The following is a 72089-nucleotide window of genomic DNA, read 5'->3' as shown; positions in this document are numbered from 1 at the left end:
GGGCCTCTGTACGCCTATGTAGATATTCCATTAAAAGAAAATAGCAGTTTCCAGCTACAATAGTCATTTACAACATTAGCCATGTCTATACTGTATTTCTGATCAATTTGATGTTATTTTAATGCACAAAAAATAAGGGCATTACTAAATGACCCCAAACTTTTGAACGGTAGTATGTACAGTAATATATATATAAATATATATATATATATATATACATACACTGAACAACAATATAAACAACATGAAAAGTGCTGGTCCCATGTTTCATGAGCTGAAATAAAAAATCCCTGAAATTTTACATCTGCACAAAATAACTTATTTCTGTTACATTTTGCTCACAAATGTATTTACATCACTGTTAGTGAGTATTTCTCTTTTGCCAATATAATCAATCCATCTGACAGGTGTGGCATATCAAGAAGTTGATTAAACAGCATGATCATTACACAGGTGGAGCTTGTGCTGGGGACAATAAAAGGCTACTCTAAAATGTTCAGTTTTGTCACACAACACAATGTCACAGATGTCTCAAGTTGAGGGAGCATGCAATTGCCATGCCGACTGTGGAAATGTCCACCAGAGCTGTTTCTCTGGCATAACCCGCCTCAAACATAGTTTTAGAGAATTTGGCAGTATGTCCAACTGGCCTCACAACCACAGACCACGTATGAGCGAATGGTTTGCTGATGTCAACATTGTGAACAGAGTGTGCCATGGTTGCGGTGGGGTTATGGTATGGGCAGGCATAAGGTAACACAATAGCATTTTATCAATGACGTTTATCAGTCGGCGTTCCAATTCATGCAAAAGGTGTTCGATGGGGTTGAGGTCAGGGCTCTGTGCAGGCCAGTCAAGTTCTTCCACACCAATCTCGACAAACTTTGTGGACCTCGCTTTGTGCACGGGGGCATTGTCATGCTGAAAAAGGAAAGGGCCTTCCCCAAACTGACAATGTTGGAAGCACAGAATTGTCTAGAATGTCATTGTATGCTGTAGCATTAAGATTTCCCTTCACTGGAACTAAGGGGCCTGAACCATGAAAAATAGCCCAAGACCATTTGTCCTTCTCCACCAAACTGTACAGTTGTCTCTATGCATTGGAGTATGTAGTGTTCTCCCGGCATCCACCAGAAACATCCGTCGGACTGCCAGATGGTGAAGTGTGATTCATCACTCCAGTGCTTCAGAGTCCAATGGTCGCAAGCTTTACACCACTCCAGCCGACGCTTGGCATTGCACATGGTGATCTTAGGCTTGTGTGCGGCTGCTCGGCCATGGAAACCCATTTCATGAAGCTCCTGAAAAACAGATCTTGTGCAGACATTGCTTCCAGAGGCAGTTTGGAGCTCAGTAGTGAGTGTTGCAACAGAGGACAAGCTCTGTGAGCTTGTGTGGCCTACCACTTCACGGCTGAGCCGTTGTTTCTCCTAGACGTTTCCACTTCACAATAATAGCACTTACAGTTGACCGGGGCAGCTCGAGCAGGGCAGAAATTTGACGAACCGACTTGGTGCCACATTGAAAGTCATTGAGCTCTTCAGTAAATTCATTCTACTGACAATGTTTCTATGGAGATTGCAAGGCTGGGTGCTCGATTTTATACCTGTCAGCAACGGGTGTGGCTGAAATAGCCGAATCCACTCATTTGAAAGGGTGTCCACATACCTTTGCATATATAGTGTATATGTGACCAACAGATGAGTATCTGTATTCCGGGTCATGTGAAATCCATAGATTAGGACCTAAATAATGCATTTGAATTGACTGATTTATTTATATGAACTGTGACTCTGTAAAATCTTTGAAATAAATAAAACATTTGTGGGGGGTGGGACACAGTTTGGGAACCACTGCATAGAACACACACACTGTATGTATGTAGTGAGAAGATCATTTGAACCTCTGCTCACCCAGTTGGTGAGTTTCACTATGGTGAGCCTCTGGGATATAAATATACTGCAGATTAAAATAAGAAAAGAAAAGCTTTGGAAGACATCTCTCACTGGTAGGAAGACAGGTCAAATCCATACGAGGGATACACCGTTTCATCAACATGAAAGAGGATGGCATTGGCATTTCTCTACAAGTAGGGTGAGTCAACATGTTTTTCTACTTGCACGAACAGAAATCAGAAGCTTGGACAGCCACGTCATATTTAGCTTACGTTGATTGGACTAATTGTCTCAGGTAGGAAGACAGGTCAAATCAAATCAAATTATATTTGTCACATACACATGGTTAGCAGATGTTAATGTGAGTGTAGCGAAACGCTTGTGCTTCTAGTTCTGACAATGCAGTAATAACCAATGAGTAATCTAACCTAACAATTCCACAACTACTACCTTACAAGTGTAAAGGGATAAAGAATATGAACATAAAGACATATGAATGAGTGATGGTACAGAACGGCATAGGCAAGATGCAGTAGATGGTATAGAGTACAGTATATATATATATATATATATGAGATGAGTAATGTAGGGTATATAAACATAAAGTGGCATAGTTTAAAGTGGCTAGTGATATATGTATTACATACAGTGCCTTGCGAAAGTATTCGGCCCCCTTGAACTTTGTGACCTTTTGCCACATTTCAGGCTTCAAACATAAAGACATAAAACTGTATATTTTTGTGAAGAATCAACAACAAGTGGGACACAATCATGAAGTGGAATGACATTTATTGGATATTTCAAACTTTTTTAACAAATCAAAAACTGAAAAATTGGGCGTGCAAAATTCATTTAGTCCGTGATGTGTACGCCGAGGTACTTAAAACTTTCCATCTCCTCCACCACTGTACCGTCGATGTGGATAGGGGGGTGCTCCCTCTGCTGTTTCCCGAAGTCCACAATCATCTCCTTTGTTTTGTTGACGTTGAGTGTGAGGTTATTTTCCTGGCACCACACTCCGAGGGCCCTCACCTCCTCCCTGTAGGCCGTCTCGTCGTTGTTGGTAATCAAGCCTACCACTCTCGTGTCGTCCGCAAACTTGATGATTGAGTTGGAGGCGTGGTCGAGACCCAGGGTCTCGAGCTTGATGACGAGTTAGGAGGGTACTATGGTGTTAAATGCTGAGCTGTAGTCGATGAACAGCATTCTCACATAGGTATTCCTCTTGTCCAGATGGGTTAGCGCCGTGTGCAGTGTGGTTGCGTCGTCTGTGGACCTATTGGGGCAGTAAACAAATTGGAGTGGGTCTAGGGTGTCAGGTAGGGTGGAGGTGATATGGTCCTTGACTAGTCTCTCAAAGCACTTCATGATGACAGAAGTGAGTGCTACGGGGTGGTAGTCGTTTAGCTCAGTTACCTTAGCTTTCTTGGGAACAGGAACAATGGTGGCCCTCTTGAAGCATGTGGGAACAGCAGACTGGGATAAGGATTGATTGAATATGTCCGTAAACACACCAGCCAGCTGGTCTGCGCATGCTCTGAGGACGCGGCTGGGGTTTGCCGTCTGGGCCTGCAGCCTTGCGAGGCATAACACGTTTAAATGTTTTACTCACGTCGGCTGTAGTGAAGGAGAGCCCGCAGGTTTTGGTAGCAGGCCGTGTAAGTGGCACTGTATTGTCCTCAAAGCGAGCAAAAAAGTTAGTCAGTCTGTCTGGGAGCAAGACATCCTGGTCCGCGACGGGGCTTGTTTTCTTTATAGTCCGTGATTGACTGTAGACCCTGCCACATACCTCTTGTGTCTGAGCCATGGAATTGCGACTCTACTTTGTCTCTATATTGACACTTAGCTTGTTTGATTGCCTTGAGGAGGGAATAGCTACACTGTTTGTATTTGGTCATGTTTCCGGTCACCTTGCCCTGGTTAAAAGCAGTGGTTCGCGCTTTCAGTTTCGTGCGAATGCTGCCATCAATCCACGGTTTCTGGTTTGGGAATGTTTTAATCGTTGCTGTGGGTATAGCATCGCAGATGCTCTTTCTAATGAACTCCATACGAGTGAGTCACTGGCTATATAAGTACTAAGCCATTTCATCTGACTGTAGTTTCATTTCAATAATAAATGGACAGATAATTAAGTAATTACATCATAGGGCCAGGAGTTTTTCCTGACTTGACTATAATCCCTAGCAGGAAAAACTCTGGACATTTTAACTTAAACCTAATCATGACACAAGTTCTAAATGGAAGATGCTGAGACAACTGATAACATGGACTATAATGTCACAAAGAGAATATGTGATGTAAGCATATTATACAATAGAAACAGAGGGAGGAAAGACAGACTTATTACCTGAGTAGGAATCTGTGTCTTCCTTGATGTATGTCTTAATTCCCTTAACAGCTGTTGCCTCTGAGCCGATAAGAGATGCCAACACTCTCTAATGGAATCTCATATCCCCTGCATGAGGGAGGGACAGTGTGTGTGTGTGTGATAATATTTAATATCCCCTGCATGAGGGCACTGAGGTCAGCCGAATTTGGATTGCGCCTCGGATTAATGAGTCTGATTTTACAGTGAGCAGGTGTTGCCATTGTAATTAGTCAGCAGGTCAGAGACATCCAGTGTGGTGGATATGAGGCTCTATCCTCACACAGCATTATCCCCAGGGAGAGGGAGGCGGGTGTGTGTGTGGAGGGGGGAGGGGCTTGAAACACCCCAACAACAATCCCTCCTCTATTGCCCTAAGGACCCTAGAGTCATTTGGCATAGGCTATGGATAATTCGATACGGAGTGGGAAGCCTGTCCACTAGCCTTCCACAGTACAGTAACTACTTGTGCCAGGAAGATCGTTCTAGTTGAAGTCAAAGTTAGACGTCACCCCCCATATTACAAACTATGTGTTGTGATAATTGCGTTGTTTGCTTTACAACCTGTTCATTCACATGCCTTGCGACCGTGATGTAGGCCGAGACAATAATACGACAGTGGCAGAATAAATTCAACCACACTTTTGTTTTATCACAAAAATGGATAGCAACCTCTGTCTGGTGAAGTCCACAACGCATATTGCATGTAACAGACAGTTGACCTACAGCATGGTCAAGCAAGGTAATGTTTCCGACATTTTCGGAACACTAAACAACTATTGATTTAAAACCACAGAGTGTTACCACAAGTCACAAAGAAAACAGGAGCTGCCTCAACTATTCCAGCACCATTTCAACATCATCAAATCACCTCTGCCCAGTCTAATACAGTCACAACTAAAAGATACCAAAAACAATTTAGTCCAAGCTAAATATGATGTGGCTGTCCAAGCTTCTGATTTCTGTTTGTGTGTGCGCGCAAGTAGAAAAACATGTTGATACTTTAACTTTTTTTTGTCAAGGGATGCCAAATGCTCACTGGCTTCTCTTGCATTCAATGCTACAAGTGAGGACAATATTATTAGCATTACATGTAAGTCAGTTTTTATCATCCCGTCTTTGGTCTCTATGAGAGTTTCACATATTGTATCCGAAAATGGTGACATGCCAAATGGTGCTAACCAGAGAAATGTAATTGCGATTTCATTTCCTAATAGGTATAATCCAATATTTGAGTCTCCTGTTGTTCTGAAATCTCAAAGTAATCTGACTTGTATTGAAACTCTATGATTTTAAATGCAGAAAAGCTGACATTTTTACATCTTAATATTTGTAGTTTGGTGCAGCACCCCTTATTGTTGGCCCGGTAGCGCACATTTTTTATTTAACATTGTTATCAGGAAATATTTTAAAAGCATGGAAATCTGCATATGTGCTGCCACTCCATAAGGGTGAGGATACAAATTATCTTGACAACTATCGCCCAATTTCAAGACTAACTTGTTTAGCTAAGATTCTTGAATCCTTGGTTAATGTACAACTTCGTTCCTTTTTATCTGATACTTGTATTCTTAATATAAACCAATCAGGGTTTAGGCCTGGGCATAGTACTACCACAGCAGCCATGCTAGTTGTAAATTATCTTGTCAATGCCTTGTTCATTGACCTGTCAAAGGTGTGCTCATTCTGTTTTACTGAAGAAAAAAAATTCAAGAGTAGGCCTGAGATATACAACCTGTTTATGGTTTCAGATTTATCTTAGCAACAGAACTCAGGCCATGGTGATAGATGTTAAATCTGAATTTCTTGAGATTCAAAAAGGTATTCCTCAGGGTTTGATTTTGGGTCCATTATTGTTCACTTTGTATATTAATGACATAGGAAACACTTAATATTCATCTCTATGCAGATGAGTTTTGTATTCCTGTGTCACCTCAGTGCAGCAGGCCATTCATGAACTTCAGCATGAATTTGATTTGATTCAGAGATCTTAAATTAGTGTTAAATACAAGTGAAACAATTAGAGAACAACATGCTGTTCTCTAGGTCACTAAATGTTTACCCCGAGGACCTGCATATTTGCGCAATAAATGGAGCCTAAACTGAGCTTGTTTCTCAATACAAGTACCTGGGTGTCTGGATTGACGACAAGTTGTTCTTCACAACGCATATTTAAAAAAATCTGACTAAGAAGCTAAGATCCAAGATAGTTTTTTTTATATCTAAATAAATCAAGATTGTTCAAACGCTTCTTCCTGTATTGGATTTTGGTGATATTGTTTACATGCATGCGGCACAACCTCTGTTTTAAAACCCTTGGACACAGTCTACCATTCAGCAATAAGTTTTATCACAGGGGACCATTTTAGGACTCATCTTTGTAATCTGTACAAAAATGTGGGATGGACCTCTGTCTGCGAGAAGAGCTGAATTCTCTTTGATTTATTTACAAAGCAATCTGACAGAAACTCCCTCGATATGTAACATCATTAATTAAGATAAAAATCATAACTTACCAAACCCGTTCACAGGAATGGACAACACTAGAGGTCCCTTCAGTCTCCACAGATTTGGGAAAATCTGCATTTTGTTTTTATGCCCCAAATTTGTGGAATAATCTGCAAAATTCACTGCAGCTTATATGTGCTGGTGCCACTCAGGCAGTTTACATTATTGATTGAGGACCTCTATGTAGTTGAATGCGATCGCTTTTATACAGGTTTTATTTTGCTGAATTTTATTGTTTTATACACGTGCATGTTGTTTTAATATTCTGTTTTTATTGTAATGTGTACAGGGCTCTCTTGTAAAATAGATTTTAATCTCAATTGCGACTCCCTGTTTTAAATTAAAGGTCAAATTTGAAATACATTTTTTAAAAACAGGCGGCAACAATGTCATACTCGTTTGGACCAGACAAGCCTGGCTTCCCTTGGCATCCAACATCCAAGAATACAACGCCACTCTTCAAATGATGCCCAACTGACCCGGATTGAGTTGAAAAATGGGCCGTTTTTGTATTGCATAAAGAATAACAGTTATTGTGTGGTGGCGGAGATGCAATGTTGTGTTCCAAACAAAACTGCAAGTTCGCTTGCTCTAGTTCCTCAACGGCACAGCTAGGAGCTCAGAAAAAAAAGCACCTTATCATGGAGGACTCTTCTTTGAGTCATGAAAGTGTATTGATATTACATAGGAACTGTGCACACTTTGAAGAGGTGTGTGGCCACTTGCAGACACCACTTATTCCTCTCACTCAAACCCTTGTAATTTCTGTGTCTTGTGTTGCACCTACCCCACATTTTCCATATTACTGAATGTGTCCAGTGTGTTTTCAGATTTCGTTATCAACAAATACAGGGAAAAGTACAGTAAATGTAAAAGGCACATACAATCAACAGTGTGATGTTCAAATTCAGTCTTGTGTCAGGTGAACTGTTGTGTCCTCAAATTTAGGTTTAATAATTCCCCCCTAATCTACAAACTGTTCCCTTTCAATTGCTACCACGGTTATGCATATGCTTTTTCACATTTCCTTCTGTAAGAAACATTTACATCCATACAGGTCAATTCCCACGAGTGTAAAAGGTTACCTTAACCAATCTTAATTCATTCCTAAAACGTAACACTATTTTTTCCCCTATCCCAGGGAACTCCTCTCAAAAACATGTTGGTTTTGTATTTTTAACAATTAGTCCACTGTTGATACAGTACCAAAATGTTTTGCATGTCAGCAGTCAAGTTTGATGAATTTTGCAATCTCATGATGATGTGGCCGGTGACACTTTTTCTTGAATGTCCAATATCTTGAAAACTTGACTGCTGACATGCAAAACATTTTGGGACTGTATCAACAGAGAACTAATGGAGAAACAAAAATAACAAAAAAATATAGTTTTGAGTGGAGTTTCCCTTTAACCCTTAACTTAATAGATGTGAAACAGACCCGACACAGAGTTAGGTAACAGTGTCTCAACTTAAAATGTTAAAAACCGACATTTACTTGACTTCACCCATAGACATTTGGAAAAACAGACAAACGTCAAATGTCGCGAGTCAAACGGGATTCTTTGTTGACCTGTGCATGGTCATGTCTCCTGGTCTCTCTTTTCAAACAGAGGGCTGACATTTTCCATTGGAAGAGAAAATCGTCCTCCCAGGCACTCATGATGCATAGCATTGACAGTGAGGTTAAACATTCATGTTTAGCGGTAAACAGCTCCAGGTGCCCCTGAGAAGATGAGAATGCACGAAAATACACACTTTCCGTCACACACACACACACACACACATTACAGTAAGCCCTCGCCCATCTAATGCAGTTAACACTCAACATCAAACTCCAACTCACGCTATACCACAATAAACAAAGTTCAAATGCAGAGACTCCGAGACCATTGAGAGCTTTTGAAGTGACAGGTTGACGCAAAATCTGTAATCCATCTCCGCTAAACTGTATCAGCACAATGGACAGCGCCCTACACAGTAAAGCAATGCATATTCGGCAATGGATATTAGGTACACTACAATATATAACGGGTAATTCACCTATTACAAAACAGCCTATGTGAATGCAGCATAATAAACTAGTTTTTTCCCCCCACAGTGCAGTTCATTTCAAACGCTACTTGCTTGATGAGTGCCTAGCGAATCCTTTGGTTTTATCAATAGCGTGCTAACAGTTAGTATAACCGCCTTGGGCGAAGGCCTGGTCTACGTTATTCCAGCCACTCTTCCTATAACCAGTTGCTAATAAATTCAGTTTTTGGACAGAAAGCCTGCGGCTAACCTGGGCTGGCTCCTCTGTTCCAAGATTGTCAGGAACATTCGGGGATGAAGGGAACTATGAAGCCATCATCCTGGTGGCACTTGTGAAGGGAGGGGGGGGGGGGTCTTCACGCCGAACTAGCAGAGCTCGAGAGCATCGACGCTGCTATGCTTGGCGGCGGCCTTGGTGGTTTCATTTCCGATATCCATGGTGGCAGTGGCAAATTGGTTAGTGTTAGTGTTTACATACTGGAGAGGAAATGCAAAACAACGACGCTGGACAGAGTGGAATCAGGTGTATCAAAAATAAAGTTTATTGAGTCAAAAATATCTTGTCCTGCCGTTATCGTGCACGGACCTAAGCAATATGACTGTGAGTAGTCAGAAAAATTAGGCTCCCTCGCCAGAGTTTACAACAGAATGTATACACAGAATAATGTAGGTGGGGTCTCGTCGTGTTGGTCTTCTGACTGGTCCTGAAGAGTTGGAGGCGGGCCCTGCTCTAGCCAGAGCAGGAGCCCCATTGGTGCACAGCAAAGTCCTTTGCTCTTGGCACCCGACCAGTAGGGGGGGGGGGGGGGGTAATAGTGTGAGTGTACAGTGCTCATGAAATGTATGTGTGTCAAGGAAAGCGTGGATTTAGGGACTGGTAATGTCTGCTTTAGGCTCAGGTGTTTCCTGTTTATGCAGGAGTGCATGTAGGGTTCAATGTCAGTGAGATAGCTTGGCACTCTAAGCTCGTTAGTGTTGCAGGATGATCTTTGTAGTTTACAGGGGAGTATATTTGCGTGATGGCAGCTGTGTGTCCTTCGGATAATCATGTTATTGCACGTAGGCTCTAAACTTGACTGAGGACACTGGGCCCAGAGTTATCTGAGGGCATCCGGTTTAACCAGAGCTTTGGTCTGCTAGTAATGCTTGATATTAGATTATTTATATAACATTAGTTAGAGCTAAATAGGCAAATAACACTAATGCCTTTTATAGCTAGCTAAGAAGCTAACTAAACTATGTAGTGGTGGGGCGAGGCAGAGTCAAGTGAAGCAGCTTCAACTGTATGCCTGACCCGTCCTTATAAATCAAATATTACAGGCGGAGGCGTATCTCGTTATTCACGGAGCCTACCATAGATAAGCAGTGTTCCCCCCGCGTTTTATGAAAACCCAAAAGGAGTCCTACCAAACCGCCCAGTGGTTTTCCATAACCCCCTACACACAAACTCTGCAGCGCGCTCTTCCCATGGTACCGACACGTCGCAGCGGAGATACAGATTTGGCGCCAACCTGTCACTCAATCACTTGAACTTTTTTGCTATTTTTAAATAGGGACATAAAACTAAAACGGAGTTGGCACAAGTCTCAACTGAGAGAGTATTTGAACTTTTTGCATTATTTGTTGGTTTGGCAATGCCACTGTCAGCCAGAGAAACATGCTGAGAAGGATTATTACCACAGCAAGCAAGGTACTTGGAGTCAAACAGACAGGCCTGGATGAGATCTTTAAGGTAAGGCTGGACTTTGAATTACTCCCCTCTGGGCGCAGGTATAGGGCACCCCTCAGCAGGAAAAACAGAACGAGACAATCATTTGTGCCAGGTGTGATATCCCTCCTAAACAGCTCGGCGAATGTTCCCATCGACTCCGTAAGGCCAGCAGGCGAATGTTCCCATCGACTTCGTAAAGCCAGCAGGCGAATGTTCCCATCAACTCCGAAAGGCCAGCAGGCGAATGTTCCCATCGACTCCGTAAGGCCAGCAGGCGAATGTTCCCATCGACTCCGTAAGGCCAGCAGGCGAATGTTCCCATCGACTCCGAAAGGCCAGCAGGCGAATGTTCCCATCTACTCCGAAAGGCCAGCAGGCGAATGTTCCCATCAACTCCGAAAGGCCAGCAGGCGAATGTTCCCATCTACTCCGTAAGGCCAGCAGGCGAATGTTCCCATCGACTCCGTAAGGCCAGCAGGCGAATGTTCCCATCTACTCCGTAAGGCCAGCAGGCGAATGTTCCCATCTACTCCGTAAGGCCAGCAGGCGAATGTTCCCATCTACTCCGTAAGGCCAGCAGGCGAATGTTCCCATCTACTCCATAAGGCCAGCAGGCGAATGTTCCCATCTACTCCATAAGGCCAGCAGGCGAATGTTCCCATCTACTCCGTAAGGCCAGCAGGCGAATGTTCCCATCTACTCCATAAGGCCAGCAGGCGAATGTTCCCATCTACTCCATAAGGCCAGCAGGCGAATGTTCCCATCTACTCCGTAAGGCCAGCAGGCTAGTCTTTTCTTTTTTGTTTTATTTCTTACTATTATTATTTTTATTGGTGCATAACTGTTATGAAAGTTGTATTGTCAATTTAGTTTTGTATTTAAAAGCCACTTTAAAATGTGTACATGACACTGCAAAAAGAAATTACCCATGGGGACAATAAAGTCAGTAAATAGAGGGCTAAGGCCCCTTTTGCCCTCTCGTGGAACCGGGCACATCTCCCTCGCTCTTTCTTCTCACTTTCCCCAGTCTGTCCTCAACATTGTCACTAAGCCACGGCCCTCGAAAAAATTGAGGAAGAGAGACATTGCGAAGGAGGGGATCAATAGGCAGGTAGTCTGGGTTCAAGAGGCCACATTGTTTGGGGGGGGGGGGGGGGGGGGGGGCAGAATGGAGGGATATGGTTCTGGTAGTCATCAACCCACACTGCCCCTGATCTAAACAATTCAGTCACAAACTGGAGGTACTTCATGAAATTTACTTTCAAAGCTGTATGTTTGAAGAGCCTGTAACATTAGGGTAGATTATCACATTTCCACAGACTACTTTATCTAACCAGGACGACGAGCTTATTCACCATGGGATTTGAAGTACTAGGAACTTGGGTGTTATGAAGGTTATGGGCCAATATACAGTAATACTTCTCTATGGTTTCTGAGCAACTGAGCCATCACCCTCTGTATCACTGCAATAATCTGAGAGTACGGTTAAAAGGGGTTAGGATTTAGAGAACAAGAAACACCACATCTGGAAGCTGCAGAAGGAAGGCCCGTAAAATTTTAAAATAACCAGACCCATACATCAGTGTGAATGATAACCTACAGATGGCATTCCAATGGCTGCCAAGACTCAAATCATTGGTGTAAAAACCTTCAGTATTGATACGTCGTAATTCACAGGGTTATTTCAGTCGTACCCATATTCTGGTAAGGAGGAATCTAAATGACAAACAGGCGAAGAGAAAGCTTTATTGAAGTAATGCTGGCAACTCCATAATCAGCTCCTTTCATAAGAGACAGTATGTGGAATTGAATGTGACACAGACATCATAAAAAAAAAATTAAACATGGGAGTCTCATGTAGGCCTACATCCACGCGTATGACACACACACTCACTCTACAGCCAGCTAGCTTCGCCTCTAGCGCTAATTAATTTAGATTAAAATGAACATAGAGATCAACGTTGGAGGACGCAGTGCTGATTGCGTCAGAGAGGCTGCTTGCTTGCGCCCACACCGCCCCGCTCAGATCTGTTTAAAAATATATATATTTAAAAAATAATGTAGGGACCGAGTAATGTTCGCTCTCCCTTGAGACGTTTTTCCCGATGCCTGATTCGCAGCCCTTGAACATGGGCAGCGTTAGAGAAAGAGTTTTGCAAAGTGTACGACAACAGATAAATAAATGGGTGAGGCACAGTACGATAAAGGCCACGGGGGACTTGAGTGTGGTGCAGAAAAGAAACTACACAGGTGGAATAACTAGAACACCATCAGAAAACATAATAAGAATCCATGCTTGATGGATCCAGACCACAGAAATAAAGATAGGGAATGGAGAGAACATCTAAAGAACAAAAATAAAACATCCTCCTCCCAGGACATATTGTTAAATTCAAAATAACTGTGTGGGGATGACAAACGAAATAAATCAGCATACCGCACACACCATCACATACACACACACACTCTCAGGGGAGCTACTACAGTATAATGGATACTACTTTCAGCAAGCTATAGTTTCAGCCAACGAGGTGTCCTCACATCCCCTTTCTGCAATGGCTGATTACCATGCTCAAAACCTCAGGCCATCTATGAGTCTACTCATCCCCAGGATGACTATAACAAAGCGACAACAACTTTCCAACGTGTAAAAGTGTCTGCAGCACCACTGAATGGAGCCTGGCCTTGAACTAACGATTAAATCATTTGCTGGGCTGTTCTTGTGATGACACAAGTGTGTTAAGTCTGCTAGGAACAATATACACGTATATTTTAGTTACACAACTAAAGTATTTGTATAAGGACTGAGAGGAAAGATGTCTTACCTGGTTATTATAAGAAAATCAAGACAAATTAAATTTGATGATCAATACCATATGGACTATAGGTCTAGCTTATATGGTTGGCTAACTTTCAGCACCGAAAAGGACGTTTGTATTGAGTCCGTCTGTCTCAGATTTCCAATCATTACTCAGTACATAGAGCACTCAACGACTTGGGACAGATACAGGAATTGATTTAAGTGAAAAGCACAACATCGGGCACAAAAACATGACAAAACACCCAGAGAGGATTTATAAAATTAGCTCGTTTATTTCTGAATGGCTGAGATTTTTTTGTTTGTTGCAGTGTGCGATTTCTATAAGATCCCATAAAAGATTGTCATCATAAAAACAATGGCCATTCAAGACTGGTAAGTCTCCCAAAGAAAATGGCATTGCACACACAAAATACACATGCACATATCAGTACATTCAAGTCCATGTCACCAAAATAGATTTAATTTACAAAATAAAGTCTTCAATAAAAACATCTGAATATAGTTTTTTTTGTGTGTGTGTGTGTGTTTTTTTTACAACCAGGTCAGAGTCACAGCACGTATTCGACGAGTCTGAAAAATCCAAGCTTTAAAATCATTCTGTTGTGTGGTTTTACTAAAATAGCAGAGCTACATATTCAGTTACAAAAATATATATATATATATATTCCTGTATCCACTGCTATGTTTCCGCTCTATGCATATACTCGAAGTCACTACTTAAGAGTACTGTTGATACGATTGTTTTTCTAGGACATTTGAGAGAAAAATGAGGGAAAAAAACACATACAATGTGACAGTGTTTTCAGCAGGAAAGTGGAGTCATCATTTCTGAAGCCTAGTTATGTCTACCGGATTTCAATTCAAGTCAATGACAGGAGAATAAAGTAAAAGCAGTGGTGAGAAGTAGCCTGAAGTGTGAATCCTAAGGCAGGATCCATACAATACGAGCCAGGGACAATCTTCACAAAAAAATGTATTTTCCAAAAGGGGACAATGTTGATGATGTGGGAGAATGATAAACAACGGTTGAGCGCAGATGAAACATCTCTCTACGTGTGCTTCTTCTGACCCTACCGAATACAAATTCAACACAGCTTCGACATTGAGGCGTGAATGTGTGAATTTCGACAACAAAGTAAATTATCAGCTACCTGAACCTGACAAGCCTGTCTCTGTAGGGGTAAACATCTCTGATTCTGCGTACCGGTGATTGATTGAACTCCCAAAATGGTTTTGTAGGGGCTAGGCCAACGCCTCAGGCCAAAACATTCAAGGGCATCATTTTGGATGTGAGACGGAGACAGGCAGATAGTTTAGAGTTTGACTCGAAAAAGAAAGGCTAGAGTCTTTGTTTAATTGATCAGAGAGAATGCGCAACAGAGAGACAGGTAGCTATCTAAGTTCTCCGGGTCAAACTCCCCTTTCCTCTCTAGGACTATATCCAACTTCTCTATTGGGACGGGGCGCCGTCTGATGAGAGGAAGAGGAAATAACAGAATAAAAAAAGAACTGATTGGTTTTTCAAGTGAAGGATGACCACCCATCAGAGTAACTTAATGAACAGATGTGCGAAGGGCCCAGGTTCCTGTGATTCACATTTCTACAGCACAACACCCAGACATGGTACTCTGGCGCTCTCTGGCGTACATTTTAGATCATTACAGTTGGTCTAGATGCATGCACCTTGCAGGTTCATTCAAGAGAATGTATATTAAAACCTTCAACTTGGGGATATATGGCCCATCTGAGGTCGGCTTAAACAAACAATCTACTCAAAATAATGGCTGATCATTATTCTGATGTCAAAACCTCCAAGCACCATAGTATTTAACATTTCATCTCTAAACGACAGGAATGGGCATATATACTTTATTATTCACATATATACAGCTATTTCAGATAATTCCCTGATTTTGGTCCTTTTCCATCCACTAAGTTATTGCTGAAGAGCGTAATGTAACTACTTCATAGATTATACAGTACACATGCTGACTGACAACTCCTCGCTGCTGTGGTAGAAAGCTTCACAGATCTATCTTTCTGTCAGTGAATGTTAAGAGCCTTTTGCAGGGGCCTCTCGAAAAATATGGATCCAATTTACACAGTGGAGTCTGTTTACAAAATGATTAGTTAATCCATTTACCTTGACATCACATTTCAATACATTCAGTGTGATGCAATCTTCTAGTTTATAAACCACTCTACACTTCTGGTCTAGTCAACTGGAGTTGTTACATAGTATTGCGCCGGGTTCATAAAAAGGGTAAAAAGTCCATTAGCGTTCCCCGTAAAAATCCACAAACCACCAAGCATTTCGCTACACCTGCAGTAACATCTGCTAAATACGTGTAAAATTTGATTAAAAAAAATAATAAAAGCCACATTTTCACCTAAACCAGCTGTCTATACAGTGAAATGGACTACAATGTTCACAGCCTGGTCAAATAAGTAAAGTATTTTCAAAAAAACTATGCAAAGTTTCAGTTGAGATGAGTGAGTAAGTGGATAAACATTGCGATGTAACACTGTCGGAGTCTGTACATAAACTTCTTTTGGAGTATAGCTTGGTGTGCGCGAAGAATGTAAACGCGCCGTCTTGTCTGACATCCGTATTGCACCATGTAGCAGCATGCTAAGTAGTGGGTAGATAGCATTCAAAACTACATATATATGAAAACACCTGAGTGTTCTAGAGGGTTTTGAGTCCCTTGAGGGGGAAACGGTCTGTCATCGCACCCCAGCTTAAAGGTAATTCCCCCTTTAAACACTCAAATAAAATTAACATGGATAACCCTGGGTAGAACTGTGTGTGAAGCGAATGGTAGGGGCCCAGAGTTTTTTTCCTGACCAGGTTCACATGGTCAGGGAAATACTCCTGGCCCAACAAATGAGCAATGGTATTGTTAGCTTAGTGATTATAGGCTTCTGTTTGCATTACTTGGAATGGATATTTGGAATGAGCGTCAACTAGAGTGAATGATTGAACACAGGGCTGGGTAAAGACTGTACCCTTTGTGATATCGCCTAACACGAATTGTCTGGCATCTTAAACAGTTGGATAGAAAGGCTTTGCAGCCAATTCACATATCAGCTTGAGCTAAAAGCTGAGAGAATTGTGGCTAAACTGTCATAGAAGAGGTAATGGGAAAAAAAGTCTGCACATCCAACCCTTTACAATAGTAACAATCCTGCCCAACCCTCAACGTCCCCCACCAGTAAAACAAATAAACATTACATTATAGAAACATGCAGATGTGTAAATAAATACTCGTATTCAGCATCTAGGACCTATGAAAACACTGACGTATTCACCACGAATCTCCAGAGTATTACTACTACAGCGCCTCACGTCACAGCCAGATAGTGTTCCTTGTTGAGTCTACACTACAGACCATATAGGCCAGCCTATTGACTGACTGGCTAACTGACTGACTGAAAGCCAATGCGACCTGAACATAAGGAATGGCTATTTAAGTTACCCTGCTCCCCCCCAGCAGCATATATAGTAGAGACAACCCATAGCATTGAGTGTCCATACCTGACATACCCTAAACCCTCACCTCTGCTCACCTTCCCACATCCCACCAGAGAAATCAGACTCAAGCGGGCATGACCGAAGAGCTAAAACACCACTCGTTCTTGGACCACTCCTCCTTTCGGCTGGTGGTGGCGACCCGCTCAGTGGATCGGTCCATCTAATACAGAGGGGTGTTTGGTGGGGGTGGGATCAGGAGACGCAGAGGGAACTGGGGACGGAGGCCAGGGTGCAGACGGGGGTGGGAAGGCCGTAGAAGATGGGGTCTGTGAGGGGGAAGAGGAGAAGAAGGAAAAGGAGGACCCCCAGCAAGTAGCAGGACAGGACGGTGAGACGGTGGGGGTGCTCCAGGGCCATGCCAAGGGCAGGGAAGCCCATGTGGTTACAGAACGAGTGGCACAGCACCGGCCCCACCAGGTGACCTGATGACCAGAGGAGAAGGGAATGACAAGACTGCATATAATGCATACAGGTTGGTATTACAGTACACAGTAGTGGCGGATGGGGTGAGTTAGCCCCAAACAATGTGAAGCACCTTGAGACACAGCATTTATGTAGAGCTTTCAACATCTAAAATAAAATGAATCATATTAGGCGTGTGTGTGTTTTCTGTACACCAGAAAGAGAGAAGCTGTAGGCTCACCTGTCCTGATGAATATGAAGGCAGTGTAAGCTCCAAAGACAGCGGTGTATGAGAACTGGAATACTGCAAAGCAAACAGCACAACAAGTCATTAACTAACCCCTCCTATACAATCTAATGGTGCATGGGAAAAAGAAAGGCATAACAAACTAGCAGCACATGGAAGTGAAGGTAGAGGAACAATGAATATCGTATGGTCCTTACCTGCAGCGAGAAAGATCCCAGAAAGGGTGCCCTGTCTGAAACGCAGCAGCTCGATCACATGATGGAAGTGGGCTGCGAAGAAAACGGTTGACATTTTGCACAAGCAAAATAACCATTCTTTTTCAAACAGATGAGAAGGGCACATTATCCTATGAGAGTTCAGAGTATTGCAACTCACAATTGATTGCATCCAGCAGTTTACAAAACACAGGTTCAAACATATTCCCCTTATAAACGCTCATCTTCGCATATGTACACTACAAATTTAAGTGTAGTACATGGCACTGACATATACTTACATGGAGACACACAGTTTAAGAGTTGTTCTAATTGATTTGCTATTTCTTTCAGTTGGTATCAAGGAAAGATCTAGAAGATCCCTCTGTGCTGTTTTTAGGTGGGACTCACCAACTCCGAAGAAGAGGGGGCAGGTGAAGATGGCAGTGGAAGGACTGGTGCAGGGTACCAGCATGGGCAGCATACAGGCCCTGAACACCAGCTCCTCAGTCAGAGGGGCCACCACCTGGTTCCTCAGCCAGCGCATGTCACTGAGGCACAGAGCCCAGAACCACGGGTCTGTGGAAGGGAGAGAAAGCTTTAGAGATGATGATGATGATGTACACGATAATGTGCATGTGAGAGAGATACTGTACACGTCCAGGAAAAATGGATGCACTTAGGGCTGAATGCTACTTTGAGATAGGCACACTTAACTTATAAATCATACATTGGTGTCAGTGGGAGGTTTGAACAAAAACTCAAGTTAAGCGTGCAAATCTTAGGTTAAGATTTAGGCCATAATCTAAATTTGACATATAGCAGAAATGAATCATCTCCACTCCAGGATAACACAGTAATAGACATATCGGGTGAATAATAATCTCCAGACAGTATCTCACCAAAGGTCACCCGTATCCCATCTATGAAGCCCCAGGGGCAGTCCATAGCCAGCTGGATCAGGGGGCCAACGAACAGCACCTACCAGAGCAAAGGTCAGAGGTCAACTAACGGTCTGACCATAGGCAGAGATTGATCAAAGTGAGTTTCTATTACCATGGTGAGGAGCAGAGGCAGTATGATGGCTGGGATGAGGCCCTCAAAGCGAATGCCCATCAGAGCCAGCAACGAGGGACCAGGCTGTGGAAGAACAAAAGGAGACATACTGATGGAATTGTTTTCATGTGTATTAGGGGTGTGTACGTTTAAACGTTAAGACTTTAAACAAAATTGGGATCCTTAACGTTAAGAAAAATCACTAACCGAAAAACAGCTTAGATGTTTTTCTTGCCCCGAAAAATTAAAGGCACAGTGCAGTAATCCCAAAACCTTATATTCTGTGTTATAGCCTAACTAGACGCTAGGCTATAAAGGCCTGGGGAAAGTTGTGTAATTTAAAGGTAGGAAGTAAACAGCATTGTGGGTCAAGATTTGATTTGATTTCCGAAACAACTAACATCTCAGTATCCTCGGCCCTGCTTTACTGAGGTTGAGACATTACAAGCCAAAAGAATTGCAAGATACAGCTTTTGCATTTCGCTACACTCGCATTAACATCTGCTAACCATGTGTATGTGACAAATACAATTGGATTTGATTTGATATGACTAGCGCATGGTTTTGACTCCGTCTGCCTGGTGGCCGACCTGCCTATACTGTGCCCCTCTCTCTCCGTCCCTCGCTCACTGTGAAAGATGCGAGTGTGTGTGTCCTCGGATGTACGGCAACTAAAATCAGTCGCCTCGGTTTCAAAAATACTGAATTCCTAGTGGAATCTAATATGGACACAAAGAAATGGGAGTCAATGTGCAAGGAATCAATTACTTGAGTCGACACTCCACCACTACGTCATCCAAAGTTTAAGACGCCAGTGCGTCGGTTAGCGGGAGCCCAAACCAATCCAAATAAAAGGCATGCAGCCCTAAGAAAAATTATTCAAACGTTACGAATCTGCCTTTTAATTTATCCCTTTTTTTGAATTTTGTTTTAGATGACTTGAATCTGTACTGACGGAATTGATGAGCCCTCTCCTTAAGCCTAACATGTATGCATGTAACTGCATATGACAATGTTCTACAAGTCGGATAACAACTGTGCCCACAGTGCGGGAGACGCAGCTGCTCACTCCAAGGAGAAGGCAGGGGCCTACCCTATCCCTGTTCTAATAATTAGAGGTCGACCGACTATGATTTTCAACGCCGATACCGATTATTGGAGGATCAAAAAAAACTGATTTTATATATATATACTGGCACCCCTGACTGGCAATGCACAAACAATACTTAAAATAAACAATTTCATTATAGAGATAAACAAAAAATACCAACATGTGAGAAATACTGTACTTCATTAATGTTTCGATGGAACCCAACAAAATCATACAATTATTTAATACAAAATAAATTTCACCAAAATCAAGATTATCATTATCGGCACTCCTCATTTAGTACTTAGTGCCACCACCTCTGGCAAGGATAACAGCATGGTCTTTTCCTGTAATGTTTGACAAGGTTAAGGAACACATTTGGAGGGATTTTGGACCATTCCTCTATGCAGATCCTTTCAAGATCCTTCACAATCTTGGGTTTGCGCTTATCAACTGCTCTCTTCAACTCAGCCCACAGTTTTTCGATTGAGGTCTAACCCACCACCATATTTCACTGTGAGTATGAGGTTCCTCTCCTTGTATGCATCTCTGTTTCGACGCCAAACATACCGATGCTGTATCTGACCAAAACATTCAATTTTGGTCTCACCTGACCAGAGCACCTTCTTCCAATCATAATTTAAATGACGTTTGACAAACTCCAAGAGCTTGCGTCTGTGTCTTGTGGTCAGAAAGGGCTTTCTTCTGGCAACCCTTCCAAAGAGCCTGTGGTTGTGGAGGTGGCATCTGATGGTGCTTTTTTAAACCTGGTGACCCCAAGACGCCACCAAGGCCTGCAATTCTTTCACAGTGATTATTGAGGATTTTGTTGCTTCTCTCACGATCCTCCTCCCTATCCTGTGGGGCAAAATGCATTTGCGTCCTCTACCCGTGAGGTTTTCAACTGTTCCATATCTATTGAATGTTTTAATAATTGCCCTGACAGTGCTCAGTGGTATATTGGATCTTCTTGTAGCCATTACCAGATTTATGAAGGTCTACAAAGTCTACGACCATTTGTCCCTTCTGAACTGCCAGTTATTTTCTTTTCTTCCTGGTGTTGGATGACAAAGGGATATTGCATGCGTGTTACCTCACCTTAATACCCTAGTGAAAAAGGAAGTGATGTAATGGCTCAATGTAGTTCCTTAACACTTAAATCAACTTAAATAAAGTGGAATTTAATTCCTGGTTTAATTTTGGTAGATGTTATTTACAATAATAGTTAAGGGTGCCATTATTTGTGAAACCTTGATTTGCAGGAAATTGATTTTTAATTAAATCAATAAATGATTTTGTTGGGTTCCATTGAAACATTAAGTACAGTATTTTTCACGTGTTGGTATTTTGAGTTTCTCTATAATTATATTGTTTGTGCATTGCCAGTAATTTGAGCCCAATGTATATACAGTGGGGAGAACAAGTATTTGATACACTGCTGTTTTTGTAGGGTTTCCTACTTACAAAGCATGTAGAGGTCTCTAATTTTATCATAGGTACACTTCAACTGTGAGAGACGGAATCTAAAACAAAAATCCAGAAAATCATTGTATATCATACATGATAAATAAAATATATCACTAGCCACTTTAAACAACTTTAAACAATGCTACTTAATATAATGTTTACATACCCTACATTATTCATCTCATATGTATACGTATATACTGTACTCTATATCATCTACTGCATCCTTATGTAATACATGTATCACTAGCCACTTTAACTATGCCACTTTGTTTACATACTCATCTCATATGTATATACTGTACTCGATACCATCTACTGTATCTTGCATATGCCGCTCTGTACCATCACTCATTCATATATCTTTATGTACATACATATCCCTTTACACTTGTGTATAAGGTAGTAGTTTTGGAATTGTTAGCTAGATTACTTGTTGGTTATTACTGCATTGTCGGAACTAGAAGCTCAAGCATTTCGCTACACTCGCATTAACATCTGCTAACCATGTGTATGTGACAAATAACATTTGATTTGTATGATTAAGTAATTCATTAGCATTTTATTGCATGACATAAGTATTTGATCACCTACCAACCAGTAAGAATTCCAGCTCTCACAGACCTGTTAGTTTTTCTTTAAGAAGCCCTCCTGATCTCCACTCATTATCTGTATTAACTGCACTTGTTTGAACTCATTACCTGTATAAAAGATACCTGTCCACACACTCAATCAAACAGACTCCAACCTCTCCACAGAGCTGTGTAAGGACATCAGGGGAAAAAATTGTAGACCTGCACAAGGCTGGGATGGGCTACAGGACAATAGGCAAGCAGCTTGGTGAGAAGGCAACAACTGCTGGAGCAATTATTAGAAAATGGAAGAAGTTCAAAATGACGGTCAATCACCCTCGGTCTGGGGCTCCATGCAAGATCTCACCTCGTGGGGCATCAATGATTATGAGGAAGGTGAGGGATGAGCCCAGAACTACACGGCAGGACCTGGTCAATGACCTGAGCTGAGACCACAGTCTCAAAGAAAACCATTAGAAACACACTACGCCATCATGGATTAAAATCCTGCAGCGCACGCAATGTCCCCCTGCTCAAGCCAGCGCATGTCCAGGCCCGTCTGAAGTTTGCCAATGACCATCTGGATGATCCAGAGGAGGAATGGGAGAAGGTCATGTGGTCTGATGAGACCAAAATAGAGCTTTTTGGTCTAAACTCCACTCACCGTGTTTGGAGGAAGAAGGATGAGTACCTCCTTCCCTCAGTAAGAACATTGAAGATGGGTCGTGGCTGGGTCTTCCAGCATGACAACGACCCGAAACACACAGCCAGGGCAACTAAGGAGTGGCTCCGTAAGAAGCATCTCAAGGTCCTGGAGTGGCCTAGCCAGTCTCCAGACCTGAACCCAATAGAAAATCTTTGAGGGAGCTGAAAGTCCGTATTGCCCAGCGACAGCCCCGAAACCTGAAGGATCTGGAGAAGGTCTGTATGGAGGAGTGGGCCAAAATCCCTGCTGCAGTATGTGCAAACTTGGTCAAGAACTAAAGGAAACGTATGATCTCTGTAATTGCAAACAAAGGTTTCTATACCAAATATTAAGTTCTGCTTTTCTGATGTATCAAATACTTATGTCATGCAATAAAATGCAAATTAATTGCTTAAAAATCATACAATGTGATTTTCGTTTTAGATTCCATCTCTCACAGTTGAAGTGTACCTATGATAAAAAATTACAGATCTCTCCATGCTTTGTAAGTAGGAAAACCTGCAAAATTGTCAGTGTATCAAATACTTGTTCTCCCCACTGTGTGTGTGTGTGTATATATACACGCACGCACGCACGCACACACACACACACACACACACACACACACACACACACACACACACACACACACACACACACACACACACGTTTGCATACACCTTAGCCAAATACATTTTAATTAACTCAGCTTTTCACAATTCCAGACATTTAATCATAGTAAAATGCCCCGTCTTCGGTCAGTTAGGATCACCACTTTATTTTAAGAATGTGAAATGTCAGAATAATAGTAGAGAGAATGATTTATTTCATCACATTCCCTATGGGTCAGAAGTTTACATACACTCAATTTGTATTTGGTAGCATTGCCTTTAAATGGTTTAACTTGGGTCAAACGTTTCAGGTAGCCTTCCACAATAAGTTGGGTGAATTTTGGACCATGCCTCTTGACAGAGCTGATGTAACTGAGCCAGGTTTGTAGGCCTCCTTCGTCGCACACGCCTTTTCAGTTCTGCCCACAAATGTTCTATAGGATTGAGGTCAGGGCTTTGTGATGGCCACTCCAATACCTTGACTTTGTTGTTCTTAAGCCATTTTGCCACAACTTCGGAAGTATGCTTTCATTGTCCATTTGGAAGACCCATTTGTGACCACGCTTTAACAAGCTTTAAAGAGCACCAGTCCCTCCTGCAGCAAAGCACCCCCACAACATGATGCTGCCACCCCGTGTTTCAAAGTTGGGATGGTGTTCTTTGGCTTGCAAGCCTCCCCCTTTTCCCTCCAAACATAACGATGGTCATTATGGCCAAACAGTTATATTTTTGTTTAATCAAACCAGAGGACATTTCTCCAAAAAGTACAATATTTGTCCCCATGTGCAGTTGCAAACCGTAGTCTGGCTTTTTTATGGCGGTTTTTGAACAGTGGCTTCTTCCTTGTCGAGTGGCCTTTTAAGGTTATGTCGATATAGGATTTGTTTAGCTGTGGATACAGATACCCGTTTCCTCCAGCATCTCCACAAGGTCTTTTGCTGTTGTTCTGAGATTGATTTGCACTTTTCGCACCAAAGTAAGGTCCTCTCTAGGAGACAAAACCTTCAGGTGTTTGGAAATTGCTCCCAAGGATGAACCAGACTTGTGGAGGTCTACAATTTATTTTTGGAAGTCTTGGCTGATTTCTTTTATCAGAAGCTTCTAAAGCCATGACATCATTTTCTGGAATTTTCCAAGCTGTTTAAAAGGCACAGTCAACTTAGTGTATGTAAACTTCTGACCCACTGGAATTGTGATACAGTGAATTAAGTGAAATAATCTGTCCGGAAACAATTGTTGGAAAAATGACTTGTCATGCACAAAGTAGATGTCTGACTTGCCAAAACTATAGTATGTTAACAAGAAATTTGTGGAGTGGTTAAAAAACTAGTTTTAATGACTCCAACCTAAGTGTATGTAAACTTCAACTGTACATACATACATATATACACACACACAAAGCCACCACTCATTCCTATGTAAAGTCTCATTTAGCGCATTGAAGCCAAATTAAGTTGGTTAAAATGGCGACTCATGGAGACATAGCATGTGCAGTTTGAGCTACTCCAGGGCCTTTTCTCATTTGGGCAAGTCAGTTTTCCCTCCGATGTGACCCGTAAACCGATAAGTGGTTGAGGAGTGTGTCAATACATGAAGTAGGCAAATGGAAGACGGTCCTCCTCTCATGATAGTCTCCTTTTGGCAAGGAAGTGTTTCCAACCAGAGTCCTTTGCAGAAGAGTTTTGAAATCTGTTCTCTAACATTTAATAATTATATTCTACTTATACTTCTATAAAATGTATTTCACAACTAGCATTTTTTACATTTTATTACTTTATACATATTTTGGGATTCCACCCTGTAAACGTTATTTGCCTGATGACACGCGATTGGAGAAGGGGAGTCTTTCCCTCTCCTCAATTACCTTTGACCTTTTTCAAAAGGTCAACAGGTGTATTAGAAGCAATTATTGGTACTATCATTGCTGCCCCCCCCCAAAATACAAAGATTGCAATTTTTCTGTTCACTATAAATGGGGGGATCCTGTTTTCTGCAAACAATGCCTGCATTAATACGGTCGGCCCTGAACTTCCATGGACTCAATGAGAAGGGTCGCTCTCCCCTGATTAAAACAGATCAAAGATTTTTTACCAAATTCGTAGTCAATGCACTTTGCCTTTGTAGTGCAGTATAGCAGTCAGCCTATAGCTGGGCTCCATAAAGCAGCGCACAATTGGTCCTGCGATGTCCGGGTTTGGCCGTCATTGTAAATAAGAATTTGTTCTTAACTGACTTGCCTAGTTAAATAAAGGTTGCTGTGACAGTGCTGTGTAGAGACTCACCATCACACCAGTGTACATTTTCCATGCCCACACGAAGACAGGCGACACGGCAGATACAATCAGGACACTAGTGAATCTCCTCTTGATAACGGCCGGGTGGTCTCTGGGGGGGCAAGCATGTGATGGACACAAACAGACAAGTGTCAAAATTACATTTTGTAAACAAACAAACCCCTCAAGAACACTGTAGTTCAGCAGGAAACAAAATAAATTAACCCAGATGCATTTGATTGCTTGCTAATTAACCAACAAATAATGGAATAAGTGAAGGCTTGTCATTCTGTTAACTGTCATCTTGAAGATATTTCCTCATTTCTCTCCCAAATGAGATAGAAAAAATACTAGTTGGTAGGTCTAACTATCAATTTTGTTTATGATTTCTTAAGTGATTCAAATGTGTCATTCTGTTACAAAATCCATAACTGAATAAATCTTTAACAGATTGAGTCACCAACCAGATGGATCACCTGCTTACTGTCCTCCCTTCCACAGGTGTTAATCCACTTCACTTACTGTAGTATATAACCAAAATAGTTTTTTTTTTAAACACATGGTGTCATTTTATAGCTGACACCCTTTTCTTTCTGCTGACATCTTTTAATCTTAATTCAGAGTAGATATTTTTTATTTTTTAATGTGGGTCACAAACTGAGGGAGATTCTGTCATTCTGTTACAAAACTTTGCATCTGCACTGTTCTTAAGTCAAATGTTTTTGTAAAATGTTCAGGGGAAATCGTTAAAAAGCAGTCCTTGTGCATAGAGTTGTATGGCTTCTTTAAACTATGGAATCAATTTTTGGTGTGTGGCATACGTTTGAAGGTGAAAAATCAGTTCGGCCATCGCTCATCCATATTTTTTATGTACATATTAATTCCTTTACACTTGTGTGTATAAAGTAGCTGTTGTGAAATTGTTAGATTACTTGTTAGATATTACTGCATGGTCGGAACTAGACGCACAAGCATTTCGCTGCACTCGCATTAACGTCTGCTAACCATGTGTATGTGACCAATAACATTTCATTTGAGTCTCAGCGTCATTCTGTTACGATGGAATTTCCCCCAGACTGCTGCACGAAAGCCATGCTAGCTATTTAGTTCCCTAATTTAGCTAGCTACCACCTAACATGCGCCGACAGCCTAGCTTACTACAGCTCCCACATTCCTATACAGCATTTTCTGCGAATCAAGAAAGTAAAGAAATGTAATAAACACAAGGCTTACCTGGGTAAGTCACTTCTCCATACGTATAAACTCCCGACGTAGGAGCAGGCAAGCAGCAAACAGGACAGTACAGACACCCAGCATATTCCGTCTGGAGGCACAAACTCGCCATTGCCGCGCCACACTTGGTTTGACATAAGATTTGGCGTTAAATCGTCATCCTCTACCATGGCGAGGGGACAGGGTCAATGGTTGTGTTTAAACGACGAGCTTATGTCGTGGTGTAGTAATTCGTGAAAAGATTCATAAAAGCAAGATAAGAAAAATGTCAGTTCTCGATCACATATCCTGGCGGTATAATATAACGTCATCACGTTGCGTCGGCTGCACACCTTCCCATGATCAATGCACTGAGGATCAATCATAGGGTGCGTTCGTAAATTCACTTTGGAGTGCTAGAGAGCGCTCAGGGCGTTCGTACATTCAGAGCATTGTCAGATTGTCAGTTCGTAAATTCAGAGCGCACACTGGACGCTCTGGCCGAGGAGTAGGGTTGATCCGAGGGTTCTGATTTCACAACGGCAATCAAGCACCCAAGCTAACTCCAGACATATATGAGAGAACATCTCCCTCACCCTGACCATTTTGCTCGCCCTGGCAGAGCTCGTTAGGCAGTTTTCATGTTATCCAGAGCGTTGGTGACTGTAACTGTTCTGCTGGGAACACTTTAATTACGTTTTTTGCCGACGTTTACTGACACCGGCCATATTCAACCGGTGTTGAGCGTTCATAAATTCATCAGTTATTCTGCGCTCTGGTACACTCAGACGACTGCTCTGAAATCGGAGTAGATAGCCAGAGTGAATTTATGAACGAACCCATCGAGTCCCACAGAGGAGAGCTGTGCTCGAATACCCATACTAACAAACGTTATACTACATACTTAATGAGTATATACTATTAGTTCATTTTGGTATACTGTAAACGAACGGTATCCTTTCAATTGAGCATACTAGCTTCGCCTGTCTACCGGAAGTTGATGCTGTTGCTATGCAACCTCTTGCTAGCTTGTTAGCGTAACAAATTACTAGCAAGACATTTTATGACTGGGTGTGTTAGAAAATTCAATCTGGAGTGCCAGAGTGCACTCCTGTCGTTCATAAATTCAGAGCGTTTTCAGATTGTCTGTTTGTAAATTCAGAGCAGAGCGCACACTGGATGCTCTGGCCGAGGAGTAGGGTTGACCCTAGCGTGCACCCAAGCTAAGAGGAGATTGCTCTGAAATCAGAGTAGATAGAGAAAGTGAATTTACGAAAGCACCCGAGTGTCCATTGAGAACGCACAATGGCTACACCACTTAGCGAAGAATGATGGGAATAATCAAGTCAATAAACATTGGGCAGTTTATTAGATAGCATATAGTTAATATACTAGCAAGTTTGATGCATTAGTAGTCAACCAACGTTAGGTAGCTAGCTAACATACCGGTACATACTGCTGTAATGATATGCTAGGATGGTTCGCAAGGATAGCATAGCTAACAAATTGTCAGCCAACATAACGTGTAAGGTAACTTATTTGAAAAGTAATTAATTTATTACATTGCTCAACATTTTCTTAACATTTGTCATAATTAATTAAAACAATGAATTCCTCTCTCGTTGGACTTCGGCTGCATATTTTCCGCCATTTTCTTCAAATCTGAAAACGATGTGAAGCCACGCCTTTTCTGAAGAATTGTATTATGGGCCCTAAAAGCACGGAAATAGTGTCCACTGCTTGTGTACTTCGTATTTTAGAGAATTAATTATGACCAATAAGCATACTACGTACTCAAATTACGTCAGACATAGTACGGTTAGTGCAGTTAGTATGAATATTCGAACACAACTGAGATGTCATAATACCCATAAAACCTAGCGGTCAAACAGGGAAATGGTTCCAATTGTTTTCCACCATTCATGTTTCCGACATGGTATTTTAGGAACACTTAAAATAAGGGCTGTGTCGAGTGTAGGCTTCCCCTAATGTGATGTTTTAATAACCGTGTAAATCTCTATCAGACAAGGTGACTTTTATTTACTCTCAGATTCAAAAATGCTAATTAGCATCAAAGTAGACATCATGCAAAACTACAAATCCCCGCAAGCTCCTGCATGTCATCTCTAGCTGGCACCTTTGCTAACAGGTATTGTGTCAATTTAAAACTTGCATAAGACACTTCACAGAATTGTCCATTTAAAAAAACGTAGCAAATGCATTCATTGATACATTTAGCTAACGTTAGTTCATCCAAAGATTCTTACCTTTTCCTCAATTTGGCAGTCTTGTCCAGATCATCATGGCATTTGTAGTTCTTTATGATAGCCACATTAGCAGCTAATTAGCGTTTCATTTTTCAAGAGGGCACGACAAAGCCCAGGAGAATGAAAAAATTTGGCATGGGTCCTCAGATCCTCAAAGGATCTACAGCTACATCATCGAGAGCACTGGTTGCATCAAACCAGGAACACACCGACAACAGCCACCCTCGAACAGGGTTACCCTTCATTCAACAAAAGCCGCGGCCACTCTGCAAGGGGAACAACCACTCCAAGTCTCAGAGCGAGTGGCATTTGAAACGATATTAGCGCGCACCCCGCTAAATAGCTAGCCATTTCACATCAGTTACACCAGCCTAATCTTGGGAGTTGATAGGCTTGAAGTCAGAAACAGAGCTGTGCTTGCGAAGAGCTGCTGACAAAACGCACGAAAGTGCTGTTTGAATGAATGCTTACGAGCCTGCTGCTGCCTACCATCGCTCAGTCAGACTGCTCTATCAAATATCAAATCATTGACTTAATTATAACATAATAATACACAGAAATACGAGCCTTTGGTCATTAATATGGTCGAATCCGGAAACTATCATTTCGAAAACAAAAAGTTATTATTTCAGTGAAATACGGAACCGCTCAGTATTTTATCTAACAGGTGGTATCCCTAAATCTAAATATTCCTGTTACATTGTACAACCTTCAATGTTATGTCATAATTACGTAAAATACAGTCAAATTAGTTCGCAATGAGCCAGGCTGCCCAAACTGTTGCATATACCCTGACTCTGTGTGCAATGAATGCAAGAGAAGTGACACAATTTCACCTGCTAACCTGGATTTTTTTTAGCTAAATATGCAGGTTTAAAAATATATACTTCTGTGTATTGATTTTAAGAAAGGCATTGGTGTTTATGGTTAGGTACAGTCGTGCAACGATTGTGCTTTTGTTAAATCATCCCCCTGCTTTGCATCGTTTATATGCAACACAGGACACGCTAGATAAACTAGTAATATCATCAACCATGTGTAGTTAACTAGTGATTATGATTTATTGATTGATTGTTTTTTATAAGATAAGTTTAATGCTAGCTAGCAACTTACCTTGGCTTCTACTGCATTCGCGTAACAGGCAGGCTCCTCGTGGAGTGCATTGAGAGGCAGGTGGTTAGAGCGTTGGACTAGTTAACCGTAAGGTTCCAAGATTGAATCCCGGAGCTGACAAGGTAAAAATCTGTCGTTCCGACCCTGAACAAGGCAGTTAACCCATCGTTCCTAGGCCGTCATTGAAAATAAGAATGTGTTCTTAACTGACTTGCCTAGTTAAATAAAGGTGTCCAAAAATTAATCGGCCATTCCGATTAATCGGTCGACCTCTACTCTGGACAGACCTTAAAATAACTGTGCAGCAACGCTCCCCATCCTACCTGACAGCGCTGGAGAGGATCTGCAGAGAAGAATGGGAGAAACTCCCCAAATACAGGTGTGCCAAGCTTGTAGTGTCATACCCAAGAAGACTCAAGGCTGTAATTGCGTCCAAAGGTGCTTCAACAAAGTGCTGAGTAAAGTCAAATTTATCTCAAATTTTCAAATCAAATCAAATGTATTTATATAGCCCTTCGTACATCAGCTGATATCTCAAAGTGCTGTACAGAAACCCAGCCTAAAACCCCAAACAGCAAGGAATGCAGTTGTAGAAGCACGGTCGCTAGGAAAAACTCCCTAGAAAGGCCAAAACCTAGGAAGAAACCTGGAGAGGAACCAAGCTATGTGGGTGGCCAGTACTCTTCCGGCTGTGCCGGGTGGAGATTATAACAGAACATGGCCAAGATGTTCAAATGTTCATAAATGACCAGCATGTTCCAATAATAATAAGGCAGAACAGTTCAAACTGGAGCAGCAGCACGACCAGGGACGGTATGAAAGAGCCCCAGTAAGCCAGTGACTCAGCCCCTGTAATAGGGTTAGAGGCAGAGAATCCCAGTGGAAAGAGGGGAACCGGCCAGGCAGAGACAGCAAGGGCGGTTCGTTGCTCCAGATCAACGAACCGAAAGGGTCTGAATACTTATGTAAATATAATATTATATATATAAATTAGAAAAAAAATCTAAAAACCTGTTTTTTCTTGGTCATTATGGGGTATCGTGCGTATATTGATCTGGGGGAAAAACGATTTAATACATTTTAGAATAAGGCTGTAACCTAACAAAATGTGGAATAAGTCTGAGTACTTTCCGAAAGCAATGTATCTCTGAACACCATCCAGTTTATATATTATTAAACTGTGCTGTGATGTTTCACAAAAGTTCTGAACCTTTCTAGTCTCATAGTATCTACAGATTGTAAATTTAAATCTACATTTTTTTAAAGAGTATTATTATATTAAGGCAGTGGTTCTTAACCTTGTTGGAGGTACTGAACCCCCCCAGTTTCATATGCGCATTCACCGAACCCTTCTTAAATTGGAAAAATAAAATATGATTTTTTCAAATTCAAAACATAAGTATATATTTTACTGGTGCACAAAATGAACCGTGCATCAACATCACTATGTTGAAAGAACAAAATCATCAAAACATGATTTTCACACAAAAACAAAAACATAATAATGGATATTTACTGCAAATCAGTGTGACTTCTGCTGTTGCCTTTCAGAGACCAGTTCAGAAATGCGCGGCTTCACCTTGGCAAGTGCCACTCTCATGTCATTTTTGCAACAAAGTCTGTTCCCTTTCTTCGTTTTTATGTCCAGCATCCTCGAAAAGGATTGCTCGCAAAGATATGTTGTAAACAAACGGTATGAAAATCTCCAGAGCTTTCTTAGCAATAACAGGGTACGTTACCATTTGTTGACACCAAAACGTTGAAAGCGTTGTTGTTCTGAAGAGTTGCTGTTGAACCTGGCTCTGCTGAATTTCAATGATTTTATCGAGGTATTCATCATTGACATCTGTTGTCTCAACACTAAACGTGAACGGCTGTCTCACCCATACTGGATATGACTCTCGTAGGGAAGTATCCGTCGAGAGACTTTGCAAGCTCACCTAAGTGCGTGGCAATTGCTTGCTTCAGTTCCGCGGGTACAGAAATGTATCTGATTCCAGATACATCTTCGATCTTACTTAGAGTCGTCCAGCAGGGGAAAGTTTGCGAAGTTATCGTTCTCTGTTCGTCGTTTCAATAACGGTAGCTTTTTTTTTAAAGCCTTCAGGTATTCCTCCACTTCGATAATGTTGACTCCACCGCCCTGCACCTTTTGATTGAGATGATTGAGAGCTGCTAAGATTTCAGCCATGTACGCTAAAATGAGAATGAACTCAGAATTTTTTAAGCAATCTGCATGACAATGTTGGTGCTCTTGCAAAAACAGGGCTAATTCCACACACACGGCAAAAACACGATTCAGCACCTGTCCCCGGGATAACCACCGAACGTTAGAATGGTACAGAAGTACCTCGAATTCAGAGCCCATTTCTTTACACAGCTCACTGAAAATGTGGTGCCTCAGAGCACTAGTTGGCACATAGTTCACGCATTCCACTACAATTTGTAATACTTCTACCAGTTTTGGAGGCAATGTTTTTGTTGCCAACGCATGCCTGTGCAGAATACAATGCGTAACAATGATGTGTGGTGCATCGGCTTTCACTAGCGCACCAAAACCAGACTTTCTTCACAGCATGACTGGAGCTCCGTCCGAACAAACTGCAGAAACCATATCCCACGAAAGATTGTTGTCTTTGAAGAAGTCATCCACAAGTTTCTTCACATCGGCTGCCTTAGTTGTTGATGTAAGAGGCTTACAAAATAAAACAAATCTTCCTTTATCACGTTGTCTTTCACATAGCGCACGAATACAGCAATTGGAAACGTCTGTGGTCTCGTCGAGCTGAATTTTGCCGGGCTTGAAATCAGATCTGCAACTACTTGAGCCAAGATGTCTTTGCTAATGTCCTCTATTCTGTCGCTGATGGTGTCATTTGAAAGAGGAATTTGGGATAACTTAACTTCAGCCTCTTTTCCCAGCATGGTATTCACCATCTTCAACACAGCTGGTTTTATGAGTGTTTCACCAATGGTGTGTGGTTTGCCCTGCTTTGCTATCAGGTAAGCAACTTCGTACGATGCTGTGAGGATCGGTTTGTTGATGGGTACAAAGCCGAGAACAGGCAGAGTAGCCTTTTCATCGAATTCAGCGAGCGTTGTGTTCTTGTATTTTCCATCTCCATGCAGCTTAAGGAAGTGTTCTCCTAGTTTTCTCTTAGTGATCACCTGCAGTCAATGATGGCCAAGAGGGGCGTGTCATCACGAATCGTATGAGTTGGATGTGTGTCTTGACCTCCGCCGAACCCCTGAGACTGACTCACCGAACTCCTGGGGTTCGATCGAACCCAGATTAAGAACCACTGTGCTAGAGGCGTCACTACAGACCTGGGTTCGATCGCAGGTGTCCGCGACCGGGAGACCAATGATGTGGTACAAAATTGTCCAAGCGTCATCCGGTTTAGGGGACGGTTTGGCCGGCTGGGATGTCCGTGTCCCATCACGCTCTAGCAACTCCTAGTGGCTAGCCGGGCGCATAAACGCTGACTTCGGACGCCAGTTGTGCGATGTTTCCTCCGACACATTGGTGCGGCTGGCTTCCGGGTTAAGGGAGCGTGTGTCAAGAAGCAGTGCGGCTTGGCAGGGTCGTGTTTCGGAGGACACATGGCTCTTGACCTTCGCCTCTCCCAAGTCCATGTGGGAGATGCAGCTATAGGATAAGACTGTAACTACCAATTTGATATCATGAAATTGGGGAGAAAAAGGGGGTAAAAAAATAAAAAATAAAGTTATATTTTAATATTGATCGATTGACTATGACTTTTTAAATCACTCAGCAGGGCTATTTGCAGAGTTAGCACCAGGTAAATGTTGCAATTCTTCAGCCATTCCCGAACCTGAGACCAAAAACAAGCTACATACAGTGGGGACAGTACCAAAACAAGACATTATCTAATGATTCTGTCTCTTCACAGCAAAATCTTCAGAACGGGATGGTTGTATCCCCTATATAAATAACATTATAATGTTTGCAATAATTTTGTATAATAATTCAATTAAAAAAGAGCTGTACATTTTTTGGTCCATAAAATGAAACTGGTATGCTTTTTTATACAGTACCAGTCAAACGTTTGGACACACCTACTCATTCCAGGGTTTTTCTTTATTTTTTTTACTGTTTTCTACATTGTGGAATAATAGTGAAGACATCAAAACTATTAAATAACACATATGGAATCATGTAGTAACCAAAAAAGTGTTAAACAAATCAAAATATATTGTACCTTTGAGATTCTTCAAAGTAGCCACCCTTTGCCTTGATGACAGCTTTGCACACTCTTGGCATTCTCTCAACCAGCTTCACCTGGAACCCATTTCATGAAGGTCAGGACAAACACATTGTTTCCAGAGGCAGTTTGGAACTCTGTAAGTGAGTGTTGCAACCGAGAACAGATGATTTTTTACACGCTAAACGCTTTAACACTCAACACTCGTTCTGATAGCTTGTGTGGCCTACCTCTTCAGGGCTGAGCTGTTGTTGCTCCTATAAGTTTCCATTTCACAATAACAGCACTTACAGGTGACATGGGAAGCTGTAGCAGGGCAGAAATTTGACTAACTGACTTGTTGAAATGTAGACTTTTGGCCATGTAGTGTATTTTCTGTTATTTTCCCTTGGAAAGTGGCAGCACATACGTTTTTAAGCAAGTCAAGAGATTGCTCTTTCTTCAATTTTACAACCTCTAATTTTCACATCTCCCTATAATATAGAGCTGGAGGTGTTTCTTTAAAAAAAAAATACATGATCATTCACACAGAATAATCTACACACTGCCTTGGCAACTGTACCTTCCTGAACAGCGCCTCTTTACAGTAGCCTACCAACTGTACTGTACAAGCATCATGCGCATGGGCTGAGATCAGCAGGTAGGTGGAGCCAGCACATTGTGCAAATCTTACGCAAGAATCGCGGAATCCTGATCAACCGCAGAGAGGCAATAATGTGGGCGATGGTGCGTCGGCGTTACTCCTGTGTTTTTTCCAAGGTAGAGTGCTAAAGAGAGATGGGCGTGACAACGGGCTGTCTGGACCACGAATAGTCTCCGGGAGGAAAGAGCATCTCGCAGTCTCCGATGTACCCGATGACAACGGAGAGGCAATGCCGACTGTCCGGTCCAATGGTTGTTCCATCCAACATACCTTCGCAGGTGGTGTTTTAACAACGGCACGACGTCCGATATTGAGGCCGCACGGGGATTGACACAATCCAAAAGGGAATAAAAAAATCTAACGGACCTCCTTCGGCACACATTAGCGGGTATTTATTGATTAATTTGCCAACCTGTTCAATTAGGCTACTGTCCATCAATGTGTGTTTCGGTGCTGAAGTGGTTTGACAATTGGCCCGTCTTATGTCTTTTTTTATTTTCTTACATTCATGATAGCAGATCGGATAGGCTATTCTGTTGTCTCTGCGTGTGTGCTTGCGTGCGTGGCGATGTCTTGTTATTGTAGTATTTATTGTCTGTGCAGTGGATTCCCTCGTGTACTTCCCTGCCTCAAAGACTGCTGCGCTATGGAGCAGAGAAACGTTAAAACAAATAAGCAATTATTACAATGGGTAGGCTATTAAAAAAAACACTAACCTCAGTAGGCCTAAAGATATTGTAATTACCTGCCCATCATAATCACTTTTCACCATAACATGTCATTTTTTAGTATAGCCCAACATATTTTTTTCCTTCCTACATTAAACAAGGTTTTAATAGCTGCAATTTTCCATGCTATTACGGCTATGATTATAATGAGCAAAATGACAAGTCCTTGATTAAAATGATTGCGTCTCCTTGGCTATAGCGATCATAGGCGTCCGTCGTGAGCATAACAGAGGGACACGCAATCCTCTGCAATCTGGCCCTTGAAGGCACAGAGCAGAACCAGCCATGATCATGTTCTCAGTGCCCAAGTCAGTGTGTAGCTTCGTTGGTTTATATTACATATCAAACTATGTTTAGCTTAGCCTTATCGCATAGCTGAAGGACTCTGAGCATAGCCTATTTATTCTGGTTAGGTGTTTGGCAAATTATGTTATTTGGGGAGGCCTGCTCGCTGAGAAAACAAAATCCTATACGCATGATGATAATGGGGAACAAGATGGCTCACAACTCCCTCAGACTTTGGAGTGCAAGTATACATTGTGGAACCTGGAAGTGTAAAAATATTATAGAGCAGGTTTGGTTCCATTATGGCCTCTTGTCCAACACACAAAAAATATATATAATTGTATAAAAAATAAGCTGTATAGATAAAGATCTTAGAAATTAACAAAGGTCCCAGTCTAACAAATCTGTGTTAATTTGCCATATACTGTATTATGTGCACAGTATAACACAAACACTCTCACACACACACTCACACACACACAAACACTCACACACATTCACACACAAATCAAATCCAAATTTATTGGTCTCGTACACATATTTTGCAAATGTTATCGCAGGTTTAGTGAAATGCTTTTGTTCCTAGCTCCAACAGTGCAGTAATAGCCTACCTAACAATACAAAGCATAGACTTAAGAAATAAATAAAAAATATTAGAACGAGCAATGTCAGAGTCTGGAATATAAATACAGTACCAGTCAAAAGTTTGGACACACCTACTCATTCCAGGGTTATTCCAATTTTTTTTTACAATTTTCTACATTGTAGAATAATAGTGAAGACATCAAAACTATGAAATAACACATATGGAATCACATAGCAACCAAAAAAGTGTTAAACAAATAAATAAATAAAAAATGCCACCCTTTGCCTTGATGACAGCTTTGCACACTCTTGGCATTCTCTCAACCAGCTTCATGAGGTAGTCACCTGGAATGCATTTCAATTAACAGGTGTGCCTTGTTAAAAGTCAATTTGTAGAATTTCTTTCCTTAATGCTTTGAGCCAATCAGTTGTGTGACAAGGTAGGGGTGGTATACAGAAGATAGCCCTGTTTGGTAAAAGTCCATATTATGGCAAGAACAGCTCAAATAAGCAAAGAGAAACGACAGTCCATTATTACTTTAAGACATAAAGGTCAGTCAATCTGGAAAATGTCATCTCGAGGTCGAATTGCTGGGGGAAAAAATGACTAAAGGACACCAATAAGAAGAAGAGACTTGCTTGGGCCAAGAAACACGAGCAATGGATATTAGACCGGTGGAAATCTGATGAGTCCAAATGTGCAATTTTTGGTTCCAACCACCGTGTTTTTGTGAGACGCAGAGTAGGTGAACGGATGATCTCCGCATGTGTGGTTCCCACCGTGAATCATGGAGGAGGAGGTGTGATGGTGTGGGGGTGCTTTGCTGGTGACACGGTCTGTGATTTATTTAGAATTCAAGACGTGCTTAATCAGCATGGCTACCACAGCATTCTGCAGCAATACCCCATCCCATCTGGCTTGCGCTTAGTGGGACTATCATTTGTTTTTCAACAGGACAATGACCCAACATCCCTCCAAGCTGTGTGAGGGCTATTTGACCAAGAAGGAGAGTGATGGAGTGCTGCATCATTACCTGGCCTCCACAATCACCCTACCTCAACCCAATTGAGATGGTTTGGGATAAGTTGGACCACAGAGTGAAGAAAAATCAGCTAACAAGCGCTCAGCATATGTGGGAACTCCTACAAGACTGTTGGAAAATCATTCCAGGTGATGCTGGATGAGAGAATGCCAAGTGTGTGCAAAGTTGTCATCAAGGTAAACGGTGGCTACTTTGACGACTCTCAAATATATTTAGATTTTTTTAACACTTTATTGGTTACTACATGATTCCATGTGTTATTTCATAGTTTTGATGTCTTCATTATTATTCTACAATGTAGAAAATAATAAAAATAAAGAGAAACCCTTGAATGAGAAGGTGTGTCCAAACTTTGGACTGGTACTGTTTACATGTATATGATGGTGTGTATACAGTAGACATTATGGACAGACACACACACACACACACAAACAACAGGTTTGCAGCATCTCATTCTCAATTTGAATGTTCCATATAACCAGTTTCCTATTCCCCATCATGTACTGTAGTTTTGCTGTGGTCTTGCTGTGCTTGTTAAAGAGGCCTCGATGTTCTCCTGCTGTGTCCTCGCTAGAGCCTACTGGGAATCTGTCTGTTTTGTTTCTCTTTTGCCTGCCCCTGTTCCTCCTCCTATTCTTCCTCTTCCCCCTATAGGGTAAATACACAACTTCATTAATACTGTTTACAACTTCAAAGAGTAAATAGAGACAATCCTAATGAGTAAGTTCCTCACACTTAAGCATAATCCCATTCAAAATGCGTGCTTCACAGTCTTCAAATGGACTTCTGTCTACAGTCGCACAGATGAATCCTGCATGACTGATGCTTACTCATACAGGCAGTCCGTAAGCTGGTTGTCTGCTGTGACACGTGGGAGAAAGAGAGAGAGAGACAGACTGAGAGAAAGAGAGAGCGAGAGAGAGAGCTAGGGAGGGATAGAGAATGACAGTGAGGATGAGTGACCGGGGGAGAGAGGAAGAGAGGAGAGTGGGATAGCGAGAAGGTGAGTAATGAGGAAAGGAGAAAAAGAGAGGGTGAGAGAGCGAGAGAGAGGGTGAGTCAGAGTGTGTGTGGTACCGGTGAAGAGGTGATGAGGTAACTGAGCGGCCCACCTGTGTGTCTTCTTGTAAAGCCAGAGGGGTCAAGCAGGTAGGTGGAGGTGGCAATAACACAGAGAGATTACATAACGTATACTTACCGACAAAATACTATGAAGTCTTAAGGGGAATCTTAGGCCAAGTGTAGGCCGAAGCCATTTGAACCATTGAGATATACGTATATTAACTTGTGCATTTTAGCTATTGAGATATGAACCCATTTGAACCTGAAAAAGAGTAGTCTCAGTAAAGGAAGAGAACATCCTCAACTCTGAACATGTAAAAAAGGGTGCTTGGAACCGAAAATCAATTACCTAAAAAAAAATGTAAATAACACCTGGCAAAGATAACCCAATGTGACTCTGGGGGAATACAATGTGTTGTCACTGAACAAGGGCCCCTTTTCCGAGAAGATACAGACAAAAAACTTGGACTAAGATGTAGGATGGGATGGATGGTTGAACCTGGTAATGGATGATGTTGTTGTTGCTGTTGTTGTCTCCGAGTTTGACTAAGCACTCTATTGGGATACCACAGGCTCTATTATGCCTGTGTGCCAGCTTGATGTGAAAGGAGGATTTCTTTACTCAGAATATTTGTCTCCTAGTGTAGAATATTGTGTGAGTGATTTTTCTAACCTGGTGAAGGTGGAAGCCTCTTGAAGTTTGTTGGAAAGACACACACACAATCTCACACGCGCGCACACACACTTTCTCTCAGTCTCTGAGGTAGTATGTTGTTCCCTCTCCATTAATGGCATCATAGCACCCACTGCACTGCACAGCACTAGCCCGGTCACAGACTTTATCAGGCAGGCCCATTAGTACACAACACCAGTGCTATCGGGCTTTGTGTCTGCTTCGATAACAGGTGACACCTTGGCCACCATAGACCATGACCGACAATTGACTGGCAATCAATGCAATAACTCAGGTTTTTTCCGACAGTGTCGTATGTCCTCATGTGCCTGTGCATACTGTGTAGGTTAGATAGCCTCTGTCAGCTAGCATTGGACATGTTTGGGAATTGTGGTGGTGGTGGTGATATGAATTTAAACATACCAGTAGAGTAGAGTTAAGGCATATCTCAGTTTCTCCTGCCAAACATCTTGCTTTTCTTAGCAAGGTGCTAAATCTGAGTCCCTCGTTGCCATGTTTTCGTCGTGTTGCATACCACGATAAAATGTTGCAGATAGTAGCACAGCTACCCTGACAGTATGGTCATGTGCAGCGGAAATGTATTCCCAGTGATATCCAGTATCAGGAAGAAGCTGACACGAGGCAATACCATGGAATTCACTGCAGTACACTCTGTGAGAAAAAAAGGTGTTATTTGGCTGTCCCCCTTGGATAACCCTTTGAATAACCCCTTTTGGTTCCAGGTAGAAGAACTCTCTTTTTCAGTTTCACCACTGCTACAAATGTTACACCACAAACCATCACCGAATGGAAATTGTTGCCTCTATAATCGTATGCAGTTGATATGATAGTGGCTACATTTCTCCAGATATGGGAGAAAATAAAAAAATAAGTGCAAAAAGATGTCTGGAAAGGAGTAAAATGTGATCAATGTTGTCAGGAATTCATATTTTATTCCTGAGATCACTTCCTGGTGTGTATATTTAGCTCTCTGTTCATTTGTTACTGGATGGAGATAGAAGAGCTTCACCCCTCCATTTCACTCCTCTCTCATTTTCTTTCTTTCTCTCTCTCTCTCTCTCTCTCTCTCTCTCTCTCTCTCTCTCTCTCTCTCTCTCTCTCTCTCTCTCTCTCTCTCTCTCTCTCTCTCTCTCTCTCTCTCTCTCTCTCTCTCTCTCTCTCTCTCTCTCTCTCTCTCTCTCTCTCTCTCTCTCTCTCTCTCTCTCTCTCTCTCTCTCTCTCTCTCTCTCTCTCTCTCTCACTCACTCACTCACTCACTCACCCTTCCTCTGCAGTAGGAGAGAGAATTGTGGGTGAATTGTGGTGAAGAAGAGGGAGGGAGGGAGACATTTGGAGAAAGGGGGAGCTTAGGTTGTTCTTAATGAAACCAACCAAAGATAATATAACAAACGTTAGATTACGTTGTGATACCCTGTGTAATAACTGCAATGGAAATCGTGAAACACGTCGCTATGTTTCATTGTTTTCCTTTGTGTCTGTTGACCTGTGTATTATCGGTGGTCGCTATTCCTTTCCGGTCTCTATAGCTACCATCCCAGTCTTTTACTGTGGACTGCATTTCTATCTCTCTTTAACTCTCTCTCTCTATTATTCCATTTCCCTTTGTCTTCCTTTGTCACACAGATTTTCTTTGTTCCTCTGTCTCTTTCTCTCAATAACCCCCTCCCACCCACCCTCTCTCGCTCTCTCTCTCTCTCTCTCTCTCTCTCCACTCCCAGGTTGTGGCAGTGGGTTGATTAGAAAGTGCGTGGCAGAGAACAGGTAATCCATCACCCTGCCAAACCCCTGCACCGGCGAGCATGCGCACACACACACTGTCTCACACACACACCGCCCACGCACACCGTGTGTCCCCTCTCTCAGTCCCGTTGTCTGTCTGCCTCCATCCCTCCTATTCTCATTGTCCATCTCTGGTTTCCCATTTTGCCCTTTGGTTTTAGTGTCATGCTTTAGGTCTGTCTGTGCTTGTACACATCAGTGCAAGGTACCTTGTATCTCCACCTCTCATTTCTCTCCACCTCTCAATCCTCCTCCTCCATCCATCCATCCATCCGGCCATGCCGCCATGGTTTTTCTATTTCAGTCTCATCCTCCTCTCCCTACTCAACCCCTCCCCTCCCTCTTTCTTTCACTCCCTTTACCTCCCCTGTGTCCATTCTTTCTCTCCATCCTACTCCTATAACACTCCATCTCCCAACCATAGCAATGGAGAGCCGTAATGAAATGGCGACCGCCTGCCTAAATCTGCTCTCTGTCGTCCATCATCTCATTACGAGGGGATGTTCTCTGTGTTGGCCTCCGATTAGACGTGTTTATATTGAATAAAGTCTAATGTTCACGTCGTGATGCAATTGACAACTCACCGGAACAGCTGTGGTCCCCATGCTCTTGTCTGGTCTGGCCGTTCATTTTGAGGGATGGGGCTTTGAGGTTGGACTGCCCAAACTCAAGATTATATAGGATATCAGACACATAGACAGAATGAGAATGTCAGTTCTAGTTAATCTATTTCTGTGATCAGACAATTTGTACTTCTGGGGGAAGATAACATATAGCAGAGTTGGAATTCCAGTCTGTTTATAACCATAACATGTTTTTGTTGTTGTTGTGTAGGTATGCCATGTTCATGATCCATAAAGAGTGAACAAGGCATTGGTCTATTATGGCTGGCTGTGTGATGTCACTGGCTTCATTGGATTCGTGGTGTAGGTGGTCTCGCCCACTTTTGATTGATAATAGGGTACTATTGACATAGAACCTGTGTTTGCCTCATTGCCAACACAGACAGGGAATGCAGAGATTTTTTTGACTTGTGTACATTTGCAAATGTCAAGGGATTTAAATGTAAATAGACATTTTACTGTATGAGGAGATAATCATCTTTCCTTTATTCACAATTCATGTGATGTGATGCTTGTTTCTGTAAAGCACCACTAGAATGTATCCCTGTGCTATTATACAATTGCATTAGACTATCATAAAAAATATATTTTTTGTCCAATTCCTTTAATGCCAAGTGCTTGTTTTCATTTGACAGTGCTCCCAATCGAACCATTGAAATGCCACAGCCAGCCAGGCAGCCATAAACCTTTTGTAAAAACTGAAAACCAATCATGTTGAACCCAGAGAAAAGTTGCAGCTCTCACAGGGTTTGTTAAGAATCTCGGACACGACAGAACATCGATTGATGGTTATCTGGTTGTTAACTTTAAAAGCTTTGGGAAACATGTTCTCTTGTTTTGAGTGATTCTTGGCCCTACAAAGGACTATAGTAACACTTGCCAATGGCCATAGAACTTGAGTTCATTTTAACAATGGTAGGATATGTCAGACAGAGACACAATGTGGTACAAGCTGAGGCTGTAGATTTAGGCGTTTAACTGCCTGCGTGAAAATGCTTGGCTCACTTGTACCCATCTAGTCCTATTCGTTTTGCCTGTCTAGCATGCGCGCACACACACACACACACAGGCATGCACTCCCACACACACACACACACAGGCATGCACTCCCGCACACACACACACAGGCATGCACACCCGCACACACACACAGGCATGCATGCCCTCACACACACAGGCATGCACGCCCGCACACACACACTCTGCAAATGCACTAAGTCAGCAAAGAAGAGAGAGTACTTCTGTTTTGTCACATAATGCAGTATGACAATTAAACTTCTAAGTATAGCGACAGCATCATGATGACTGTCTGAGTAGGACCACAAATGCTGCGTCTTTGTTTAAAGGCCATGTATATTTGAATATTGAACTCTTTGATGCGCTGATGATACATCGGTAACTGCCTACAGCTGTATCCTTGTCTTGGTGCACTGATTGTCTTGAGTGTCTCTTATATCTCTTTCTGTCTCTCTCGCTCTCTCCCTCGCCTTTCTCTCCCTCCCAGCTGTGAGCCCACATTGTGGCCGGCGGGCATGGTTTTGGAGGGTAGCTCGGAGGCCCTGTGTCCCCCGCCCTCACTGGAGCTGCGCCCGTCCTGCAACAAGAGCCAGCCCTCGCCTCCCCTGGGCTCATGCTCCACGCCCCACGATGGACTCTTCCCCGGGGACAAGGAGCCCGTCAAATACGGGGAGCTCATCGTCTTAGGGTGGGTTACCTGTCCCTCTGTGTGTGTGTGTTGGTGGGTGGGTGTTTCTGTGCGTGTTTGCTTATGTGTCTTCAACAGTGGTTAATATGTACAACAGTTGCCCATACCATTCATCTCATCCCAGACTGTGTTATACACGCCATGCCTTGAAGAAGCGTTATTTATATGGACTCATAAGTCTCAGTGGTTGTGTGTACACTCTTAAGCTATCCTTGTCAGTTAGAAGAAACCCCCCTTCCTACCTTCTTTACAAAGCCAAAAAGACTAGCCCTTGCAGCTCCTAGACACACACAGTATCTATCTTTCTTTCCGTTTCAGAGGCTCATAAAAAAAAGAGCTCATTTGACTCCCTTACAATGATGCCATTGTAAGAGTCATGGGGCAGAATAGGCAAATTACACCCTCAACTGCCGAGAGAGAGAGAGAGAGAGAGAGAGGGAGAGAGGGGGGGGGGGGGGAGAGAGAGAATTGTAGACTCATATCTTACTCACTCATACAGTGATGGTATATAATAATTGTGGATAATGAGTAAGGCTGACTGTTCTATGGATTTTATTAAGAGGGAGTGTAATGCCAGCTGCAGACATTTTATGAGCCCTATCCAATCATGACATGGGCAGGTAATAGGCAGGACATAGGCAGACTAACCCATATAGGGAATATTCCCCTCAGAACCAAATGAATCTTTATGGATTGAGATTCAAGCCATTTGGTCCAGTTTTAAAGGAATAGTTTACCCCAAAGTGTGTCACATGTTCACATCTCATAGGTAGTCTAAAGTTGTTGTCTAATTTGTTGTGTAGATCCAACTATATGTATTAGGACATTACATGCAAGCCTCAATCCCAACTGAATGGGGAAGATAGGCTGCCAACTAATACAAATGTCAAGTATATTTGGTTGTATATTGAAAGAGTGTTTTATATTATGGCCCATACTGTACTCAGGCACAATGGTTCCTTGGCCAATGGGGACAAGGGGCGAAGGAGAAGTCGCCTGGCCCTCTACAAGAGACCCAAAGCCAACGGGGTCAAACCTGATGTCATCCACAATGTCTCCACCCCTCTGGTGTCAAAGGTGAGAGGTGACTGTCTAAATCACATTAGATTTAGACAGTCTTTCACAGTTTGAAACACTATTTAATAATTCTAGAAATGTTTACTCGTTAACTCTAGAAATGTTCTGTGTGCAGGAATGAAAAGTACAAACTGTATGTACGACTGTTTATATCAACGCTTACCACATATGGTACTAATACATTCCCAAGCAGGCAAAACTTTTGGGATGCCCTTTCCTGAGTAGCTGGCTATATGACCTGGTTCCTGTATATGTGTGTGTTCTGCATCGACAGGCCCTCAGCAACAAAAGCCAGCACAGCATCTCTTACACCCTGTCCAGGAGTCACTCGGTCATTGTAGAGTACACTCATGACACCAACACAGACATGTTTCAGGTGAGTCCTCTGTTATATTACCTACACATGACATGCCAAGTCAGCCAGAGCCCCAACACTTCAGCACGACAATGACCTGGAAACTGACAACCGAGTGTGTGCATCCTAAATGACATTTCCTATTTAGTGCTCTACTTTTTACCAGTGCCCATAGGGGTCAACGTCTGTGCATCACATAAGGAATAAGGGTACTGTTTGGGGGCGCACACCGTCAGAAGAGGAGCGAGGAGAGGGTTTATTTCCTGTGTGTTAGATAGCAGACTCCCGCTCTCCCCTCCCCCTCTCCTTTCGGACAGCGACAGACTGCTCTAGCTGTCTATCTCTCATCCCAGTGATGAATGAAGGAGTCCAAACTCCTGCGGGCAGAATGGATCTGAGGTGCTGCAGGCTCCAGGGCTGCGGTCCCATCTGTTCATCTGTCTGCTCTCTCTCTCCAACCAGGGGCTGTGACAAGGCTGCCATTTTATCTCCTGGCAGCCTGGGAGGAAACAAAACTTGTTTGCTGGTATGTTGTGGGCATTTCTCCACAACACTCCAGATGATACCCTGACTTCAGTGGGATTGAAATGGAATTGAGTTTTTCTACCACCCTCCTCCCCAAAGACATGTTTCCACTCATATACCCTATTCTATTCTACTCTATTCTACTGTACTTTACTCTATAATTCTATTAACCATGAATCTCCCTCTATCTCCTATGGCCTACCTCGCCCTACAGATCGGGCGTTCTACAGAAAGCATGATTGACTTTGTGGTGACGGACACAGCGGGCAGCAGCACCAGTGGTGGTGGCGGTGGGTGGCAGGTCCAGGGGGCGGCAGGCGAGGGGGTCGGAGGAGGGGGGCAGTCGGCCCAGAGCACAATCTCCCGCTACGCGTGCCGCATAATGTGCGAGCGCAACGCCCCTTACACGGCCCGCATCTACGCCGCCGGCTTCGACTCCTCCAAAAACATCTTCCTGGGGGTGAGTCGCGGTGATGACCACAGTGTGAGTGACAGCATGGGCGACATCACACCCCGACCATGTCATCGCGGTGATGAGCGTCACCACGTGTGATATACTGTGGAGATTGATTGAAGTCCGGGAGGAAATGGTGGTGTGGTGTGTAGGAGTTGTTAGTGGGTGTGTGAATGTTCACCATGTGGTCTGCTTCTTGGGCAATATTTATTCGAGGTGTATATTCATACACAAATTACCCGTCTGTACTGGACAAACAAATTAGAAATCTCTTGGCCCCATCCTATGCGCACACACACATTCCACTGGTGCGTCTTCTTCGCCTTAGGGCTATTGCCTCTCATTGGCTGGTTGGCCCAGCGCCCAACCACAAAAACAGCCCTAGCCTCACTTTGTTTAGAGATAAGACTATCAATGGTAAATATCAATAGACACACGTCCAGGACTGCCAGGCCGCATTTGCTTTCAGGCTCTGAGGGCCACGGCTTTTTTAATGGATTGGATTTATGACAGCATTGTTGGATTCTATACGCACACGTTCGCACAAACTGCAGAGAAATGGGAATTATGGGAATCAAGAAGCCGTGATTAAATTGATACAGTGTATGTGTGCAGTGGTGGGAAAAGTACTCAATTGTCATACTTGAGGAAAAGTAAAGATTCCTTAATAGAAAATGAGTCAAGTAAAAGTGAAAGTCAACCAGTAAAATACTACTTGAGTAAAAGTATAGAAGTATCTGGTTTTAAATGTACAGTGATGGAAAAAGTACTCAATTGTCATACTAGAGTAAATGTAAATGCTAGACTTCAAATTCCTTATGTTAAACCTGTCTAGGACTGGGGAACCCTGTTCCACTAGCCAGAAATCCCTCGCCAAACCAATGAAATTGCAGGGAGCCAAATACAAATCAACAGACATCTCATAAATCCAATTTCTCAAACATACAAGTATTAGGTACCATTTTAAAAGATACAATTCTCTTTAATCCAGCCACAGTGTCTGATTTCAAAAATGCATTACAGCGAAAGCTCCACAAACGATTATGTTAGGTCACCACCAACTCACAGAAAAACCCAGCCATTTTTCCAGCCAAAGAGTGGAGTCACAAAAAGCAGAAATAGAGATAAAAAAAAATTACTAACCTTTGATGATCTTCTTCAGATGACACTCATAGGACTTCATGTTACACAATACATGTATGTTTTGTTCGGTAAAGTTCATATTTATATCCCCAAATCTTATTTTACATTGGTGTGTTATGTTCAATAGTTCTAAAACATGCAGTGATATTGCAGAGAGCCACATGAATTCACAGAAATACTCATAATAAATGTTGATGAAAATACAACTATTATACATAGAACTTTAGATACACTTCTCCTTAATGCAAACGCTGTGTCAGATTTCAACAAAAACTTTACGGACAAAGCATAATCTGAGAACAGCGCTCAGAGCCCAAACCAGCCAGAGAAATATCCACCATGTTGGGTAGTCAACATTATTCATAAATAACATTATAAATATTCATTTACCTTTGATGATCTTCATCAGAATGCACTCCCAGGAATCGCAGTTCCATAATAAATGCTTGTTTTGTTCGATAATGTCCATCATTTATGTCCAATAGTTTCTTTTGCTAGGGTGTTTGGTAAACAAATCCAAAAGCGCAATCGGGTCCATTCGGACGAAACGTTCAAAAAGTTATATTACAGGTCGAAGAAACTTGTCAAACTAAGTATAGAATCAATCTTTAGGATGTTTTTATCATAAAAGTTCTATAATGTTCCAACCGGAGAATTCCATTGTCTGTAGAAAAGCCATGGAACGAGAGCTAACTCTCTCGTGACCGGGCGTCTTGAGCCTGTGACACTCTGCCAGACCACTGACTCAAAGAGCTCTCATCCGGTCCCACTTCAGAGTAAGAGCCTGAAACAACGTTCTAAAGATGGTTGACATCTAGTGGAAGCCTTAGGAAGTGCAATTTGACCCATATCTCACTTTGTATTCGATAGGGATCTAAGTTCAAAAACTACAAACTTTTTCAGGTTTTTGCCTGCCATATGAGTTCTGTTATACTCACAGACATCATTCAAACAGTTTTAGAAACTTCAGAGTATTTTCTATCCAATACTACTAATAATATGCATATATTAGCATCTGGGACTGAGTAGGAGGCAGTTCACTCTGGGCACGCTATTCATCCAAAAGTGAAAATGCTGTCCCCTATCCCAAAGAAGTTTTAAGTAAACTAGACGGCACAATTGTCTTAATTTACGGACAGCCAGGGGCACACTCCAACACTCAGACATCATTTACAAATGAAGTGTTTGTGTTTAGTGAGTCTGCCAGATCATAGGCAGTAGGGATGACAACGCGTTATATTGATAGATGTGTGAATTGGACAATATTGCTGTCCTTACCTCGCACTTTTGAGTGTCAAGAGAAGGTATGGGAATAAAAAGGTACATATCTTCTTTAGGAATATAGTGGAGTAAAAAGTTGTCCAAAACATAAATAGTTAAGTACAGATACGCACATGCAGTAAGTCGTTTATTGGGGTATGTGAGTGACGTGTGTGTTAGAGCTGGGAATTGCCAGCGACCTCACGATACAAAACCTATTTCCCACCATACGGTATGTCCGCTGCAGGGGGACAAGAGAGAGCCATAAGAAAACTAGTGTTGATCAGTCACGGATATAAAAGTGCTGAAAACAAATTGGCTCCCTAATTTAAAAAGAAGATGAAGAACAAGCTATGAAGGAAAAATACTGCAGTTTTGGTGCCGCTACAGCCAACTAGTGCAAAAATAATATCCCGATATGTAACTGTATCCGTCAAACACTTCTGTCTATATCTGCGTGCAAGTATGTGCACATACGCTTGTGTGTGTGCGTGTGCTTGCCCGCACGTGTGCATGGGAGTGTGAGTGTTTGCTGAAAACCACTCCAATCAGCAAACACAACAATACACTGCATTAAAATTACAGTGCAGTGGTCCAGTGCAGTGAGGTAGAGGGGGGTTGCTTGTGTTTGATCCATTCTGGCAGAGGCACTCAGTTCCCCCCCCTTCTCCCTGTCTTCCCCCATCCCCCTCGCCCATACAGGGAATGAGTTATCGAAGGGGTTCTGCGAGATGAACATGGAGTGTAAATGGAGAAAGAGAGAGAGTTGGCATGGGAGAGATGGGGAGGCCATTTGGTGGGGTGGGGGGGGGGGGGTGAAGGGAGAGGGAGGGAGAGGGGCCATTGTCATTGTGGAAGACATTGGAGGCAGGAGTCCAGCTGTACTCATCTCCATCGATGGGAGTCGGCCCTAGGGTCAGAGTCAGACACACTGTGCTGCCACACCGCCAGTCTGCCACTGACCTCCACTAGCATTTGATTATGAGGGGCAGGAATGGTGGCCATATTGGATTAGATGAAGGAAGGTGGTAATGTTTTTGAAACAATTGACTGGTCAATGTTCGTCGTGTGCCAACAGTGACCAAGGGCAATGACAGGATAGTTCATATACCAGACAGAGTTATGATATACTTACATATGCTTTAGTGGATATCACACAAGAAATAAGTGTTTATACTGAAAATGGTTTTCGTTGACTACAGATATACAACAAAATGATGGTATCGATGACAACGATAGCATGACACCACATGCAACCTTTTTGACACTGCAAAGGACAAACAAATAGGACAATGTGTCCACGTCGTGACATCATCATGAGATAACATCCGGATGACTAACCTAACCCCACCACATAGACTTGCATAATTCATCTGAGCGTCATAGCATGTGGCCGGTGCAAGACATACAGGAGAGAAACCTCAATATCTGCTAGCTGCTGTCAATGAAGCGAAGGCTGAATAACCTCCGCACGGCTCCCTCCTCTACAACTGGCACACACACAATGTCCTTGGCAGACAGCGGAGTCGGGCAGGCAGCTCGGCCCACTGCTACTGTGGAGGTGGAGAGGGAGCGAGGGATGGAGAGAGAGTGGGAGGGATGGAGAGCGGGAGAGAGAGAGAGGGATAGATGGATGGATGGAGGTAGAAAGGAAGTTTATTCAAAATATTAGGACATAAATGTTCTGAAAGGCTTATACAATAACACTGGTTGAATGGCTTGTCGTCATGCCTGCTTTGAAAGGTATGCCCACTGACAGAAAATATCATAACACTGCCACTGCAGGGACTGAATGCCCTGCAATGTTTATGTGTGCGTGTGCATTGCTGTGTGTTCGTCAGTATAGTGGTCCTACTCTGGTCTAAATATAGCAGTGCAGAAAAGCAATGTTAGCTGTTTATTTTCTCTCTCTCCCCCACCCATCTCTCTCTCTCTCCCTCTCCCTTACTCTCTTTCTGCCTCTTCCTCTCCTTCTACCCCCTTCTCTCTCTCTTTATCTGTCTCTGCTTTTATCCATCACTGTCCCTCACCTTGGCTCTCTGTCTGTCTGTTTGTGTGTGGGTCTCTCAGGAGCGGGCTGCCAAATGGCGAACGTCAGACGGCCTGATGGACGGCCTGACCACCAATGGCGTGCTGGTGATGCACCCGGCGGGAGACTTTGTTTCGGAGCCGGCGCCAGGCGTGTGGCGGGAGATCTCGGTGTGCGGGAACGTCTTCGCCCTGCGGGAGACACGCTCGGCCCAACAGAGGGGAAAATTGGTGAGGGGGAGGTCGTCATCAGTGGGGGGGGGTGGGGGGGGGATAAAGCCTCAAACCTGTCTGGTTATCAGGACTACTGTTATATCTGCAGTTATCTGTTATCTGATGATCACGTGTGTGTACAGTCGTGGCCAAAAGTTTTGAGAATGACACAAATATTAATTTCCACAACGTTTGCTGCTTCAGTGTCAGAGTTATGATATACTTGGAATACTGAAGTATAATTACAAGCATTTCATAAGTGTCAAAGGCTTTTATTGACAATTACATGAAGTTGATGCAAAGAGTCAATATTTGCAGTGTTGACACTTCTTTTTCAAGACCTCTTCAATCCGCCCTGGCATGCTGTCAATTAACTTCTGGGCCACATCCTGACTGATGGCAGCCCATTCTTGCATAATCAATGCTTGGAGTTTGTCAGAATTTGTGGGTTTTTGTTTGTCCACCCGCCTCTTGAGGATTGACCACAAGTTCTCAATGGGATTAAGGTATGGGGAGTTTCCTGGCTATGGACCCAAAATATCGATGTTTTGTTCCCCGAGCCACTTAGTTATCACTTTTGCCTTATGGCAATGTGCTCCATCATGCTGGAGAAGGCATTGTTTGTCACCAAACTGTTCCTGGATGGTTGGGAGAAGTTGCTCTCGGAGGATGTGTTGGTACCATTCTTTATTCATGGCTGTGTTCTTAGGCAGAATTGTGAGTGAGCCCACTCCCTTGGCTGAGAAGCAACCCCACACATGAATGGTCTCAGGATGCTTTACTGTTGGCATGACACAGGACTGATGGTAGTGCTCAACATTGTCTTCTCCGGACAAGCTTTTTTCTGGATGTCCCAAACAATCGGAAAGGGGATTAATCAGAGAAAATCACTTTACCCCAGTACTTACCTTTTGCAGAATATCAGTCTGTCCCTGATGTTTCTCCTGGAGAGAAGTGGCTTCTTTGCTGCCCTTCTTGACACCAGGCCATCCTCCAAATGTCTTCGCCTCACTGTGCGTGCAGATACACTCACACCTGCCTGCTGCCATTCCTGAGCAAGCTCTGTATTGGTGGTGCCCTGATCCCGCAGCTGAATCAACTTTAGGAGACGGTCCTGGCGCTTGCTGGACTTTCTTGGGTTCCCTGAAGCCTTCTTCACAACAATTGATCCGCTCTCCTTGAAGTTCTTGATGATCCGATAAATGGTTGATTTAGGTGCAATCTTACTGGCAGCAATATCCTTGCCTGTGAAGCCCTTTTTGTGCAAAGCAATGATGACGGCACGTGTTTCCTTGCAGGTAACTATGGTTGACAGAGGAAGAACAATGATTCCAAGCACCACCCTCCTTTTGAAGCTTCCACTGTGTTATTCGAACTCAATCAGCATGACAGAGTGATCTCCAGCCTTGCCCTCGTCAACATTCACACCTGTGTTAATGAGAGAATCACTGACAGGATGTCAGCTGGTCCTTTTGTGGCAGGGCTGAAATGCAGTAGAAATGTTTTGGTGCGATTCAGTTCATTTGCACGGCAAAGAGGGACTTTTCAATTAATTGCAAATTATTTTATTTTTTTCACCTTTATTTAACCAGGTAGGCTAGTTGAGAACAAGTTCTCATTTGCAACTGCGACCTGGCCAAGATAAAGCAAAGCAGTGTGACAGAGACAACACAGAGTTACGCATGGAGTAAATAATAAACAAGCCAATAACACAATAAATGGGTCAATGACACAGTAGAAAAAAGAAAGTCAGTGTGTGCAAAAGGCATGAGGAGGTAGGCAATAAATAGGCCATAGGAGCGAATAATTACAATTTAGCAGATTAACACTGGAGTGATAAATGAGCAGATTGTGATGTGCAAGTAGAGATACTAGTGTGCAAAAGAGCAGAAAAGTAAATAAAATAAAAACAATATGGGGATGAGGTAGGTAGATTGGGTGGGCTATTTACAGATGGACTATGTACAGCTGCAGTGATCGGTTAGCTGCTCAGATAGTTGATGTTTAAAGTTGGTGAGGGAAATAAAAGTCTCCAACTTCAGCTATTTTTGCAATTCGTTCCAGTCACTGGCAGCAAGAGAACTGGAAGGAAAGGCGGCCAAATGAGGTGTTGGCTTTGGGGATGATCAGTGAGATATACCTGCTGGAACGTGTGCTACGGGTGGGTGTCGTTATCGTGACCAGTGAACTGAGATAAGGCGGAGCTTTACCTAGCATAGACTTATAGATGACCTGGAGCCAGTGGGTCTGGCAATGAATATGTAGCGAGGGCCAGCCGACGAGAGCATACAGGACACAGTGGTGGGTGGTATAAGGTGATTTGGTAACAAAACGGATGGCACTGTGATAGACTGCATCCAGTTTGCTGAGTAGAGTGTTGGAAGCTATTTTGTAGATGACATCGCCGATGTCGAGGATCGGTAGGATGGTCAGTTTTACTAGGGTAAGTTTGGCGACGCGAGTGAAGGAGACTTTGTTGCGAAATAGAAAGCCGATTCTAGATTTGATTTTTGATTGGAGATGTTTAATATGAGTCTGGAAAGAGAGTTTACAGTCAAGCCAGACACCTAGGTATTTATAGTTGTCCACATATTCTAGGTCGGAACCGTCCAGGGTGGTGATGCTAGTCGGGCAGGCGGGTGCGGGCAGCGAATGGTTGAAAAGCATGCATTTGGTTTTACTAGCATTTAAGAGCAGTTGGAGGCCACGGAAGGAGTGTTGTATGGCACTGAAGCTTGTTTGGAGGTTAGTTAGCACAGTGTCCAAGGATGGGCCAGAAGTATAGAGAATGGTGTCGTCTGCGTAGAGGTGGATCAGGGAATCGCCCGCAGCAAGAGCGACATCATTGATATATACAGAGAAAAGAGTCGGCCGAGAATTTAACCCTGTGGTACCCCCATAGAGACTGCCAGAGGTCCAGACAACATGCCCTCCGATTTGACACACTGAACTCCGTCTGCAAAGTAGTTGGTGAACCAGGCGAGGCAGTCATTAGAAAAACCAAGGGTATTGAGTCTGCCGATAAGAATACGGTGATTGACAATGTCGAAAGCCTTGGCCAGGTCGATGAAGACGGCTGCACAGTACTGTCTTTTATCGTTGGCGGTTATGATCACTCTTCATCTGATCACTCTTCATAACATTCTGGAGTAAATGCAAATTGCCATCATACAAACTGAGGCAGCAGACTTTGTGAAAAATAATATTTGTGTCATTCTCTGTGTCATTCTCAAAACTTTTGCCCACGACTGTATATGTATGTGTGTGTGTGTATATATATAAATATATAAAAACTATGAAATAACACATATGGAATCAAGTAGCCACCCTTTGCCTTGATGACAGCTTTGCACACTCTTAGCATTCTCTCAACCAGCTTCATCTGGAATGCTTTTCCAACAGTCTTGAAGGAGTTCCCACATATGCTGAGCACTTGTTGGCCGCTTTTGGCCCTTCACTCTGTGGTCCAACTTATCCCAAACTATCTCAATTGGGTTGAGGTCGGGTGATTGTGGAGGCCAGGTCACCTGATGCAGCACTCCATCACTCTCCTTCTTTGTCAAATAGCCCTTACACAACCTGGAGGTGTGTTGGGTCATTGTCATGTTGAAAAACAAATGATCGTCCCACTAAGCGCAAACCAGATGGGATGGCGTATCGCTGCAGAATGCTGTGGTAGCCATGCTGGTTAAGTGTGACTTAAATTCTATGTAAATCACAGACAGTGTTACCAGCAAAGCACCCCCACACCATCACACCTCCATGCTTCACGGTGGGAACAACACATGCGGAGATCATCTGTTCACCTACTCTGGTGGTTGAAATCAAGAATCTCAAATTTATACTCATCAGACCAAAGGACAGGTTTCCACCGGTCTAATGTCCATTGCTCGTGTTTCTTGGCCCAAGCAAGCCTCTTCTTCTTATTGGTCCCTCGGTAGTGGTTTCTTTACAGCAATTTGACCATGAAGGCCTGATTCACACAGTCTCCTCTGAACAGTTGATGTTGAGATGTGTCTGTTACTTGAACTCTGTGAATAATTTATTTGGGCTGCAATTTCTGAGGCTGGCAACTCTAATGAACTTATCCTCTGCAGCAGAGGTAACTCTGGGTCTTCCTTTCCTGTGGCGGTCCTCATGAGAGACAGTTTCATCATCGCGCTTGATGGTTTTTGCGATTGCACTTGAAGAAACATTCAAAGTTCTTGAAATGTTCTGGATTCCTTCATGTCTTAATGTAATGATGGACTGTCGTTTCTCTTTGCCTATTTGAGCTGTTCTTGCCATAATATGGGCTATCTTCTGTCTACCACCCCTACCTTGTCACAACACAACTGATTGGCTCCAATGCATTAAGAAGGAAAGATATTCCACAAATGAACTTTTAACAAGGCACACCTGTTAATTGAAATGCATTCCAGGTGACAACCTCAGGAAGCTGGTTGAGAGAATGCCAAGAGTGTGCAAAGTTGTCATCAATGCAAAGGGTAGCTACTTTGAAGAATCTCAAAAATAAAATCTATTTTGATTTGTTTAACACTTTTTTAGTTACTACATGATTCCATGTGTTATTTCATAGTTTTGATGTCTTCTCTACTTTTCTGCAATGTAGAAAATAGTCAAATAAAGAAAGACCCTTGACTGAGTACATGTGTCCCAACTTTTGACTGGTGTAGTATATATATATATATATATATATATATATGTGTGTGTGTGTGTGTGTGTGTGTGGTTAAATTAAGGACTCCACAGTCAGGCTAAACATCTGATGAGCTTTAGAATTTCCCAACTATGAGTTATGAATGATGTTTTGTGAATCAATCATTAAAGTTTGATTCGATTCTTGATGGTATGCGACAGGGTAGGATGATCACAGTGCCAGAAAGTGGTCGTAGGATAGGGAAACAATAAAACATTATTAGTCAAAGGCACAGAAAAAGTTAACAATGTATGCAAATAATTATGGTTTGACAGTTACAGTATTGTCTGTACCTGTTTACGAATCCTCCCCTTAATCCTCCTCCCCATCCCGTTTCCCTCCAGGTGGAGAACGAGTCCAACACCCTGCAGGACGGCTCTTTGATTGACCTGTGCGGTGCCACCCTCCTGTGGCGTACCCCGACGGGCCTGCGCCGCACCCCCACCCTCAAGCAGCTGGAGTCCCTCCGCCAGGAGCTGAATGCCGCCCGGCCCCAGTGCCCTGTGGGTTTTAACACCCTGGCCTTCCCCAGCCTGGCCCGACGAGAGATTGTTGACAAGAAGCAGCCCTGGGTCTATGTCAACTGTGGTCACGTGCACGGCTACCACAACTGGGGCTACCGGAAAGACAAGGGCCACAACGTGGTCCCCGGGGGGACGGCTCCGGCGAGTACCGGGGAGAGGGAGTGCCCCATGTGCCGGCGCGTGGGCCCCTACGTGCCCCTGTGGCTTGGCTGTGAGGGCGGGCTGTACCTGGACGCTGGGCCACCGACGCACGCCTTCTGCCCCTGCGGCCACGTGTGCTCTGAAAAAACTGTGGCGGGCTGGAGCCAAATCCCGCTGCCGCACGGAACGCACGCCTTCCATGCCGCATGCCCCTTCTGCGGCACCTGGCTGACGGGCGAGCAGGGGCACATCAAACTCATCTTTCAGGGGCCCGTTGACTGAGGCCGGAGCTGAGTGGCTGAGATAGGGGCAGGCTAGAGGGAAGGTGGACTAGGGAAATGTCTAAAAGGACTGTCTGTAAGGAAACGCGAAGGGACAAAAATAGCCAAGACTGTCGAAATGACGATGGACTGAACCGAAGAAGAGAGGCAAACGTGATGGAAGTAGATGATGCATAAATGGCATTTGAGTTGTATTTGGGGAAGATGTAAATAAAAAGTGTTGAAATGAATACATGACTGGTGTTTGGTGATCTTTGGAATACTGGTTGTAGGTAAAAAAATAAAAAAAAGCGTGTCATCCGACGCATAGTTTCATCATTAATGTGATTTCAATATTTGAAAATGTGAAATTCATGGTGAACTAGCTGTAGAGCTAGATCTGCAAACTGTTTCTATCCTGGTGATTGACTCCTTAGATCGGATTCATCTGAATTCCTACACCAGGTCACCAAAATCACCTAATTGATGACGTGATTGCCATCCACTTGAGGAAACCTATCCAGTGAGGTTTGATTTTAACCTTCGCCAGGGTCCATCTCTCTCTTTGTCTCCCCTGAGGAGCGTCTGGTACCCAGCTCCCAGTCTGCAGCGCCGCCACCAACACCAACGCTATAAATAACTCACTCAAGGTCACCAGCGCCCCACCACCACAGGGCCACGTCAGGAGAAGAGAGGGAGGAATGGATGGAGGGAGGGGGAGGGAGGACGAAGGACAATGGGTCAGTTTTGTAATGAGATTCCACATACTGTAGGTCAGGTCAATGAGCACATCACGCTCAAAATCAGTACAAATTGCACTAGAATTATTTAAAATAACGGCCTAATTCTAAGCCTGAAATGCTATACATTTAGACCAATGTCTGGGTGAAAATGATGCATTTGCCATATATCACACAACCGTACAGTAGCGTCATTGAATTCAACATACAATATGAAGTTTTGTACACACATTCCTGTAATTCTCCACTGTAATGACTTCTAGCTTTATCATTATGTGATGCAAATAGCGCTGGAAAGGGATTAGCTGGTATGTTTTTGCTGAGAGGGTCTTCTTACTGCAGACACTGTGCCGACTGCAGCAGTAGTCCTAAGAGGGATGTCTGCAGTACTTTATATTAGACTGACTAAAAAAGAGCCAGCATTTCCCTGCCCACAGCGCCAACACTCCTCCCCAGCAATATGTGAATTATTCCATTTGAAGCATCTCCATATTGAACGCATTCCTTCATACTCATGCAGTGTTAGTGTAGAGTACACCTTGAGATGAGAAGCTGCCTGGGTCTTCTTCAGTCTGTTTATTTGAGTGTATGTATGTATGTATATATGTATACATGATTACAAGTCAAGGACAAAGTAGAGATGACAGGCAGGCTGCGAGGCAGATACTGGATGTGTTCAGGGTACTGAGCGACCACATGCAGAGGAGACACAAGTCCATGTCTGCTAGTGTGTGTGTGTATGTATTAACACGTACACATTCACACACACCTAACACCACCGGTGCGCTGATAACAGAGTACATGTGGGAAATAAAAAAGGGACAGTTCACCCATGTTGACATTGATCTTTTTTTTATTATTATTATATATATATTTATAATATGTACAGAAGAAAAAAAAACGCGATGAAAATCAGCAGTGAGACAGAGCACCAAAATGGACAAGCGAAAAAGAGAAAAGGAAAAAAAAAAAAGTGCAGACGACCAGGAGAGGAACTGCACGATGCTCGGTATTAAAAAGAACAGCCCGTGTTCCTTTATTTAGCCACGGAAGAGCAACAAAGTAGTGTGACAATGACATGGAAAAACATTCTAGGGATTCTAGCAAGATTCTAGTTCCGTCATAATCACATTCACGAGCAAGCTCCAAACCAGAGCCCGCCCCTAACTCCACACCCCATGTTTTGTCCCACCCACATTTCCTAAACCCCTCCCTCTTATCCTTCGACAGACCAGACGACACAATATTACCACAGTATATTTTCAATTCATATATTAAAATCAGTAGAATATGAAGACGTCGTGGAAGGAAAAAGCACATTCAGAACAAATCAAAAGGCCATTTCATGTCCATTTTAGCGTGTGACGAAGTGTGACGAAGTGTGCGTGCGTTTTGTTTGTGGAGTTTCAAACAATCGTTTCATTCGCAGAAGGGCTCATGTAAGATTTGAGGGAAAAGCCAGAAAGCAAGCCTGTGTTCAGAGAGCAGGAATGTTACACACACCCCCCCCCCCCCCCCCCCTTACTACTGATCCCTCCCTTCCTACCAGTGACAGTCAGCTGATTACTACCAGATTCTCAAATTCATCACACCAAACTGCCTAAGCATAAAATGAGCCAGCACAATCCAGTCCGGTTGAGTCTTGCATTGTGTCACAGGGTTTAGCCTAGTTTTCCCACCCTATCTGTAAGGGCTCTTCTAAAAATACAAGGGCTAAGGCTACTGTATCTACTACCCTACATATAAAAAGAGTCACAACTTCTCTAAACCTGCTGTTCACACTTAATCAGATTCTACCTTCTGCCCTAACATCACTCTTCTAGACATGAATTCCATAGACTGGTTTGGTAGCCATAGGCTGCGGACAGCAAGAGCTCACTAACTCATCGGTATTAATTGGACATCGCAGTTTGTAGAGGCTGAAACTGCACTTTGCAATTGCATGGGGAATGCATAGCATACCTCACTACCTGGAGCTCTGAGCCCGGAGGACAAGGCCGTGCCACCTTAAGTGCTGAGGAATTTCAAGTCTCTCTCTCGAAGACCAACCCGGGAACACCAGGAATGCTCCCAAAGTCCACGCGAGATTCCGTTAACAATGATGAGTAGTTGGAACCGGGTCACAAAGAACATTGTTGGATTCGTTGAGTTTGAATAAATGGATTGGCTTTAAGAGGAGGTTGATGGGAGTTCATATCCGGTCTGCATGGCAAGACCAGTCAGTCCCTCTTAACCCCGAACGCTCAAGCACACAGTCGAATACTTCAACCCAATGAACCAGAACCTAGGACCGTGACCGTGCTCTAGGAACGTAACCATGATGACGTAACACGATCAAACCCAATGACCAAATAGCATGACCGTAACATGCTTATATAGTTGTCGTAAAAGTAAGAACCTCTGTCTGCACTTTACATAGCTATAAAGCTATACAGGTACGAGATTAGAACTGTTACACACACACACACACACACTACTGGATGATTTCAGACTGTCAAGACCAAGACCAGGGAAAACCATAAAGACAAAAGGAATATCACTTTCCAGGTCTAGTCCGGGTTCTCAGCATGTCACCCTAATTCCAACCAAAGGCAGAGAATAGATCTTCCCAAAGTCCGATTGTAACCGTGCCTACTTCTACAGTCGTAAACGGTCTTGAAAAAGAAAAGGGTTGAAAACTGAGGTTGTAATAATCAACGAATGCCAATTGCCTTTGTTGTCTAGAACAAACGCTTAGAGGCCTTGTTCACTCTACTGCAGCGCATTAAATTAAAAACCACCAGTGTTGGTTAAGGTCAGGGGTTGAAGGGTTTTCTCCACATCCCTGCAAGGACCCATAGTTCCATAGGAATGGCGCTGAAAAATAACACACTGCCATGAGAACCATGCGGACAGCCTGGGAAGGGAACGGCGCAGGGCAGGATACTGTAGGGGGGAGATCAGGACAGCCGGAACCATGAACACACATTCTGACTCGCCGAACACTTAATGTCTTAGGCTATATAGAGGCTACAGGAACCAGCAGTTGACAATGAAGAACACTATTTGCGCAATGATCTAAAGAGAGCGCTTCTGAGGTAATGAGTTGACATGTGGTCATAGTACAGTATTGAGACTTCGGTCTGAGTAGGGACTCAACTTGAACATAATTAGCTAGGTCAGGACATCTTGGGCCATTTAAACCGTCACGCACTGGCTACGCTTCTTAACAACCACACTAACTGACATGAAACCGTGACAACCATAAAGGAAATGCACTGTGGGACACGTGTCGACAGAAAACACGGTCTGAGAAGTCGATCATGGCCAAGGCAAAGAGAACCTGTGGTGCGACTGTGACATGCTACACAAGTTAAGCATGCGGTCAGTATCTTTAAGGAGACCAGTAAGGCACAGGAGGGAACAGTAGCTTTCATAGACAAACTCCCCCGACCCGGTCAAACCTAGCAACAACCAAAAAAACATCCCAACCGACCCACCCACCCAATAACGTAAGTTTGACAGCATTTCAAGCAAAAAGAAATAAAATAAAATCATTGTAATAATACCTATGAAACAATATGAATAATAATATATTAAGATGAACACAGAATGTAGGATATTGCCAATTTGTGGTGTCAGAGTAATGTCATATTAAATCGTTGTTGAATATCAGTTGCATTGCCCAAGCCCCTATCTACGCCCGCCCCTAACCTAGTACTACAGTATGTCATGCCCCGTTATCTGTGTGTGTGTGTGTGTACTGTCTGTGTATGTTGAAGAACCACTTGGGTATATTTAAGCAATAAGGCCCGAGGGGTTGTGGTATATGGCTAATATACCACGGCGAGGGCTGTTCTTAGGCAAGACGCAACGCAGAGTCCCTGGACACAGCCCTTAGCCGTGGTATATTGGCCATGTCACAAACCCCAGAGGTGCCTCATTGCTATTCAAAAACTTGATACCAACGTAATTAGAGCAGTAAAAAGAAATGTTTTGTCACACCCGTGGCAGACTGTCTGATTCTCCACAGCTGTCAGCAAATCAGCATTCAGGGCTGATTTATAATGTAATATATAGTGTCATGACGACTTAAAGACATACAAACATGACCTAAGCGTATCTCACATATTTATGTGTTATTTTTTTAATTCTTATTCTTCAATATGTGAAATCCTAACAGGAGTGATGTGGCTAACTAACACCATATACTACAGAACCGAAAAGAAATGTCTTGCGCTCTCCCTTTCTCTCACTACATCCTCCATTCTGCATGTGGAGGGATGGAGGGAAAGGGAATGGAGTGATTCCAAGTTTGACCAAAAGCTCTCATGATCTGCATGGAGTGTCAAATCAACCTAAAGCACGCGGTCAACGAGAAGTCCCACCACCCCCAGAATACCCTCTTCACACAGACTGCAGTGTATGAGTCTGCTGATGCCTGATGCCTCATTCAGAGGCAGAAAAAGAGAACGATTAGAGGTGCTTGGGGGAAAGCACAACAAATGGGCATCCCCATCATTTAATAACATTGATGACTCACCACCGCCTCACTAGAATGTTAGTACGCTGGTAGTGGCACACAACTGTCTGCTTTCTGCTCCAATGCCAATTCAGTTTCTATAACGGATGGATAGTCATGAATACATGAGTGTTACTATTGCATTTGAGCCATAAAACGTGGACCAGACGGTGCCCGTGACTCAATCTATGCTGTAGACAGATTTAAGATGACTACAAGGTCCCCCAACATATAAAATAGGCCCAATAGACAGATGACTACTGTAGCACACTAAACTTAATTTTGCTATATGACTTCCACTGGGTTGCAATGAAAGACATAGCCTGAAGGAAAGAGACCCATACCTGTGACTATCTCAAATGGGAGAATCACTCCGACCCACTTGCAATATGTGTGTGTGTGTGTGAGCGATAAGCGCTCGCCAGAATCTAAAACCTAATCTTCTATCACCCAGTTCCCCTCTAAATCAATACCAATCTTTTCTCATATCTGTTTACCTTCCTGCCTCATCACTCAACAAAAAAGAAGAAAAAAAAAAGAATAATCCTCAAACCCCCCCTCACCCCTACCTACCTAACTATTTTTCCCCATTCGCTTTTTTAGGGGAGATAGTTTAAGTCAGTCCGCAGTTCTAGCCCTTCAACTCCTCCCCTCCATCCCTTTCTCTCAACCTCTCCCTGACCACCCATCCCTCACTTAACCCTGTTCCCATTGGTTCTCTGTAGGGTAAGACAAAGGGAGATGGAAGGGAGGCTGAGGGGTGAAGAGTGGAGGGCCCCGGGCAGAGAGGGACGGGAGGAGGTGGTGAGCATCCAGAACCGGGTCCGGTTTAACAGCATCCCCCGCCAGACTGCCTAACCGGGGTGCTGTCTATCTTCAGGTTGGGCTTGTCCCCGCCGACCGTGGCCCCGGGTCCCATCCTCTTCTTAATCTCAGCAGCCATGGTCATGAAGGCCTGCTCCACGTTGGTGGCATTCTTGGCACTGGTCTCCAGGAATGGGATGGCCAGGGAGTCGGCAAACTCCTGCAGGTGGCAGACAGGAAGAGAACAGATAGGGGTTAAACATAAATATAAAAACATACAAGGTAATGCCCAACTGTTGTAGCAATGACCATGTGGAAAATAATAATAATATTTTTTAAAACAGTATTATGTTCATTAAATATAAAGCAATATGATACTGCAGGGAGGGACAGAAAGGATTTTTAAAAATGTAGGTATTGTGTGAAGTGTCTCAATGTGAACAGCACGTTCTGTAATTTTGCATTAATGAAAATTGTAAATAAAGTTAAAGATCCAATATTACGCAATTGATCACCTCAGGAGCCAACTCGATTTTGTATTCCCACATTGATGAGGAAATAGCTTTCTAGAGAAATCGACTGCTCAAAACAACAAAATTAACTGTTTTGTGTAGTGCCTGAAATGTAGTATGTTTTGTGAAGTGCCCAGAACCTTTTGATGGATGAATCATTTCAAAATTGCAGGCTGTACGTCTGATATGAGTTTCCATAACTTACAAGCTAGGTAGTATGCCTTCGGGATATGGTTTCGCTATTACTTTACTGAAAACTGTGTGCGCCCAAACCATTCAAAAGATATGATACATTTGACCGGAGATAATATCTTCTTTGCTTGAGGCGTCACCACAGACCCGGGTTCGATCCCAGGCTGTGTCCAAACCGGGCCTTTACTGGGAGTCCCAGAGGGCTGCGCACAATTGGCTCAGCATCATTCGGGTTAGGGGAGCGTTTGGCGGGGCTTTACTTGGCTCATCGCGCTCTAGCGACTCCTTGTGGCGGTCCATGTCAGCCTGCAGGCGCTTCGGTCATCAGTTGAACGGTGTTTCCTCCGACACAGTGTGGCTGGCTTCCGGGTTAAGCAGGAGGGTGTTAAGCGCGGTTTGGCGGGTCATGTTTCGGAGGACGCATGACACGACCGACTGGTGAGTTGCAGCGATGAGACAAGATCGCAACTGGATATCATGAAATTGGGGAGAAAAATATTATATAATAAAATCGCGGACTGCGAGAAGCCTATTTGTTTGATACACCATATATACACAAAAGTATGTGGACACCTTCAAATTAGTGGATTAGGCTATTTCAGCCACATGTTCAAAATGAAGTACACCGTCATGCAATCTCCATAGACAAACATTGACAGTAGAATGGCCTTACTGAAGAGCTCAGTGACTTTCACGTGGCACCGTCATAGGATGCCACCTTTCCAACAAGTCAGTTTGTCAAATTTCTGCCCTGCTAGAGCTGCCCCAGTCAACTGTAAGTGCTGTTATTGTGAAGTGGAAATCCCGAAGAGCAACAACGGCTCAGCTGCGAAGTGGTAAGCCACACAAGCTCACAGAAAGGGAACGCTGAGCGCTGAAGAACATAGTATGTCAAAATCGTCTGTCCTCGGATGCAACACTCACTACTGAGTTCCAAACTGCCTCAGTAAGCAACGTTAACACAAGAACCGGTCGTCGGGAGCTTAATGAAATGGGTCTCCATGGCCGAAAAGCTCCACACAAGCCTAAGATCACCATGCGCAGTGCCAAGCGTCGGCTAGAGTAGTGTAAAGGTCATCGCCATTGGACCCTGGAGCAGTGGAAACATTCTTTGGAGTGACAAATCACGCTTCACCATCTGGCAGTCCGAAGGGCAAGTCTGGGTTTGGCGGATGCCAGGCGAACGCTACCTGCCCAAATACATAGCGCCAAATGTAAAGTTTAATGGTCTGCAGCTGTTTTTCATGGTTCATCCCAAAGTGCACCTGATGGATGCATTCATGCAGCAGTTGAAATTACATTTTTCTTCTGGGGGATGCCTCCAGAACCCGCTATTAGGGTTCCCCCTCTGGCTTTGGGGTAAGCCCCCAATGTCCTCAAATCATAGAAATGCCCCTGTAGCCATACCTTGGCTGTTGTGTAGTCCACCACTTTCTTGGTGGTGAGGTCACACTTGTTCCCCACCAACAGCTTGTTGACGTTCTCGCTCGCGTAGCGGTCGATCTCCTGCAGCCACTGCTTCACGTTGTTGTAGGACTCCTACAGCACACAGGACAGAATGAGATTAGTCACACAGTGTATGGCAGCCTATCCTACAGGAAGGTGAGAAACAGTGGACATTTTGTGATTTTTACCCATAAGAGTCTAAGCCCTGTCTAGGCCGGGGGAGGGAGGGGTTCTACTAAGCTATATGGAATTGTTTTAAGAAGGTCATACCAATGATCATTTTGATATTTTATTTTGAAATGTAAGACCTCTTGAAGTGTCAAAAAAAAATGTAATAAATTGTATTTGTCCTTACTGCTATTAGCCCATACAAATGCATTGAATAACATATTCACTACATGGAACAACAGACAGTCTCCCAAAAAAAGGAACTTAGTTCTGAAGTATCTGTTTTATATCTGAGAGACATAAAAAAAAAAGATCAGGAAACATTAAATATACTTTTTTTTGTTAATTTATTTAACCCCTTGTTTTTGGCACTAAACAGTTTCCATATATACTTCCATTCATTTTTCAACTGATACAGGGAGACATTCAAAAGAGTCTTGTAAAGGCCTGTGGGCGAAACCGTTCGAACGATACAGTTGACTTTGTAAGAATGACTGATTTTCGGGACCTCTCGTGGTCTGACAAACACCGCTCTAGCTCTGTATCACCTTTCACCGCAGATGCGGAAGTGCGACATTGGCGGATGCGGTGGATTGAGAGGCATCCAATGCTAGCTTAAACTGAAAGATTTTTTATGGGGATTGCTTATTTTATTAGGCCAATTAGACATTTTAGAAAGTCAAAAGAACTTGGGGAGAACAATATTTGACTACAAAAATACACAGAGTATTAAGCTTAGTTCTAAGCATTGATCCCCCTTGAACTAATAACCCACCTGATCTGTGACATCATAGACCACGATGATGCCGTGGGCGCCCCTGTAGTAACTAGAGGTGATGGTGCGGAACCTCTCCTGACCAGCAGTGTCCCACTGGAAGAGAGGGAGTGGAGAATTACAAAAGAGAGCGGGAGGGGAGAGATAGTCGTTTAATGCAAACCAACGAAACAGGCTAATTTAAATAACTAAACACACACACCTGTCATCACCCAAGTTCCATTCATTCCTGTCTTGAAAACACTTGGAATAGCACTAGTTAGGCATCTATGGACATTAGAATACCAGACTAACATCTATAGTTCGACTCCTTGCATTAAAAGAGCCATGGTGGGAACAGAACTGGATCCCAGGCCTGTTTAGCCTTAGGGCGAGGTGTTAAACTACACACCAAACACAGGACGTAAAACTAAGCAACATAACTAGGTTAATGAACCGTTTCTCAAATCTAATCATGCCTTTATAACATCAGGAGTTGGCGGGGGGGGAGCCGCTCCTCCTGTTTTACCAGATGTATTCGTTTGGAATGGTACAGCCTTTTCTCCTACCAAAACAGTATCCGATTACATCCTATTAGACTATAATAGTTCACACAATCACGCGAGCGGGGGGCAAAATAGATCACACAGCTGTGAGCGGTGCAAAAGCCTCAAATGTTCATCATAATAGCAATAGCTGGGGCTAGGCAATAGCTGGGGCTAGGCTTCCTAAATAAAACGAAGCGTTCCCAACAGCCACCCCTTATTTGTAGTTGGTGGTGTGGGTGTGGGTAGTGGCACGTTGCAGTGTTGATCGTGTCAGACTCACAATCTGCAGTTTGATGGTCTTGCCGTCCAGCTCGATGGTGCGGATCTTGAAGTCTACGCCGATGGTGCTGATGTAGCTCTCCGTGTAGGTGTCATCCTGAAGAAGAGGAAGGAGTTACAGATGGCAGAAGAGAGAGAGAAAACAGTCAAGACAGATTCTGGAAGCTGCATTTTGACAAAAGGCACCGACACGACACTTACTAAATAACTGTGTACAGTCATAGCATACGGTGACGATACTTACAGCAAACCGGAGCAGAAGACAGGACTTTCCCACACCGGAGTCACCAATAAGGAGGAGCTTGAACAGGTAGTCACTGAAATTAAAGCATCCAGCATTAGACCAAAGACTAGACATACTAAACAGTGTTGCTACTTAACTCCAGTCATAAGCCCTACTGATGTTATGTTGTGTCAGTTTCTTCCACTTCGGACAGAATTCTAGGCTAAGGCCCAATAGAGAGGAAGTGTGGGGAAATACACTCCTGAGAAACACTCCTGAGGCAACCAACCGATTGACCAATATCAAGTTGTGTTCAAGCAACTACTTCTAAATAGGACATTTAGCAGGGCCACAGCCAGTACACGGTGAACTCATTCACCAATATGGAACTCTCAGAAATGTTTGTGAGTAAGTAAATATTATGCTGTAATACTTTCACATCAACTCTCTCAGCAAAACAAGGTCACATGCATTTGACACACTTCCACTGCACAGAAGTGGCGCAATGACAGAGCTATTCTTGTGTCTACTGAAATTGAGATGTGGCATGTTTTTCTGCCAAAGAGCGTCCAATGCTATGGAAACTAACACAGGCTGCATGTATGTGGCAATCTCTTCCCCAAACGCAGCCTTTGATGTGATGTGGCGATGTCTCCCACATTCACGAAGAAAGGTAACGTTAACGTTATTCACAGAGGCTTCTACAACAAATCACCTATGCTTTCTGAGTCGGCGTCCATAAGCATTCTATGTACCGAGACGGCATATGCTGGCTAAATTGCTATCACCCGGCACATAGCCAATCTATTCGTAAAGTTAGCAAGTAGAAACCTTGTTTTGGCCCTAACATAACGTTAGCTAGCTAACGTTACACACCAACGTTAGAGACAAAGGAGAGAGCGCCATCACAGAACGGAGGGTGTGTGTTTGTTAATGACAAAGCGATCTCAAAGCAAGCATTGGTGTTTGTTAGCTAGATCTCCAAAGGCAGCCAGACAGCTTTGCTACTGTAAGTTAGTGGGCCGGTATGACGTTTCAGCACCACGTCCTATTCCTCCAGTCGCTACCGCACAGAGCAGGGGATCTGTGCGCGTGTTCTCTCATTTCAGGGCCACACACACACACACACAAGTGACAGATGCTTGAGGGACTAACTAGCTATGCCCATTGAGAACAATTACATTCTAGCAAGCTATTTGTATGTAAAACGTATGCTAGCTAGCCATCTATCGTTAGCCGACAATGTGGCACGAACAAGCGATCAGCTGACGTTGGCTGAATATTAGTTAAATGCTCGACTCACATTTATGGAATTGCCCTAATACAATAAAACTACAATAACGTGTTCGATCTATATGCATATAAGATTACAAAAGGAAAGGAAGTGTAAAATATACGAGTGGTTGTGTTGGCGGTAGAGTCTACTCACTATTCTGGATTCATGATTTGACTGACGTTCGGGATATGTTTCTATCGGCGATTTCACGGTTCCTTCCTCCTCTCTCTCACTCCGCTTTCACAGGCAAATATGGATTGTCGGTCTCAATATCCAAGGCACTTGGATGTCTTTCACCGTATTTTCTAACTCCCCTTGTCCTTCTTGGCTGTCTAATCGTTACGAGGCTATATCACGTTTACAGACATTCCTATTTTCGTCTGATTTGACAGGTTTATTTTCTTCTTTTCTTTCTTTCTGTGTCCGCTCTTCGCTCAAAGTACAAGATGGCTGCGCAGGTGCGGCAGTGACATCAAATGACGTGGCACTACGGACAAATCTAGAATGTGTCTGAATGCTGGAAGTTGTAGTTCAAAGTCTGCCTAGACATGGGGGACTTTGTATTTATTTAACCTTTATTTAACAAGGCAAGTCAGTTAAGAACAAATTATTATTTACAATGACTGCCTACCCAAAGGCTGGGGGGCTGGGATTAAAAATAAAAAATAAATGAAATACAAATATTGTACAATATTGTCACATGCGCCTAAAACAAGATGTAATCAGAAACTATTTACTAAATAAACTGACGTAAACAATAAGGAAAAAAAGAAAAGAAGAAGAAAAAACAAAAATGTAAAATAATTAAAGAGCAACAATAAAATAACAGTAACGAGTAACGAGGCTATATACAGGTGGTACCGGTACAGAGCCACCGGTTAGTCAAGGTAATTGAGGTATATGTACATGTAGGTACAGTGACTATGCATAGATAATAAACAGAGAGTAGCAGCAACGTAAACATGGGGGAGGCCATGCAAATAGTCTGGGTAGCCATTTTGTTAGCTGTTCAGGAGTCTTATGGCTGGGGGTAGAAGCTGTTAAGAAGAGTTGGTGCTCCAGTACCTCTTGCCGTGAGGTAGCAGAAAGAACAGTCTGTGACTAGGGTGGTTGGAGTCTGACAATTTTTTATGCATCCTCTGACACCGCCTGGTATAGTGGTCCTGGAGGGCAGGAAACTTGGCCCCAGTGATGTACTGGGGTTGTATGCACTACCCTCTGTAGTGCCTTGCAGTTGTAGGCCGAACAGTTGCCACACCAGGCAGTGATGCAACCAGGATGCTCTCGATGGTGCAACTGTAGAACTTTTTGAGGATGTGAGGACCCATGCCAAATCTTGTCAGGAATAGGTATTGTAGTGCCCTCTTCACGACTGTCTTGATGTGTTTGGCCCATGATAGCTCGTTGGTGATGTGGGTACCAAGGAACTTGAAGTTCTCAACATGCACCACTAGAGCCCCGTTTATGAGAATAGGGGTATGCTCGGCCCTCCGTTTCCTGTAGTTTTCCTGTAGTTCACGATCATCTCCTTTGTCATGATCATGTTGAGGGAGAGGTTGTTATCCTAGCACCACACTGCCAGGTCTCTGACCTCCTCCTATAGGCTGTCTCATCGTTGTCGGTGATCAGGCCTACCACTGTTGTGACATCGGAAAACTTAATGATGGTGTTGGAGTCGTGCTTGTCCATGCAGTCATGGGTGAACAGGGATTACAGGAGGGGACTGATCACGCACCCCTGAGGGGCCCCCGTGTTGAGGATCAGTGTGGCAGATGTATTGTTACCTACCCTTACCACCTGGGGGTGGCCCATCAGGAAGTCCAGGATACAGTTGCAGAGGGAGATGTTTAGTCCCAGGGTCCTTAGCTTAGTGATCAAAATCAAATCAAATTTATTTATATAGCCCTTCGTACATCAGCTGATATCTCAAAGTGCTGTACAGAAACCCAGCCTAAAACTCCAAACAGCAAGCAATGCAGGTGTAGAAGCACGGTGGCTAGGGAAAACTCCCTAGAAAGGCCAAAACCTAGGAAGAAACCTAGAGAGGAAACAGGCTATGTGGGGTGGCCAGTCCTCTTCTGGCTGTGCCGGGTGGAGATTATAACAGAACATGGCCAAGTTGTTCAAACGTTCATAAATGACCAGCATGGTCCAATAATAATAAGACAGAACAGTTGAAACTGGAGCAGCAGCACGGTCAGGTGGACTGGGGACCACAAGGAGTCATCATGTCAGGTAGTCCTGAGGCATGGTCCTAGGGCTCAGGTCCTGCGAGAGAGAGAAAGAAAGAGAGAAAGAGAGAATTAGAGAGAGCACACTTAAATTCACACAGGACACCGGGTAGGACAGGAGAGGTACTCCAGATATAACAAACTGACCCTAGCCACCCGACACATAAACTAATGCAGCATAAATACTGGAGGCTGAGACAGGAGGGGTCAGGAGACACTGTGGCCCCATCCGAGGACAACCCCGGACAGGGCCAAACAGGAAGGATATAACCCCACCCACTTTGCCAAAGCACAGCCCCCACACCACTAGAGGGATATCTTCAACCACCAACTTACCATCCTGAGACAAGGCCGAGTATAGCCCACAAAGATCTCTGCCACGGCACAACCCAAGGGGGGGGGCGCCAACCCAGACAGGAAGATCACATCAGTGACTCAACCCACTCAAGTGACGCACCCCTCCTAGGGACAGTATGAAAGAGCCCCAGTAAGCCAGTGACTCAGCCCCTGTAATAGGGTTAGAGGCAGAGAATCCCAGTGGAAAGAGGGGAACCGGCCAGGCAGAGACAGCAAGGGCAGTTCGTTGCTCCAGAGCCTTTCCGTTCACCTTCCCACTCCTGGGCCAGACTACACTCAATCATATGACCCACTGAAGAGATGAGTCTTCAGTAAAGACTTAAAGGTTGAGACCGAGTTTGCGTCTCTCACATGGGTAGGCAGACCATTCCATAAAAATGGAGCTCTTTAGGAGAAAGGCCTGCCTCCAGCTGTTTGCTTAGAAATTCTAGGGACAATTAGGAGGCCTGCGTCTTGTGACCGTAGTGTACGTGTAGGTATGTACGGCAGGACCAAATCAGAGAGATAGGTAGGAGCAAGCCCATGTAATGCTTTGTAGGTTAACAGTAAAACCTTGAAATCAGCCCTTGCCTTGACAGGAAGCCAGTGTAGGGAGACTAGCACTGGAGTAATATGATACATTTTTTTGGTTCTAGTCAGGATTCTAGCAGCCGTATTTAGCACTAACTGAAGTTTATTTAGTGCTTTATCCGGGTAGCCGGAAAGTAGAGCATTGCAGTAGTCTAACCTAGAAGTGACAAAAGCATGGATTCCTTTTTCTGCGTCATTTTTGGACAGAAATTTCCAGATTTTTGCAATGTTACGTAGATGGAAAAAAGCTGTCCTTGATGAGCTTTGAGGTCACTATGGTGTTGAACGCTGAGCTGTAGTCAATGAATAGCATTCTCACGTAGGTGTTCCTTTTGTCCAGGTGGGAAAGAGCAGTTTGGAGTGCAATAGAGATTGTGCGCTGAACAACTGTCAAGTGTCTTCACTGACATTGGGGCCGTATGCAAATTTGGCTGGGTTTAGGGTTTCTGGAATAATGGTGTTGTGAGCCATGACCAACCCTATCAAAGCACTTCATGACTACAGATGCGAGTGCTACGGGCCGGTAGTCATTGAGGCATTGAGGCAGGTTACCTTGGTGATCTTGGGCACAGGGACTATGGTGGTCTGCTTGAAACATGTTGGTATTACAGACTCAGTCAGGGACTGGTTGAAAATGTCATTGAAGATACTTGACAGTTGGTCAGCTCATGCTCGGAGGACACATCCTGGTAGTCCGACTTTGTGAATGTTGACCTGTTAAAAGTTCTTACTCACATCGGCTACGGAAAGCGTGATCACAGAGTGATCCGGAACAGCTGGTGCTCTCATGCATGCTTCAGTGTTGCTTGCCTCGAAGCGTGCGTAGAAGTAATTTAGCTCATCTGGTAGGCTCGTGTCACTGGGTAGCTCATGGCTGTGCTTCCCTTTGTAGTCTGTAATAGTTTGCAAGCCCTGCCACATCCAACAAGCAACGGAGACGGTGTAGTACGATTCAATCTTAGTCCTGTATTGACGCTTTTCCTTTTTGATGGTTTGTCAGAGGGCATAGCAGGATTTCTTATAAGCGTACGGGTCAGTGTCCCGCTCCTTGAAAGTGGCAGCTCTACCCTTTAGCTCAGTGCGGATGTTGTCTGTAATCCATGGCTTCTGGTTGGGGTATGTAGATACAGTCACTGTGGGGACGACGTCATCAATGCACTTATTGATGAAGCCAGTGACTGATGTGGTGTAATCTTCAATGCCATTTCAAGAATCCCAGAACATATTCCAATCTGTGCTAGCAAAACAGTCCTGTAGCTTAACATCTGCGTCATCTGACCACTTCTGTATTGAGCTAGTCACGGGTACTTCCTGCTTTAGTTTTTGCTTGTAAGCAGGAATCAGGAGGATAGAGATGGTCAGAGGAGGGAGAGGGAGAGGGA

At 43.4% G+C, this 72089-nt stretch overlaps 3 protein-coding genes across 5 annotated transcripts; 1 reads left to right on the top strand and 2 right to left on the bottom strand.

Moving 5' to 3' along the window:
- Positions 1-13578: 13578 nt before the first annotated feature.
- LOC109906602 (CAAX prenyl protease 2) lies at positions 13579-27286 on the bottom strand. Its single transcript, XM_020504385.2, has 8 exons — positions 26697-27286; positions 25473-25575; positions 18766-18849; positions 18612-18690; positions 18121-18288; positions 17713-17784; positions 17510-17572; positions 13579-17288 (listed from the first exon to the last, which is right to left on the bottom strand). The coding sequence occupies exons 1-8, from the start codon at positions 26864-26866 to the stop codon at positions 17059-17061; spliced, it is 969 nt and encodes a 322-aa protein (XP_020359974.2). The 5' UTR covers positions 26867-27286; the 3' UTR covers positions 13579-17058.
- LOC109906601 (E3 ubiquitin-protein ligase pellino homolog 1) lies at positions 26574-56357 on the top strand. Of its 3 annotated transcripts, XM_020504384.2 has the most exons (8): positions 34911-35312; positions 41040-41082; positions 43228-43428; positions 44376-44505; positions 44780-44881; positions 45600-45845; positions 50313-50501; positions 55526-56357. In XM_020504384.2, exons 3-8 carry the CDS (start codon positions 43256-43258, stop codon positions 56126-56128), a joined length of 1443 nt encoding a protein of 480 aa, XP_020359973.1. In that variant the 5' UTR covers positions 34911-35312; positions 41040-41082; positions 43228-43255; the 3' UTR covers positions 56129-56357. The 3 variants fall into 3 exon arrangements, with proteins under 3 accessions (XP_031648053.1, XP_020359973.1, XP_031648052.1); XM_031792193.1 differs by lacking the exons at positions 34911-35312; positions 41040-41082 and adding an exon at positions 26574-26700; XM_031792192.1 differs by lacking the exon at positions 41040-41082 and having other exon boundaries at positions 34917-35312.
- A 4564-nt stretch (positions 56358-60921) lies between these two features.
- LOC109906600 (ras-related protein Rab-1B) lies at positions 60922-68031 on the bottom strand. The gene is made up of 6 exons (XM_020504381.2): positions 67703-68031; positions 66295-66367; positions 66052-66147; positions 65245-65340; positions 64263-64394; positions 60922-62371 (listed from the first exon to the last, which is right to left on the bottom strand). Exons 1-6 carry the CDS (start codon positions 67714-67716, stop codon positions 62177-62179), a joined length of 606 nt encoding a protein of 201 aa, XP_020359970.1. The 5' UTR covers positions 67717-68031; the 3' UTR covers positions 60922-62176.
- Positions 68032-72089: the final 4058 nt, after the last annotated feature.

This window comes from Oncorhynchus kisutch, linkage group LG16 (assembly GCF_002021735.2).
Source record: "Oncorhynchus kisutch isolate 150728-3 linkage group LG16, Okis_V2, whole genome shotgun sequence".
Lineage (NCBI taxonomy): Eukaryota > Metazoa > Chordata > Actinopteri > Salmoniformes > Salmonidae > Oncorhynchus > Oncorhynchus kisutch.
This window is presented reverse-complemented; position numbering and strand designations above follow the sequence as displayed.

Excerpts from the sequence above, each read along its gene's own strand:
- LOC109906602 (XM_020504385.2), bottom strand. The coding sequence starts at position 26,866 with ATGGTAGAGGATGACGATTTAACGCCAAATCTTATGTCAAACCAAGTG. Across the intron at positions 18,850-25,472 it reads AAATGTACACTGGTGTGATG|CCTGGTCCCTCGTTGCTGGC; the intron begins GTGAGTCTCTAC and ends GTTCTTCCACAG. Across the intron at positions 18,691-18,765 it reads TGCCTCTGCTCCTCACCATG|GTGCTGTTCGTTGGCCCCCT; the intron begins GTAATAGAAACT and ends TTGCTCTGGTAG.
- LOC109906601 (XM_031792193.1), top strand. The coding sequence starts at position 43,256 with ATGGTTTTGGAGGGTAGCTCGGAGGCCCTGTGTCCCCCGCCCTCACTG. Across the intron at positions 44,506-44,779 it reads CCACCCCTCTGGTGTCAAAG|GCCCTCAGCAACAAAAGCCA; the intron begins GTGAGAGGTGAC and ends CTGCATCGACAG. Across the intron at positions 44,882-45,599 it reads CCAACACAGACATGTTTCAG|ATCGGGCGTTCTACAGAAAG; the intron begins GTGAGTCCTCTG and ends CTCGCCCTACAG.
- LOC109906600 (XM_020504381.2), bottom strand. Across the intron at positions 66,148-66,294 it reads GTCTTCTGCTCCGGTTTGCT|GATGACACCTACACGGAGAG; the intron begins GTAAGTATCGTC and ends CCTCTTCTTCAG. Across the intron at positions 65,341-66,051 it reads AGACCATCAAACTGCAGATT|TGGGACACTGCTGGTCAGGA; the intron begins GTGAGTCTGACA and ends CCTCTCTTCCAG.